The 72,089-nt window shown below is 33.0% G+C and overlaps 6 protein-coding genes across 7 annotated transcripts; 4 read left to right on the top strand and 2 right to left on the bottom strand.

The window, feature by feature from the left end:
- Window positions 1-15,576: 15,576 nt before the first annotated feature.
- On the top strand, window positions 15,577-16,350 carry LOC124925728 (axial regulator YABBY 4-like). Its single transcript, XM_047465842.1, has 5 exons — window positions 15,577-15,679; window positions 15,772-15,820; window positions 15,899-15,974; window positions 16,057-16,143; window positions 16,287-16,350. The coding sequence occupies exons 1-5, from the start codon at window positions 15,607-15,609 to the stop codon at window positions 16,311-16,313; spliced, it is 312 nt and encodes a 103-aa protein (XP_047321798.1). The 5' UTR covers window positions 15,577-15,606; the 3' UTR covers window positions 16,314-16,350.
- A 5,326-nt stretch (window positions 16,351-21,676) lies between these two features.
- LOC124920138 (1,4-dihydroxy-2-naphthoyl-CoA synthase, peroxisomal-like) lies at window positions 21,677-24,331 on the top strand. The gene is made up of 9 exons (XM_047460556.1): window positions 21,677-21,987; window positions 22,074-22,196; window positions 22,618-22,719; window positions 22,808-22,846; window positions 22,922-23,020; window positions 23,530-23,577; window positions 23,648-23,743; window positions 23,811-23,933; window positions 24,029-24,331. The coding sequence occupies exons 1-9, from the start codon at window positions 21,742-21,744 to the stop codon at window positions 24,143-24,145; spliced, it is 993 nt and encodes a 330-aa protein (XP_047316512.1). The 5' UTR covers window positions 21,677-21,741; the 3' UTR covers window positions 24,146-24,331.
- Window positions 24,332-30,428: 6,097 nt separating this feature from the next.
- Window positions 30,429-32,516, top strand: LOC124921311 (1,4-dihydroxy-2-naphthoyl-CoA synthase, peroxisomal-like). The gene is made up of 9 exons (XM_047461948.1): window positions 30,429-30,723; window positions 30,798-30,920; window positions 31,197-31,298; window positions 31,397-31,435; window positions 31,526-31,624; window positions 31,696-31,743; window positions 31,836-31,931; window positions 32,013-32,135; window positions 32,221-32,516. Exons 1-9 carry the CDS (start codon window positions 30,478-30,480, stop codon window positions 32,335-32,337), a joined length of 993 nt encoding a protein of 330 aa, XP_047317904.1. The 5' UTR covers window positions 30,429-30,477; the 3' UTR covers window positions 32,338-32,516.
- Window positions 32,517-33,575: 1,059 nt separating this feature from the next.
- LOC124922095 (ADP-ribosylation factor 1-like) lies at window positions 33,576-35,749 on the top strand. The gene is made up of 7 exons (XM_047462822.1): window positions 33,576-33,729; window positions 34,296-34,465; window positions 34,586-34,656; window positions 34,771-34,890; window positions 34,986-35,104; window positions 35,201-35,282; window positions 35,496-35,749. Exons 2-7 carry the CDS (start codon window positions 34,318-34,320, stop codon window positions 35,499-35,501), a joined length of 546 nt encoding a protein of 181 aa, XP_047318778.1. The 5' UTR covers window positions 33,576-33,729; window positions 34,296-34,317; the 3' UTR covers window positions 35,502-35,749.
- A 4,865-nt stretch (window positions 35,750-40,614) lies between these two features.
- LOC124924734 lies at window positions 40,615-43,301 on the bottom strand. The gene is made up of 4 exons (XM_047464732.1): window positions 43,280-43,301; window positions 42,963-43,189; window positions 41,502-42,260; window positions 40,615-41,286 (listed from the first exon to the last, which is right to left on the bottom strand). The coding sequence occupies exons 1-4, from the start codon at window positions 43,299-43,301 to the stop codon at window positions 40,615-40,617; spliced, it is 1,680 nt and encodes a 559-aa protein (XP_047320688.1).
- A 3,525-nt stretch (window positions 43,302-46,826) lies between these two features.
- On the bottom strand, window positions 46,827-49,319 carry LOC124922094 (probable nucleoredoxin 1). 2 transcript variants are annotated; one of them, XM_047462821.1, is made up of 4 exons: window positions 49,247-49,319; window positions 49,023-49,166; window positions 48,302-48,781; window positions 46,827-48,184 (listed from the first exon to the last, which is right to left on the bottom strand). In XM_047462821.1, the coding sequence occupies exons 2-4, from the start codon at window positions 49,122-49,124 to the stop codon at window positions 47,015-47,017; spliced, it is 1,752 nt and encodes a 583-aa protein (XP_047318777.1). In that variant the 5' UTR covers window positions 49,125-49,166; window positions 49,247-49,319; the 3' UTR covers window positions 46,827-47,014. The 2 variants fall into 2 exon arrangements, with proteins under 2 accessions (XP_047318777.1, XP_047318776.1); XM_047462820.1 differs by lacking the exon at window positions 49,247-49,319 and having other exon boundaries at window positions 49,023-49,220.
- Between the last annotated feature and the right edge of the window lie 22,770 nt (window positions 49,320-72,089).

Raw genomic sequence — 72,089 nt, 5'->3', positions numbered from 1 at the left:
TCAGACTTTGAGTTGACGGAGAGAGTATTCGGACCCCAAAAACATGGGGGAGTATTCGGTATGGGATCAGGCGTCCGACCCACACACTTTCGTCAAGATCGACGGAGTTCTAACAATTCTCAACGAGCCATTGATCGATTGTTTGAGGAGAATCAAAGAATGGCGATGGAACTTGAGGAATTGAAGAAAAGGGATGAAGAAAAAACACAAAAGATTAATCAAATCCAAGCGGAAAAGGTAGAATTAATTTCAAGAATGGATAGGGAAAGTGCAAAACAGGAGAAGGAAATGTTAGAATTGAATGCAAGATTAGAGAATTTTGAAATGTTTATGCGGCAATATCAACCACCCCCTCCTCCCACCAGCTAGTTCTAAGATGTTTCGACTATATGAATTGATTGAATATGTTTAATGGTTTAATGTAAAACTTGTTGTTGGGATGATTGATTGGAGAATTTTGGAATGATGATTTTGTTTTATGAATTGATTGGTTTGGCTGGCTAAACAGGTTTAGGTTTCGGTATGCGGTTTCGGTTGAGCACAAATCAGTACGGCTATTTTGTAAATTTTTAAGAGAAACCCCGAAAGTTAAATGGAAGCTTTCGGTTTTTCTTTAAAGGGAAAAACCGAAGGTTAAGCTAATAACTCTCGGTTTTTCTTTAAAGGGAAAAACCGAAGGTTAAGCTAGTAACTCTCGGTTTTTCTTTAAAGGGAAAAACCGAAGGTTAAGCTAGTAACTCTCGGTTTTTCTTTAAAGGGAAAAACCGAAGGTTATGCTAATAACTCTCGGTTTTTCTTCAAAGGAAAAACCGAAGGTTATGCTAATAACTCTCGGTTTTTCTCATTGAAGAAAACCCGAGAACTAGAGGACATCTTTCGGTAAATAAACAATTATTTTTAACGACGGAGTCAATACCGAGGGATGGCGACAGTTACCTTAACTCTCGGATTTTAGTCTATACCGAAAGTTATGGGCTCAAAACCGAGAGTTTTAACTCTCGGTTTTGACCATTTTTTTACCAGTGGTTAGAGATCGAATTCTTGTTGAAGAGGTTTGTAAACTTGATTCCGGTGAAACGTTTAAAGGTTCTGCTTTGAATATTGAAATATGGGCAAAAGTAATGATAGAAATTTCAACCAAAGTAAGAGCATATCTATGTCGAGAAATATAAGTAGTTAGTACAAGTCTAAGCGGACCTTTGATTACTAGAATTGTGGTAAGCATGATCATTTGAAGAGAAACTGCAAAACACTGAAAAGAAATGGTGATGATAAAAATGATGAAGTCAACGTTGTTATAGAAAATGACATCGATGCATTAATTATATAAGTTGATAGTCTAATTGACTCATGGGTTTTAGACTCGGGAGCACCACAACTCTGTCCACAAAGAATTAATGGAGAAATATGTAGCTATAGACTATGAAAAAGTTTATCTCGCAAATGATGAGCCACTGGAAATTGTTGACATATGGACATCAAATTGAAGATGACAAACAATTCTGTTTACAAGATTAATAAGGTGAGACACATTCCATGTTTAATGCGCAATTTGATTTCTCTTACAAAACTTGATGACGGAGGTCACAATTTTAGTTGTGGAAATGGTGTGTGGAAGGTGACTAAAGGAGCAATAAATATTGCTCGAGGTTACAAAACTGGAAAGTTATATACGACTTCAACATGTAGAGACGCAGTTGTTGTTGTTGTTCTTGATGACTCAAAGAACATTGAAATATGGAATTGCAGGTTAGGCCATATGAACGAAAATAGAATGAAAAATCTTTTGAAAAATGGTCAAATTCCATAACTAAAGTTTGTTGAGCATCAGTTATGTGAAAAATGCATTCTTGATAAACAGAAACATGTGAGTTTCTTAAAGATTGGTAAGGAGCTCAAGAAAGAAAGGTTAAAGTTGGTATATACTAATGTGTGAAGACCTACTACACATGTTTCTTCTATTGACGGATCACACTACTACGTGATGTTTATAGATGATTCGACAAGAAAAATATGAGTTTACTTTATGAAGCACAAGTCTTAACTATTTGTTATTTTCAAGAAGTGGAAATTTTTGGTTGAAAATGAAAGAAATCAGAAAGTTAAGCGTTTGAGATCCAACAACGGAATTGAATACATCAATTTAGATTTCAGAGAGTATTGTAACGTGAATGAGATCAATATGGTGAAGATTATTCCCTAAACGCATCAAGAGAATGGAACAGTTGAACGGATGAATCGAACATTGAACAAGCATGCAAGAAGCATGATATTGCATGATTTATTACCTAAAACCTTTTAAACTTAAGCTATCAACACTACTGCCTATTTGATAAATAGAGGACCCTCGTTCCTATTGAATTCAGAATTCCAGAAGAAGTTTGGAGCAATAAGAAGGTAAATATTTCTTATTTGAAAGTGTTTGGTTGTTTATCATATGTGCATATTAATGAATGTGATATGAGCAAGCTTGATCCAAAGTCTAATAAATATTTTTTATTGGTTATGGTGATATCGAATTTAGTTATCATTTCTGGGATAATCAAAATTGAAAGATCATTTGTAGTAGAAACATTATCTTCAATGAACAGGTTCTCTAAAGATTGTGTTGGGAAGACATTAGATGGTGATTCCAAGTTGGAAGAGACTAGTATGGTTGATTTGAGAGATTTTTCAACTAAAGATATATCGTCTGTTGAAGAGACCAATGTGTTGTTGAAGATGAAATCGTTGAGAACGTGGCTCTAAATGCAAATCAACAAACACCGGTTTTTCAGTTAAGAAGATCGTCCAAAAATCGAAAATCGGTCGAGAGGTGGTCCCCATCTCTAAACTATACACGATTTCGTCTGAAAATCCTAGTTGTCAATAGGTCCTTCGTTCGTACACGACTTCGTGACTAAATCCTATCTTTCGATAGGTCAATACATTGTTTGTATACAATTCCATTGGAAACCCTATCTGTTGATAGGTGCGCTAATCGTTTGTACACGATTCCGTCTGAAAACCCTATTTGTCGATAGGTCAAGACATCGTTCATACACTATTCCATCTAAAACCCTATTTTTCAATAGGTCGAGACATCGTTCGTACACGACTCTGTGACTAAACCTTATTGGCGATAGGTCGAGACATTATTTGTATATAATTATGTTAGAAATCCTATCTGTTGATAGGTGCTCTAATCGTTTGTACACGATTCCGTTTGAAAATCCTATTTGTCAATAGGTCGTGACATCATTTGTAAATGGTTCCGTTAGAAACCCTATTTATTGATAGGTACGTTAATCGTTGTACACGATTCTGTTTGAAAACCATATATGTCAATAGATAGAGACATCGTTCATACACGATTCCTTCTAAAAACCATATTTGTCAATAGGTCAAGACCTCGTTCGTACATGACTTTATGACTAAACCCTATCTTTCGATAAGTCGAGGCATTTTTTGTATACAATTCCGTTAAAAAATCATATCTTTTGATAGGTACGCTAATCGTTTATACATTATTCCATGTGAAAACCCTATTTGTCAATATGTCGAGACGTCGTTCGTATTCGACTCAGTGACTAAATCCTATTTATCAATAGGTCGAGATGTCATTCATACAGGACTCTATGACTAAATCTTATTTGTTAATAGGTCGAGACGTCATTCGTACACGACTCCGTGACTAAATTCTATATATTAATAGGTCGAGACGTCGTTCGTACATGACTCCGTGACTAAATCCTATTTATTAATAGGTCGAGACATCATTTGTATATGATTCTGGTAGAAACCCTATCTATTATAGGTGCGTTAATCGCTTGTACACGATTCCGTCTAAAAACCATATTTATCAATAGGTTGAGACATCATTTGTATATGGTTCTATTATAAACTCTATTTGTTGATAGGTGCGCTAATCGTTCGTACACAATTCCGTTTAAAAACTCTATTTTTCAATAGGTTGAGATATCATTTATAAACGATTCCATCTGAAAATCTCATTTGTCGATAGGTCGAGACATCGTTTATATATGATTCGCTGAAACCCTATCCGTTGATAGGTCAAGACATCGTTCTTACACGATTCTGCTGAAACCTCATCTTTCGATAGGTCGAGACATCGTTTATATACGATTTCACTGAAACCATATCCTTCGATAGGTCGAGACATCTTTCATACACGATTCCGCTAAAACCCCATGTGTCGATAGATCGAGACATCATTTATATTCGATTCCGTAAAAACCCTATCCGTCGATATGCTGAGATATCGTTTATATACAATTTAACTAAAATTCTGTCTCTCGATAGGTATCTCATCTCACAACATCATTATAATCAAATATCTCAAAACAAAAACCCTATCTCTCGATATGTACCAAGCCTTATTTGTCAACAAGCACAATGATCATTCATATTTGATCCCGAAGAAACTCTATTTCTCGATAGATACTCCACAAATGACAAAACCCTATTTCTTGCTAGGTACTCCACGAAACCCTATCTCTTGATAGGTATCCTACGAAAACTTATATCTCGATAGACATTCCAATAAAAATCATAATAATCAATATGCATATCTTTCCAATTTACAAAAATGCTAAAGCCTTGTTTGCTAACAAGTACATCAATCATTTGTACATGATCCTTATCAAAACCCTATCACTCAAATAAGTTTCCAAACCCTCTCGTCTGAATAGGTATCCAACCCCTATTGCCCAAATAGGTATCAAAACCCTATCGCTCGAATAGGTGTCAAAGCCTGGTCATCCAAACAGGTACCTCAAAAGTCATATTCTTCGATAGGTATCAAAGCCTTGTTTATCAACAAGCACAAAGATCATTTGTACATAATATATTAATAATCTCGTCTCTCGACAAGCCTCAAGATCATTTATGCATGATCCTAATAAAACTCTATCCCTCGTTAGGTCCTTGAACAAAATCCTATCATTTGATAGGTAACCAAATCATATATCTTGATAAGGTACTCAAGCAAGCCCTATCTCTCGATGTGTACTCCGATGAAATCTTAGTTTCCAATAAGTATTCTCTTCCCAATCCACGACAACATGAAAGTCTGTCTGTTAATAACACCATAATTATTTATACATGATCGTTTCTACCGAAAGCTTCGCGGGGACTACTTTACGACGATGGATGGTCGCTGCCCTCGCCTAATAAACTTCACGCCTTACAAGAAGAAAAGAGAAGTATTCATCCCTACCGTTGTAAAATAAACTTCACTTGTGGGTGATTTTCATGGCAAGTTTTTTAACTCCCACGATAAACATTGACGGTACCACGATCATTTATACATGATCACCCTATGCATTACTTGTTGGTAAGATCCATATGTAAGTTTGCTAGCTTCCTCACCAAGGCTCATCTGTTGGTAACCAGGAATTGATGTTTCAATACCTATGATTATTTTAACCCGTGAATTTTACGGGTACATTGTTAAGTTCTGTAAAATAGAATTCCCCCAAGAGTTATTATTTTTAGGATAATCATCAAAGAAAGATCCCTACAGCAACGCTTGGAAGCACTTCGACGAACTCCTATACACAACATCACCAAGTCACTCAAATAATTAGCACGCTACAATCTCTATTTTTCTAAACCACTCATTATAAATTGGACTAGATAACTTAGTGTTAGATGTTATACTCGAATCAACGTTTTCAAAACTAGTTTGTTGTATTCAAACTCGATTCAAGAGGGACACTCTATAAGCACTAAAAATTTATACAACAATTTATAGAATTAAAATAATTATTTTGATTTATTTTTGAATAAATTAAATCAAAATAATTAACTCATCATTAAAACCCAATTAAAAAAATTAATTAGACTAATTATTGTGATAATTAAAGCCTAATTAATTAAGGAAAATGGTCAAAATAAAAAATAAAATTATTTGGAATAAATGTTGTACTCATTTATCTTGAAATAATTTTAGAAAAAAATCAAGGGATTAAAATAAATATTAGGATGAAATCGGCTCAATATTATTTATTTAACACTAAAATATACAACAAAAATAAAATAAATTGATAAAATATTTTCATATTTATTTTAATATTTTGTGTTTTTAAAAGATCAAAATTAAAACCAAAAGGGTAAAAGAAAAATCAATTTCAAACAATCCCTTAAGATTTTAAATAAAAAATAAAATTCCGGCTTTTATTTTGCAAAGATGAAACTTTCTCCACAATCCATCTTTGCGGCTAATTCAAAAGCTCAAATGATCACCCTATTTTGGTGATCATTTCTATTACTTCCATAGGGGTGATTCATCCACCGACTTAGGGATACTATAAATACATCCCTTGAGTCATTCTGAAACTAAGAGATCCACTCTCCACATTCAAATCGAAGAAAATAAAAAATTCGCCATTAAAGCTTCAAGTTTTCTGATTTTTTGAATTTTCTATTTAAGGCCTTAAATATTTAATCTAAGCATCCCAAAAGCTTCCCTAAGGATCAAGGAGTGTTCTTCAATTCTTGGTAAGGTTCCAATCACCTATAATTCATATTATAGTTTGAATTTGAAATTTTTATATTTCAAATTGCATAAGCTTATATGTTTGCTGTTTATGGTGTTTTATGGTTGGAAATTGATTCAGGATCAATTATGAACTTTCTAGATAGGTTAGAAACAATCAATAAACCTAAAACATATAAACCCAAATTTGAATTTTAAAAATAAAAAAAATGTATTTGATGTTGTTACTCTTGAATCACATCCCATAAAACATCCCGGCATGATTGTAGTAGTGTTGGGGAACTGTTTAGATCTTGTTTGATCCATCCCGATCATGTTTGATCAAAATCAAAATTTTCAAAATAATTGAAAATTGTGAGTTCTTGATTTAGTCAAAATGAACTATTAGTGTTTTGTATTAGTACCAATCAAGCATATGAGATATAAGGAAGTTATTTGATAAATCATTTCTCCTCAAAATAACTTTAAAATAAAAAATCCAAATTTTGATCATAAACTGTTATGAATGATTTAATCATCATCTAGGTTAATTGATACCTTGAGATGATGATCAAACATGTTCTTGAGAGCTTTGTGAAGCTATCTAAACCATTGAATTGAAAAATACAAGCTTAAATCAAATATACAAAATCATCATTTCTGTTGTTATTGAGGACCGAGAGGTTCGACCGATGATCATCGGTCTAGACCAAAACCTAGGACCGAGAAATTTGAACCTAGAACCGAGACCTAGGATCGAGAATTTCAACATGACCAAGATGTCTGACCGTTGTTCTTAGGCTTGGACCGATAGATCCGACCGAGGATTTTCATCCATGACCGAGAGGTTAAACCTAGGACCAAGAATTCTAGAATCTAGGACCGAGAGGTCTGACCTACGACCGAAAATTCCAGAGCCTAGAACCGAGAGGTCCAACCCAGGATCAAGAATCTCAAAATCTAAGACTGAGAGGTCCGATCTACGACTGAAAATTCAAGAACCTGGGACCGAGGAATCTCTACCTAGGACTGAGAATTCCTAAACTTGGGACCGAGAGACATAGTCCAAGGCTAACCCAGGATCGATGGGCTTATACACCTAGACTGGTAATCTCGGCCAAGGACCGAAAGTTCTTAACACCCAGACCAAGGGTTTTTAGACACCGACTCATAAAAACGAATCCAAGGCTTAAGACTTCGGTCATAAGGCCTGTTTGGTTCCACTTTTCAAAATCCAAAATTATTTTTTTAATTTTAGAACCCCCAAACCTTTTTATAAAAATCCAAAAAAAAATAGAAAATGATTTCAAAATATTTTTGAGATATTTCCATAAAAAATATTTTGACTAAGCCTGTTTGGTGATTATTTCTAAATCCTAACATCCTTAAAAATGACTGATGTTTTTCAGGTATAATCCTCTCTAATTATCATCAACAGCAGATACCAACATTCAATATTTTAAATAACGCTAAAATCTAGAAGCGTGACTAGGACTGGAAGAATTATTTGTTAAAACTCAATTTTTCTACAACCTATTTTCAAAAGATAACTTTATAAGTAGAGACCATTTTAAAACGGGTACGGATGATGAAGCCTAAAAGTCATTCCCTAGTATCACCAAACTTTAAACTAAAAAAATTTCTTGTCAATACGTTTGTATAAGTATACCATCTTTTATTGATTTTCAAAAAATGATCAATTGGCGACTCTCTTTCAAAATAAACAATCTTATAAATTAATTATGTTTAATTAATTTAAACTAAAGAATTTCCACAAAATCAAATTGTGATTTAATTACTGAAATCCCCGGTTATTTAAAATTGAACCCCAAAATTAATTATTTGTAGGTAATTTCAAAAGCAATCTGAAATCTTTAAAAATCTTTCAAAATAAGGTTTTATTTTAAAATAAAATTTTTAACACCCAAACCGAGGTTAAAATTCTCGAACATCGAGCTTTTCTTGGAAACCGAAACCTAAAGAATTTTTTGAGGGTTACAAAGGGATCAAAATAAGTAATTTAGAATGAAATGTGGTACCCATTTCATCCCCTTAAAATATACAATAAAAAAATGGCAAAATATTTGTGATATTTATTTTAATATTTTGTGTATTTAAAAAGATCAAAACTAAAGACAAAAGGGTGAAATAAAAATTAATTTCAAACAAACCCTTAAGGTTTTACAATAAAAATAAAATCAATAATTAAGTGTATCCAAAACTCGGAGAGGAAGCTACAACCGATGGATAAGCGCTACATTGTCATCCAACGCTACAGACGCGCCTACGTAGACTGTTGTCACCGAAGGAGCGCGCCCGCACCTTACTAGATTGGCTAACGTCTGTTAGCTAGAACGCTAACGGAGCGCCCAATCTCCAACAACGCTTGATGGAATGCGCTGCGATCGCTAATGCATATGAAATGACTTCGTTTTGGCCGTCATTGTCTTCTTCGTCGCGATTGCCAGAGATGATAAGGATGAAATTCCATCCTTTTATTTTCCAAAAATGGAATACAATCGATAGTCAACCAAATTGACTGATTCAAAAGCTAAAATGATCACCCTACTTCGGTGATCATTTCCACTACATCAATATAGATGAATCATCCCTATTCCGGCAAGTGGGATGAAGAACAGCCAAAACGCGATGAAATGACTTTTGACTGATTCGATTCACTTGAGTCATCCAACCGACTTTGGGAGGCTATTTTGAACATATTCAAAGCTAAGAGATTCACTCTCATGCTTTAAATCAAAAGAAATTTGAAATCAAGCTTTCGAATTTTTCGAAATCTTTGAATAAGGCTCTAAAGCTTGGATCCAGGCACCCCAAAAGCTTCTCTAAGGTATAAGGAGTGTTCTCCACTTGGTATACTTCTAAACATCCTTTAATTCATACTTCTAGTTTGAAATTGAAATTTTTATATTTCATTTTTCATGAAGTTTATATATTGTGTTAAGTAAAAATTGATAATTAATTAGAAGTTTTAACTATCTATTAAACCAGAACCTAATTGTGTTAAATCTCGTGTAGATTAAAGAAAACTGGAAGAAAAAACTGCTCGCCTTTTTGAACAAGTTGGTTTTTATAGAGATCGGTAAATTCCAAGGCGCAGTCGATTTTTATTGAGATCGGTAATTTTCAAGGCGCAGTCGGTTTTTATAGAGATCGGTAATTTATAAGGCATGGTCGGTTTTTATTGAGATCGGTAATTTTCAAGGCATAGTCGGTTTTTATTGATATCGGTAATTCAAGGCACAATCAGTTTTTATTGAGATTGGTAATTTTCAAGGCGCAATCAATTTTTATAGAGATCGGTAATTTCCAAGGCGCAATCAGTTTTTATGAAATTAGTAGTTTTTAGGCGCAAAGCCAGTAGTTTGCACTTCGGTTTTATTTTAAACGAAGTCAGCATTTTTCTCAGATCGGTTTTATATCAAAATGAAGCACGTCCGGTAAATTACTAATTTTGTGATACATTGGAACGCTCTCGGCTTTATTAGAAGACACCTTTAAGCTTCTCCAACAATTGTTTCTATTTTAGTGCAAATTTGATGAAGATCTCTTGGAAGTAGTGTCTGCCAACCTAGTCTAGACTGCCAAAGAACCAAACGACAAATATCTTGAGTTGTATGTTCCCCATGCACTGAAATCTAATTAATGCGTTATTGGCATATTATCATTCAAAGAACAGACAAGTTCAAAGGATATCACATATGATGTACTATTATGGACATCAACCAATTAAGATCAAGACAGTGATCTTATGAAGCAGATATAGCCGTTGAGCAACAAATAACTTACTGCTAAGGACAACACGATGCGAATTGGCATCATCTTCATAACTGGACTAAATGTCTCCTCATAATCTTCTTCATACTTATGCGAGAATCCTCGAACGACCAATCTAGCTTTGTATCGATATATTCTTTCATCAGCCTTTCACTTGATTCGATATTCACTTATATGTGATTTCTTGAGTACTAGGAGGCTTCGAAACGACGTTCTATGTCTCATTATTCTTGAAAACGTGCATTTCCTCCTCAATTGTTGTCACCCATTGGCATTCTTTGCTTCATTATATGAAGCGGGTTCTTCATCGTCTATTGTGTTTATCAAGAAACAAAGAAGGTTGTTACAAAATAATCATCCAGAAATCGACAAGACCTTGCAATGTTCCTTTTTGGTCGAGATTCCCCATTATGTTGTTGACTAGATTATTCCTGATGTGGACTTCCTAGTAAACTTTCAATTTCTTCTCTTTCATCGACTAAAGTATCTTGAGCTAAGTCAGGACTCACCCTGTCACTATTATCACTACTAGTGGAGCTTCTTGTAGACGTGGGTATGGGAATGTTAGTCTAAACATTTTCCTTAACATCATTGATATAGTACGAAGAGATTTTGTCGAAAACCACATTTCTCGACACAATACTTTTGTGAGTTGATGAATCCATACACCTACACCCTTTCCTTCTCTCGTCATAGTTGACGAACACGCATTTGACTGTCTTTGCATTCAATTTGCTCCTTCTCGAATATGGACATAACAACTAAATCTAAAAACTTGAAAATACTTAACACTTGGTTCAAAACCATAAAGTGTCTCAAATGGATATTTGAACTTATTTGGACTAAGCGGAACTCAATTGATGACATGGGTAGCACAACTCAGGCCTTCCTACCATAATTTCATTGGTAGATTCTTCATATGCAGACATGACTTACAAGTCTCTGTAAGGTGTCGAATCTTCCTTTCGAAAATTTTATTCTGTTGTTGGGTCTCTAGATAGGAAAATTATCTTTCTATGTCACTTTTCTTACAAAAAAATCAAACTCTTTTGAGTAAAATTCTCCACCACTGTACGATTTCAGACAAGTCTTTCATATCTGGTAGTTTGACTGGTTTAAATACTCTAAACCGAGTACAGTTACACGACCACCACCTTCCATATCATCAAGTGCATTGACTTTCCTCACTGAAGAAGGGTGGTTTGATATTGTAGACACAAGTGTGTTTCTTAGCCTACGTCATAAAAATCGACCTCTTTCCGGAAAAAAATCTTTTACTTGAAAATAGTTAGTTTCATGTCTTACCTTACTCTCGAATCCCGGAAAATACGGAGTGAAGAACTAAAATGGTAAATTTGTCTAGAGTATTTAGAGTAATTTTAGTCAATTCTTTTACTAAGTCTCTTGTCTTACCTCCTCTAAAATCTCGTACAATGAGGTGAGAAAGTAGCTAATTCGGGAGTTGTCTCACTTGAAATAAGATGAGAAACCGAAATAGAACTTAACAATAGTAGACATACTTTGATATTTTTTTAGAGTCGCCACTTAGTTTGTTTTGAGAGAAACTAATAAATAAAAAATTTAGAAATTATTATGGATTTCGGTGCTTAGTTACGTGTGGGAAAGAACTTTGGCGCTATAGCCTACACGCCTATACTACGAAACAATTTAGTCTTTAAATTGAAACATAACATTTATACACAATTTACAAATTCAACATTCAAACATAATCACATGTTTCTATAAGATTCTACTTATGTATGTCATAACCTAGGATCTAAGGATCATGACAATTATGTCTTTATACAACCTAGGTCATACATTCAGTAGATAAAATAAATCATCTAAAGTATAGCCAAATACCTGTAGTGTAGATAGCAATGTTGTTAGAAAACCAATATTTAGCTTAGACCAAAAATGGCTAAAACTTGCAATGCATCAAAAAAGTTATAGTTAATATACCAAAATGTCAAAAATAATTGAAGGATCATCCATGAATTTTCCTCATAATTCTTCGAAGACCTAAAATACAAGTTATGAACACAATAAGATACACCGAATGATAAAAAAAATGGAAATAGCCCAAATCTAAAATGTTTTTGTTTCATAAAATGCAAAAATATTATTGCAAGTCGTTTTCCATTTTTTACATTTTTAAAAAATAGTTAGAGACTCCATAAATTGAAAATGAATTAAATATACAATTCTCGCAAACAAACATGCCTTATACTATAAATCGGACCGACCAACCAGTAGTCTGACCGCAATCCAGGCTAAACCAACGCTAACACATAAGGAGATTTTTTTTCACAGTTTTGAATATTGTTACAAAATCTTTTAAACCTTAACACAGTCTCCATTTAATGCTATAGATCAATTCTAAAAGTTTTCAAATAATTTGAGCTTGAAGAAGACGATCTGAAAAGTTGGAAGAAAATTCAAATTCATTAGAGGATAATTGATGGTGTTATGAATTAGTAGAAAGTTCATAATCCACTGCATCAAGCAATCATATCAAGAAAATGTGAAAATAATAGAAATTAAGAACTCAAATAAACTTCAATTGATTCCTTCACTTTCAAGTTGAATTTCTCGACTAAATTCTTCAGTGAGGCTCAAAATTTCTCAAATATCGCCTCTCTAAATATGGATTTCAGCTTTAAAAAATATTTTAATAATTTAACCCATTTTTATATAAACTAAGATTTAAAATATATAAACACTAATATGAAGCGTTATTATTTATATGTATAATTATTTATGGGTAGAGTTTTTTTATATTTTATTTATTACAAAAAAATATGTATATTTAATTAATTTTAGTATTATTATATATTTTTTAAAATTAATATTTATATATATATAGATAAAAAAAAAATTATATAAATATTATTATTGTGTGTGCTCACCAGTAACCCCATAATGAAATCGTAAAGTAGGTAAGAGAGACAAAGTATTAATGGTTAGTTTATTATAAATTTTAATTTTTCTAAAAACATTAAATTTTTTAAAGAAATAAAAAATTAACCTTATTTAAACCTTATCAATTAAAGTTTCTTACTAGTTTAATACAAACTTAATAACTTATTCCATAACCATTAGGATGCTTTTTGATATTTGATGGTGTGGAGGAGTTATTTGTTTTTAGTATTCAATAATCACTTGATTTTCATATATTTTAATTTTTTATTTTTATAATATAATAGTTAGTCACACTCATTTTTCATGATTTATTCAAAAGAAATAAATAATTTCTTGTACGATATCTTTATTATGTTTTGGGACCCTATAAATTATATATAATGTGTGGAGTGATACATGTCAAATAACATTTGATAAATTATAGAGGACGGAAATTAAAACATATTTATACACCACAAAAATACCATTTTTTTATTTGAGGACGAGATTGTCTCTACATATACACATGGAGCTCGATCATAATCAACATTAATGTAACAACAATTGATTGCCAAATAATTCTTTTTCAAGCTAAACAAAGTCCGTCAATACAAGAGTACTACAATTGTTGTCTTTTCACAACCGTCGTTTGTAGAATCGTTGCCAACAGGGTGATCTTCCCCACCGAAGAAGGATGTTAGCCTGGATTTGGTTTGATATTGTAGACAAAGTGTGTTTCTTTAAGTTCTACAAATCAGCAAGCAAATGGGATTTTGTTATAAGCCATTGTGTTTTCCTCAACATTATATTAGGGTCTCATGGGATTTTCAAATGATTTTTCAGTTTTGATGTTTGAATTTATATATATAATATAAAATTATGAGTTTATACACCAGCCTCTAAAACGCGTTGCTAAAAATAAACAATTGTCGTTAAATCTAAAATCAGCTGCTATATATAATACTGAAAATTAAACTACGAAAATATTCTTGCGCATAAATCATTCTACCAGCACTTAAGCGCGCCGGTAAATATATAGAGAGACGCCTTTGTTCATGGAAAATGAACTACTTTTACGTGGGTAAAGTAGTATTTTGAAGGATGTATTTTTTAAAAAGGTTCATTAGATATTAAAAAAATGTCAACAAAACAAAGTTTCACATAAAAAAAATCAATAAAACGAGGAAAATAAAGGCTACTAAAAAAGATTTAAGATGGCGATAGTTCCTCAACGACTACATTTACTTTCCAAAAATAAATTTCAGATAGTGTCGTAATATAATTTTATAAATTATATATATGCATCGGGTAAACTAGTAAAATTCACCGCAACAAAACATAACCTAGTAAAGTTTTGGGAGATTTAAGATGGTGGGCAGTTGTATCTTTAAAGAACACTTTCACCATCATCACCACAACACCACATTCAGCTACTATTGTCCAGATTCTTCCATTTATGACATAAAGAGTTGTTGAATATTTTAGTATGAATATTTAACTATATATATGTTAAGATATAAATCTAGCTGTTAAGCATATGATCAATCCATTAAGCTGGAAAAGAATATATAGATGTTTTTTTAATGTCTAATCTAGATGAAAACATAAAAGCTAACAACTTTTTCTAGAGTCCAGTTTCACCATTATTAATTAATGCACCTTCAACTGCCCACTATATGTTTGTGAAAAACATTAGTGTAAGAAAATATCAAATCTCAGTTGTTAGATTCAATTTGAAATGACATAATTAGTAACTTTGTTTTTTATGTAAATAAAAGATTGATTCCATGCATATTGAAATTAAACTTGAATAGAATTCTTTTCAGCAAAATAGGAGATGGATCGAGTTTATGATGAGTAACCTCAACAACTCCCCTAGCTAGTTATAGATGTCCCACTCCCACCTCTATCACTATATATGGAACTCTTATCACATGAATCTCACATAAAAAATATTCAACTTCTTTGTGAGGAAATCATGTCAACATTCATCAATCCTAGTCTCTTAGACCTCCAAGAACAGCTTTGCTATGTTCAATGCGGCCACTGCACCACCATTTTACTGGTAAATAATCATTCATGGATGGATATTTTATATCTTGATCAGTTTTCATGATCTATCTATCAATTTCTTCAGGTAAGTGTTCCTTGCAGCAGCTTATCCACGGTTGCTACTGTCAAATGTGGACATTGTACGACTCTTCTCTCGGTTAACATGACAAAAGCCACTTTTCTACCCTCCTTCCTTAATCCTCCTGATCTCAATCATCTTGCTCATGATCATGATCATGATAATGATAATGATCATCAGGTATATATATATATATGTATATGTTGATCATGAATTTTGTTTTGAACCAAAAAGATTAACAAATTTCCTGCAGCCAAAGGTTGTAGCTAACCAAGAACTATTAGAAAATGTCCAAAATCCTATGGCTAAGACAAGCCCATCTGATGATGAAGACGACGACGACTCGATCCATTTGACCCATGTCGTCAACAAGCGTTAGTATACTATACATGTCCTATTCTCAATCATTAAATTTGATCACTTTTATCATGACATACCTAATGAAATATCGTCGTGTTATTTTCAGCACCGGAGAAGAGGCAAAGAGCTCCATCAGCCTATAACAATTTCATCAAGTACTAGAACAAATATATACATATATATAAAGTTGAGTTGGAGTAGCTTTAATTAATATACATGATTAATTATTTCAGAGAAGAGATCAAGAGGCTAAAGGCTAAATATTCCAACATCTCACACAAAGAAGCCTTCAGTGCTGCTGCAAAAAATGTAACATATATTATTTTCTTAGTAATTTGTTTCCTAAATTAAAATATTTCAATATCTAACTTTTCATGATTTCTTTATATAGTGGGCTCAATTTCCACCTATCCAATGCAAAAGAGATATTGGAGGTGATGATCAAAGAAAGAGACTCAGGTGCTCAGATGTTGAAGAGGTAACACTCGATAATCTTAATTAACTTCAAAAGTTGTTTTATTTCATGTCATGACTCATGAAGAAAATCACAATTATTCATCATATGATTAATGAGAATGAAATGTCCATTTGATGATGATCATGTAATCTTTTCATGGTTAGGGTTTCAAATCATTTCATGCTCTTTGAGACGATGATGTTTGGCTGGCTGCTGGGAAAAAGAAGAAAGAGTGATCATTAATTAATGTTGTATTAGCAATCTGACATTATTATATGCTAAATAAAATGTTGTATTTGTCATATTAATTAACTTGAGATTGTTGCATGAATATTCAGCTAGTTTTTATCAAGTACGTACAACCTTTGCATTTGAACTTAATTTTATAAGTATATTTACATCTTAGGCTGGCTCTGAAGTTTTGGTGACTATATATTTCTTATTATTTATTATTTACTATTATATTATACGTAAGATTGATTAAATATAATTGTTTTTGTAGAATAATTAACAAAAATAACTAGATTAGTTGTTTAAATGTAACTTTAATAGTGTTACGATTTATGGTTAATTGTTAATTGCTTACCAACATCTTGTAGCAAGTGTCTTTTTTAAAATAAGAATTATTGTTATTGATTGACAGTACGCTAATATCGCCAAAACGGTGATAAAAATTAATAAATCATCCAAATCAATGTTATTAGAGATAGTGTAATGAATTTTATGTTAATCAGAATAGAATTCGTTAATAATTTTATGTTAATCAGAATAGAATTCGTTAATATAAAATATTTCCTCTAAATGTTTTGTTGTGATTGATTTTTATTTTTGTTTGTAAATTTTGATGATATATTTTCACTTTATAGTTTTGTGTTATAAAACTTATAAAATTTTAAGTCTTAGCTTGATAGAATAAAAAAGAGTCATTTTTTTTATAAAAAAGAGTCATTTTTTTTATAAAAAAAATTTAAATAATACAAAACAATAAAACAAAAACATAAAATGTACATGGGACTCATCTAATACTACAAACAAACAAAAAATCAGATTTGTAACTTATTTTTACAACAAAAAAATTAAATAATACAAATTTTTAAGAACTATAATTTAAGTTACAACAAAATTACAAAATATTAAAATAATTGCAACCTTATTTTTAACTAAATATTGTTTCTACTGAAAATTAAATCTCAACAAAAATATATTGTTAAAGATATCACTAAATTTGATATGTTTTATTGTTAAATGTGGTGCAACTTTTTATTAAAATAATTGGTTACATCTTATATAATAACACATTCACTTTTGGAAGAAAGAAATAAAATTACATACAGGATAAAAACAAAGAATCAAATAATTTTGAATGTCAATGCATTATGCTTACCAACACATAATTTGTAACATATAAATAAACAAAATGTTGTAAAATTAATTTTAAACTAATTAATTTTTTAACTTATTTTACATATTTTATTTTGCAATTTGTTTCGCAACATTAAAACTCTAAATCAAATGAGTTGAGATTAATATTTGAGTTAAAAAATAATTGTGCATTTAGGAGAGGTTTCGTTTCATGATTTTTTAACAACTTTTGTGATGATTATACTAACTGTTTTTTTTTTAAGAATAAATGAAAAAATGGTTTTGGTTATTTGAAAACAACTTATTATATACTACTTTGGTTTGATTTTACATTTATGTTGACCATGAATTAATGGACATCCACTTTTTCAAAATAAATGAAAAAGTCTGGAAAACCTAATTAGTAACCACTATCGAACTATTAATTTTTTAAATATGATATTATTTTGATTGATATACATTAAACAATGGCGTTAGAGTGGGTTTTAGTACAAGCCTAATACAACATTTAGTAATTATTAATTGCAAAAAATGGTTAATAACTTCAATGGATTTTTCATTAAATTTCTATTCAAATTTTATGACTCAAATAGTAACAAAAATGTATAAAATCTGCTCCGAGTCTCAGCATTTTATGAAATCTTGTCTCAATTTAAACACCTTATTTAAAAAAAAAAGACACTTCAAATTAATTCATCCTCGGACAAACTAAATGAATTCAAACGTCGAATCCTAGTGGTCGCCAAAAAAAGTGAATATATTATTTCATCGAAGAAACAGTTAAAAGTCTTGTTGAGTCAAGGGTACACCTCAATCGGTTATTAAAGTTATAATTATAACTGGGAGTAATATTTTTTTAAAATAGTTCATGTACTATAAAAAAATGTGAGGAATTTAATTATAACAAAACTAAGCATGATATCGTATAAACTGAAAATTAAAATTCATAAAGATGAAGAGAGTAACGAACACAAAGATTTTTAAAAAGAACGATAAATTTCTCAACCGACTTCGCATACTCTCCCAAACAAATTTCAATAATAAATCGTAAACAAATTATTTAAACAAATAAATATTCTATGGTGTGCCGACATTGGGAAAGGAATTTGTTTGCCGCCCCTTGGCTATGTGGATGGGTCAAATTTGATGGACTGAATAAAGATATATCTCTTTTCCTTTTATCAAGCTACAATTTCTGCTTAGAGTTATAACGTATAATGTTTATATTTGAAAATGTTTAGTTTATAAAACAAAGTCTTGTTCGGTTATATATATGAAAAAAGGAGTTATTTAAGAATATTTCTCAAAGTTTTGGTTTAGATTCCACTAAAATTAAAGTACGGAGCAATTAGTAACTTCTTAATTTAAAAAAAATAGTTATTTAGGATTATCTTGATTAAATTATCCTTTTGCAATAAATTATTTAGATTTTATAAAAAAAGAACTAATATTTTGAGATAATTTGACATTTTTATTACTAATTTGATTGGTGAAGTGATTATGATATATGATGATTTTTAATTTTTTAATATTTAACTCCACATAAAAAAAGCTTATCAAAAATTTAGTAAATTATTTAGAAATATTGTTGGAACTAATTAAAAAAAAAAAAAAAAAAAAAAAAAAAAAAAAAAGTTGATTATGACTATCAACAAAATGATATTTTAATTTTGGACCCAAAGTTGTTGATTAGGGTTGATTTTGTCAATTTATCATGATCAAATATTTGTTCATTCATGACCAAAACCAAAATCATGTTATTGGGTCTTGGTTTTTGTCAAATTATGACAAAATTCACAACCAAAGTCATCCAATCAAATGTTGTCATTTGTCAATTTCTTATCTTTAAAACCCGATTTTAATATTATTTATAATTTAAAATATATATATATATATATCAAAATTCATAATTTTTCGAGATCTATAAATAGAGACCACTCTTGCTATATTTCGGAGCACAAAAAAAATCACAATTTTCTCTATTTTTACTAATTATCCTCCTTTGTTTACAATTATATATAAAAATTAGAAATTAAATATTATTATTATATTTAAAAATTATTTATTATTTTTTTAATTTAAAAATAAAAATAATATTTTTTAATTCATGATCAAGATTTTGTTGGTTATGGATAAACACAATGACCAAAATCTTGGTCATAAAGCTTTTTTCATGATCATGACTATGATCATGACAAAAAAATGGATCATGGATAAGGATGCTCTTATATTGGTGGAGAAACTGACCAATTTTCATTGGTAAATAATTGTACACTATCAGTCGGTTAGTAAAACTCTAAACCATTTTTTATTTTATCATAAGTCTCTATCAATGACAAGTATTTCTATTTCTATTCTTCTTCCCGTTTTGTGAGTATCTATTACTCGATTAAATTCTTAAAAGATTATAAAAATTATAAAAGAAAAAATATAATTTTAATAATAAAAATAATTTTAAAATAAAAATTTATTTTTTTTAATTACCCATATAACTTAAAAAATAAAAGTTAGAAGGAAGGTTGGAGAAAAATAAATTAGAGATTAAAGATGAAGAGTAAAGAAAATTAAAATTTTGTTATTAAAAAAATGTTGAGGAATGTTGAGGATTAAGGCCTCGTTTAATCTTTGGGTTTTTGGGATAAAACCCAGGTTTTATCCCAAAACCCAACAATCCCATCATAAATCAAATCAATCATTTTATTAATTAAAATACCCAAATTACCCTTACTTAAATATTTTATTTTATATTAATAAAAAATAATATATATATATATATATCTTATATTATTTTATTACATTATAAAATTTATTTACATATAAATTAAATTAATAAATTATTTTATTTAAAAAAATTATATTAAATATAAATAAAATTATAACCTACTATATTATCTAAAATACCATTTAAATTTTAAATAGTTTAAATAAATAATTATATTAGAAAATAAAGTGAAATATATTTAAATAAAAATATTAATTAATTTATAAATATATTTCATTTAAATTAAATTTTTCTAAATAAATTTTTTTTTTAATATAAACTAACTTTAAACTATTATTCTAAATAAATATTCTAATAAATTTGTTTGAATTTTAATTATTATCTTATAACATTAATTTCATGTAAAATTTTTATATTAGTTATATTAAATAAAAATAAATACATAATATAAATAAGATTATAATATACTATATTATTTGATGTAATATTTAAATTATAATAGTAGTTATTTATAAAATTAATATTTATTTAAATTTTTATTTATATATTAATAAAAGTTAATATTAATATATTTATAATTTTTTAATATTTATTTATATTTTAAAATATTTTTTAATATAAATTAAATTATTTCATTTAAAAAATATTATTAATCATAAAATATATATATATATATATATATATATATATATATATATATATATATATATATATATATATATATATATATATAAAGGGAGAGGAGGTGTGCGAGAGGGAGAGAGGAGGTGTGAGAGGGGAGAGATGGAGGGTAAAATAGGAACAAAATTTAAAAACCTAGATTTTTACCTAATCTAATCAAACATGGGTTTTTTAGAAAAAACCCAGACAATATCCTGATAACCCAAAGATCAAACGAGGCCTAAGAGTAATCAAAGAAAAGTTCCTTACTTTTAAATATTAAAACTAAAATTGGAATAAGATTGTGAATAAGAATAAAATAAATAAATATTTATTATTTATGATGATGTTTGTATTCATTTGAAATGTGACACTAACTTTAATAAAAAAAATATTTTTAATATTAATTATAAATGGGTATCGGGTTTGAGTTTCATATGCTCCACATCCCTGACTTCATACTCGATCAGTATTTTTTCTTCTCATTCTAATTCTAATTCTAATCCCAATCCTAAACCCGATTTAAAATATCTGAACTTGACCATAGTGTATATGTGTATACATTGTCATCATTAATCGTAGTCGTCTCATTTATATCCTTTATAATGTTATTATTATAATATTTTTTAAGATTCGTTTTGAAAAATCGGTTTAATCGATCAAAAGAGTTAATCATTTTCTCAAAAAAATATGTGAACTCAATAATGTATTCAACACTATATTTCAATCTTTTAAAATTAAAAAAAGAAAAGAAAAAATGATCTAGCTATTTTGCATTATCTTTAGCTATAAAATTCCAACTAACCGGACAGCACCCGCCAGAAGCCAGAACTGCAAATCTCTCCATCCAGCCAGCCAGCTCTAGCAATTCGTCAATGGAAAGTGCACAAAGAAGACTGGCATCTCTCACTTGTCATCTGGAACCAGTTCATTCAGGTCCGATCAACGGCGCTTCAATCGGTCTCTCTAATTGTATTTCCGTAACAGACGACAGCTACAACCGTGTTCACGGCGAAGTTCCTTCGCACAAACCTGTCTGGCAGAATATCCCTTTCGACGAAACTGGCAAGCCGTGGTCTGACATTATCTACGAGAAAACTGAAGGAGAAGGCATCGCCAAGGTAAATGTTACTCTGATTATCAATTTTCAGCTTAAATACAATTTGGTTACTAATTTGATCTCGAATTGCTTTTGCTGTTACTGCAGCTTACTATCAACAGGCCAGAGAAGAGAAACGCTTTCCGTCCGCAGACAATTAAGGAGCTTTCGCGCGCGTTAAACGATGCTAGGGATGATATTAGGATTGGAGTAATCATCTTGACTGGAATGGTACTGTGATTCTTACTTCAACTGCTACCTGCACCCTTTAATTGATATGTTAGGGTTTCCTTGATCGATTCTTGATGTTGAACCTAGTTTAGAGCTAATTGTGTCTCCATTGTGATCATTATCACATCATGATTTCTTTTGTATGCATAACTATTATGACATAACTTTCATTTCATTTGAATTAGATTGTTATCCTGAAATAAGTTCACTTTTTTAAGTACTACTTCCTCACTAAGTAATATATGAAGTCATCTCTTAATTAAAGCTTAGATTACAACTTCATTTCATCAAAACTTACTTATGATTGGGGATCTCTATTGACTATGTCTCTCTACTGATGATTCGAGACATTATTGACCATTTCTGTAGGAACTTTTAGTTTCTGCTGCCTTAAAATTCATAGCTAAAATTGCTTTTACAGGGAAATGATGCATTTTGCAGTGGTGGGGATCAGAATATGAGAAGCAAGGAAGGTTATGTGGATTATGACAACTTTGGCCGATTGAATGTTTTAGATTTACAGGTAAGATTAAACAATTTAGAGGACATGCCTGGATTATTAATCGACCTTCTTAAGCTGACAAAATCTTCTACGATTAAATATGTCACAGATTCAAATGAGGCGTTGCCCCAAGCCCATCATTGCTATGGTAACCATCTCTTTTCTTATTTTTTGCTAAGATTTATACTAGGGTCTAATTGATTTTTTTTTCTTCTGGCTTCAGGTGGCTGGCTATGCAGTTGGAGGAGGGCACATATTGCATATGTGTTCTGATATCACTATTGCTGCAGATAATGCCGTTTTTGGACAAACAGGACCAAAGGTGGTAATCTCTTTCTTGATAATCACATTTTGCTGAATTTACATTATTCTGTTAACTAACTCAGTTGTTGTACATTAAAAATTACATCAATGTGTGTGAATAAACATAAAATAAAAACCATCATAAATCAAAAGGCCAAGTGAAAAAGGCTTTAACTTAAAAGAAAGGCTAATTATATATCTTTTCATCGACCTAACCGACATTCCCACCCTTCAAGAAAAATGAACAACTAACCTTAGTATAACCCAGTTTATCTTCAATACTTGACAAATTAATCATGTCCCACATAGTCTTACCAAAGGGACAAAAAGCAGCTTATGATGGATAGATTCTTCAGAAAGCTTGCACAAAAAAGCATCTTCTAGCCATGAAAAACATTTCTGCTTAAGATTATCATTTATCAGGACCGCATTACTCATAGTTGACCATACAAAGAAATGAAGTTTTGTGGTGGCTTTTCGCATTAGCCTCTTAAACTTGAATATAATCTCCTTATTTTCAAATTTCAGGTTGGAAGCTTTGATGGTGGTTATGGAAGCACCATAATGTCCCGTTTGGTATGTTCTCCATGAAGGTTTTGTGAGCCTAATTCAGTACTTCCTTATTTTGGTTTATTGTTCGAGACAGATTGGACCCAAAAAGGCACGTGAAATGTGGTTCTTGTCACGGTTCTACAATGCTGTTGAAGCAGAGAAGATGGGACTAGTGAACATTGTTGTCCCAGTGAGTTCAATTTGAATTTACACTTTTTGACTCTCTTAAAATATATTTACTCTTGGTTTTATTTAAGCTCGAGAAATTGGAGGAGACAACAATTAAGTGGTGCAGAGAGATCAACAGAAATAGCCCGACAGCAATTCGTGTTATCAAATCTGCTATTAATGCTGCAGATGATGGACATGCTGGTATCCAGGTAACCATCTGATTCGGATTCAACAACATTAAGAATCTTTGGTCAAAAGGCAATATATGATCCTAAGGCTGTAAGACCAATAATTTTATGAGCAGGAACTTGCTGGAAATGCTACGCTGATATTTTATGGAACCGAGGAAGGTGATGAGGGAAGGAAATCATTTGTTGAACACAGACGCCCAGATTTCTCCAAATTCCCTCGTCTTCCTTGATTTCATGACCATCATTCACAGTTCTATGTATTCTGTGTACTATAAGGGTGAGTAAATGTCGGATAAAGACAAATGCATTATCCTTTTCAAGTATATTAATTATTGTCAAAATGTTGGTTGTCTGTGGATCATTGTAACATCTGAAAGGATAATTTAATTCTTTATAATAATTTGGTTTATTCATAATGGAAGTTCATATAACCATAACTGATCTGGTTCAACACACAAAGTACAATTACAAAATTCCCATAGAATGTTCTTGTATTGTATCGACACAATCGATCAACTTATGGCTTTGAAGGTCATAATTTATAAGTGATTGACTTAATTTTTACCATGGCTTTGTCCATCAATATTTCTCAAACCAAATTTATCATGTTTGGAAGATTATTTTTATTCAATAATTAAGTTTTGTGTGTGAATGGATTTACAATATTATAATTATGATATTTTAATGTTACAATAAAAGAAAATATTAAAAAAGGAAACAATATTTTGGTGTATAATTTTGTGTTACGACTTAAATCTATAACTGGGGTTAAGAGTTTTTGATCTCAAGAACTAAATCTATTATTCAAAGGGCAAGCGGAAGAATTGGTTTTGGGGTGGCTTCTTGGAAGCCTGGTAAATCTTCTTCGACATTAGCCAAAACCATGAATAACTTTGATTTACACATGTGGTTGGATTCCTATTTTTCATTGTAAGTGTAACAGAGGTTTTTCCTCCTCTTTTCATTCATTACAGTCAGGTCTATTTGTTTTATGTGACCCTGATTTATGTTGGAAGAAGACACATATGAGGGACTTGGCTTAAGGTTGGTGGTCCGGTTGGTGCTTGGCCAGGCCGTGTTAGCGTTGAATGGCTTGTTGAGCAACGGTGGTTCAGTGCTGTACAAATGTCCACTGCTCAACAAGGACATGTATGTCGCTTCTTAAACTTTGGCCATCGACTTGTCTTTATTTAAGGATTCGGGAAACTGTAGCCTGGTCACATTTGCGATTTCCTCCCTCAATCTAGACATGTGTCAGTCTATAACATATTCTCTAGGCATACTATACAGTTTTTGGGAAACTGACATATATCGAAGATTGTATTCTTGAACAGAACTGACATGTTTCAGGTGCATCAATTGTCTCATGAGAGTATCATGTATGAAAAGAAGGAATTGCATCTCTCTTGAACACATCTAATGTCATGTCTTCTTTATGCTTTCATTGTTGAAGATATGACACATACCATATTATGGCATCACCAGTAAAGTGGATGTGAGCAATGTTAAGTTTAGTTACATTAGTAATATTGTCCACCCTAAAGAACTGCTCAGTAGATATAATACAGCCATCCACTATGGATGTCAACCTTGATGAGCTGGGTTGAAGAAACATATTGTTGGTGCTGATGAAAGAGCCTATCGTGAGGAGGAGGGCCATGGTGAGCAGCATCATCAAAAGCCCTGATGTGGGGTTCTTGGCTAAGAATAGACCCTCCTTCTATGGATGTCAATCCGTCTTCTGTGACATTGAACCTTATATTCATATTATTACTCAATTTAGTCATGTTCAGTTAGAGAAGTTTGCATAGAAGTTGATTGTTGGGTCAGATCTTCGATTAGGGATTTAAGAGCATCAATCTCAGCTTGTTGTCGGGTATCATCACAGAATCGCCTAGCTCTAATACTAGAATATTACGACTTAAATCTGTAACTGGGGTTAAGAGTTTTTTATCTCAAAGATAAAGACTAAATTTACTATTCAAAGGGCAATAAAAGAGTTATGAGAACAAGAAATCAAGGGTTCTAAAAAAATTAGACGAAACAGGGATGAGAAGAGAATACTGGTAATACACCTAGCAGTCCGAGAATTGAAGACGACGAAGGAAAATCAAAAATACAGTAAGCTTAACTTTTCACAATCTTATTCATATAAATAATTGGGGTGAGTTCAGCTTAAATATGAGTCAAACACACGAAAGTATTTAGTTACAACTGTTTAAATAAGGAAAAGGAATTTAACAAAATGTGGTTTGCAAATAACAAAAATTAAAACAGAAAGATAACAAACTCTAACTATCTAGGGATTGTAACATTTTGATACAAGAAAATAAGATTAACATAAGATGAATTAAATATTTTATAATAGTAATACAACTAGTAAAATATAGTGACAATATTTTAGAGACATTTTGAGAATTTCGGACAAAATATTGATGTTAACATAATTAAAGCTTATTTAAATGTGCAATTAGTCACTTTAAAAAATATCGTTTTTGTTTTAAGAGAATACTTCTTTGTGTAAATTTTAATTATGAGAGAATCATTATAATACTTTTAAAACATTCTTATTAATAAAGTTGGAAGTCTCTTGTGCTTTAAAAATAGATGTACATATGTTTTGGTCAAACCACTATAAAACTTGTGTTTGCGTTCTTTAATTGTTTCTTTCGTTTTCGCAATTGTTTGGTATTGTTTTATTGCATTAAGAGATACTCTCCTAATATTCAAACAAATGCAATAACACAATAAATGAAATATTTGAATACAATAAAAACAACACCAAACAATTGTAGAAACGAAAAAAAAATAACTAAAGAACGCAAACACAAGATTTATAGCAATCCGACTAACATATCGATATCTACTTTCGAAACACAATAGACTTCTAACTTTAATATAAAAAGTATTACAGAATTATTACAATAATTCTTTCATTATTACAATGATGATGTGATTTATATTTCTTATTTTTAAATAATATTACGATTATATATGTGTAGTTTGTGAAATATATATTATATTATGCTTGAAATATTATTTAGTTATAAAATATAATTTTAATTAAAAAATATAATTTTCGAGTTCGAGTCGAGTTCGAGTAGTTCGAATTGTAATTGAGTCGAGTTCGAGTATACATTTTGATACTCGATCGAGTTCGAGTATTTACAATATAATTCGAGTTGAGTTCGAGTAGTATAAAACTTGGCTCGACTCGACTCGTTTACACCCCTAATTAAAACTCACACAAGGAAATACTTATTTTCTAAAATGTTAAATTGAACCTTTAAAATAAACTTCAATTATGTTAATATTAAGATGTTATCCAAAATTCTTCAAAAGCCTCCAAAATATTATTTTTTATAATTAAAGGAGAACTAACATGAATCCCATAGCTATGGTCCCGCTTAAACTCAAAGCGCTTCCAAATAGAATCAAACACGTGACATTTTGGTCTCTTAAGCCGACTCTTAGACCATCTCCAACCCTACGACAAAATGGGTTTGGAGTTGCCCATTTTGATCCAACCCTACGGCATTCCCAGCGGCATTTTGCAGATCGGGCAAATATGGAGAGAGAAGCCGGCAAATTTGGCGTACTACTGTTCATCACTGCAATTAGGCATAAAATGTAATTATATCCTTCAACTTTTGTGTTTCTTTTAATTAAGGATTTATTTATTTATTTTTATATTAATCATTTCTCTAATTTTATATATTTATAATCTTTAATATATAATCTTTTTATATTTATATATAATTTATTTTAAGTATTTAATAATTTATTTATTTAAATTATATTTATGTGTATGAATTGTTAATTTATAATTAAATTTTGTTTCATAAACAAATAAGAAAAGATTGAGATTAAATTTATAAAGTTGATAAATATATAGATAATATTATTAAAGTTAAAAAGTTGGTATAAAAAAGAATATTCTGAGAATATTCTTTTGAGTTTGGAAATGGGTTTTTGGGTTGGAGATGAATTACTATTTGATGTGATGTTTACTGCATTTTGGAGTTGAAAATGGTGTTGAGGGTTGGAGATGGTCTTAGCACTTGACTACCTTGGTGAGTTAAAAGCTTTCAAAATATTGTCACAATATTTTTTTAGTTATATTAATATAACAAAATTATGTTAATCTTATTTCTTTAAATCAAAATATATAATTTTCTTTTATTTAATATTATATTTTTTCTTATAATAAGATTGTGTATCATAAATTTTCTATAATTATAATATTGTAAATTCATTATCAACCGATTAGATAAGTAAATGTCAGAGGAATGATAGGGAAAAGTAATTTGGGAGAGAGAGTGATGAAGGGAATGATTGTCACCACATCACATGTTTGGAAAAAGAATCACACACTAGAAAAAGAATAAAGAGTGAGGAAAAAGAAAAAAAGAGAAAAAATTTGTGTCAAAGTAATTCTCTCCCTCAATCATTTCTCTTAAATGTGTCAATGTCTCTTTTGAGACTATATTATAAAAATTGAACATTTTTTCCTTAAGAATTGTACTACTCTGAAATTGATATGTACTCCTTTGTTTCATGTAATGTAATTTAATTTATGTCCTTTGCCTTTCATTCGATAATAAGATATACCGATTAGAATTCTCATAGACATGACTCGATGAATATCGAGTGGACAACATTGTTACATAGGCTGGATGCATTGTAGATCTGTTTAGAAGAGATTAGAGGAAATAATATATATAGTTGTTTTTAATTCTCGTTTCTTTATGTTTTAACCAATTTCGAAAATTCATTATAATTTAAAAGAGAAAGGTTTATTCTATATACTTTTGATAATGACACATATATAGAAAATTTCTGAAAGATAATTAAAATGACAAAAGAAACACTTTTAACAATTAAAAACTAAAGAGGCTACAGAAAGGCATTACCCATGTGGGAAATGATAGAATTGAATAAAATATTTGAGGAGAGTTGGGTACAACCAAACTTGAATAGCGGATCTGGGCTTGTCTAAGCCACCTATCTTTCAAATCCATAAAACTTGTTTATTTAAATATATAATTATAAGTTTTCTTGTTGGTAGAAAAGAAAATTTTAAAAATTTCTTGAAATACACGTGTATGAGAGAAAAAAATAAAAAATATTTTGAAATGTACGTAAAAATTAAAAATGTCTCGAAATGGTCATTTCGGAAAAAAAAAATTATGATCCTAAAATGAGCGTTTCGGGACGTGGGAACAACGTGACAGGCTACGTCGAATTCATAGACTTACTTTCGCTGAAATTTTCGTTGAGTTTATCCTTCCTCAAAAAGAAAATACATGTTAATAGGTAAACTAATTTAGTCATGTCTTTACCAAAAGAGATAAGAGACTCAAGTGTTCCTCTAAATGATCCACACAAGTTCGGTCAAATTTTTTCCTCCGACTGCTACGACGAATGAACGAAAAACAATCACTATTGTTTGATAGATATTATCGTAATCTCAAATAAATTACAATATTTAATTCACAAATATTTCAATTAAGTAACTCTCTATTGTATCTCCTTTTTTTATATCACAATGTTTGGACATTTTCATCATATAAATTGATTCTAAAATATTTAAGTAAATAAGATCCGAACATATTATAACCCCTCCCTTAGTTAACCTTTTTGATTATTATTATTTTATTTTTTAAAATTTTGATACAGTAAATAAACCATTTATTTCATAAATAAAAAAAAATGTATTCTGTAATTAAACCTTTTTAATTATATATATTATTTTATTTTATAAATATATAAATAATATATTTATTAATAATTCAATTAACTTTTAGCAAAAACATGATGATTAGTAAAATAATTAAATTATAATTTTTAATTATTTTATTTAAATTTAGTTATTGTATATTAAATTAAATTAAATGACACAATTATTTATTTTTATTTTTTGAAAAAAAAAAAATTAACATAACAACCCGTTATGATCATCTGCTTCCATTTAAAACGTTTTTAAAATTTTATTTTATTATTTTTTTAAATATAACATTTATACATGTAGATTCCAAATTAAACTAATTTCCACAAGGAAAATAATAACATTTTAAACAATTTTTTTTATGAACATTTACAAAAAAAAAAAAAAAAAAAAAAAAAAAAAAAATTGTCACTTGATATATAAAGAATTTCACCAATGATATAATCAGGTGCCTTCATTCCAATTCCAGACAGCTAACATTAAATTTCCACTCTATGTTATTATTTATCGTGTTTATGGTCATTTAAGTTATATCATTCCTTAATAAGTTAGTAACTCAAATTTTATATTAATTTTTTTTTAATATATTATCTTTAAAACAACATTTCATGAGACGTTAAGGAGGTGATTATACACCTAACTAAATTTAATCTAATAAAATAATTTAGGTTGAAATTCGGATTAATCACGAAAGACAGTTACACTATCCCAATTCCTAATTATATAAATAAATCTCACTTCCCAAGGTTCAATAAATCAACCGCCAAATTTGCGATCATTTCTCTCTCTCTCTCACAACTATCCAGTCTTCCTGATCAAGTTCTGCTGCCTGCCATGGACTCTGCTCAAAGAAGATTGGCATCCATCACCAACCATCTAGTCTCCTTCCAGTTGGCCCCGACAACTGAAGGTTCACTTGATCGACAAAACTGCATTTCCTTTACAAACGACAGCTACAATCGTGTTCATGGTGAAGTTCCTACTCACAAGCCTGTCTGGAAGAATATCCCTGTTGATGAGTCAGGTAAGCCATGGACCGACATCATCTACGAGAAATCTCAAGGAGAAGGCATTGCCAAGGTCAGCTATCCAACATTTGACACTAATTGTTTTTCAACTTTTAATTGTTAATGTTTCTTCTTTTGGTTTTGCAGCTTACAATCAACAGGCCAGAGAGGAGGAATGCTTTCCGTCCTCAAACTATTAAGGAGCTCACTCGAGCGTTGAACGATGCTAGAGATGATATTTCCATTGGAGCCATCATTTTGACTGGCAAGGTATAACTATTAACTGTTTGCACACTTGTACATATGATCTACAATAGGAATAGTTTAATTCAGACCTGCTGCATTCCTGTACTGTTTTAAATTTTTGGGAGAACTAATTAAATCGAATCCGTGATATTTTGGTCTCTTAATCAAAACTTGGTGGGTGCCGTTATAAATATGCATACCTTATTTCAAATTACCTTGAATTCAATCCTCGAGTTCTTGAATGTCAGTTTAGTTTAGCGTATTAGTCTGAAACATGCACCGGTGTAATTTCTATTGCAGGGAAATGATGCATTTTGCAGTGGTGGAGATCAGAAAATGAGAGGCAAAGATGGGTATTCGGATTATGACAATTTTGGCCGTCTCAATGTTCTTGATTTTCAGGTCAGAACAACCAATTAACACAATTGATCAAGTCTTCTATTTATCTGTGTAATATTGAGTAATTAGACTAAAGATGTTTGCGATTTTCCCTAATGTAGATTCAAATGAAACGATGCCCAAAGCCCATCATTGCTATGGTAACAGCCATCAATCATCAACTTTATCCTAATTTAAATGGGCTCAATCTGATATTATATTGTGTTCTATCTTAATTTGTTTGGTCCCAGGTTGCTGGCTATGCTATTGGTGGTGGACATATATTGCACATGTGTGCTGATCTTACAATTGCAGCAGAGAATGCTGTTTTTGGTCAGACTGGACCAAAGGTGAACTATTTATCCTCTTATTGTTCCTTAAAACATGACTATTATATATATATAATGTCTGCTCATTTCAGGTTGGAAGCTTTGATGCTGGTTATGGAAGTACCATAATGTCCCGTTTGGTATGTTATCGATATAGCATGAGATTGATTTTTATGTTTAGTTTTTTTTGTATTGGTACCTAAAATGGTATTTATATATCTTAATGATATAGGTTGGACCAAAAAAGGCTCGTGAAATGTGGTACATGGCAAGGTTCTATAATGCAGCTGAAGCAGACAAGATGGGGCTTGTCAACATTGTTGTCCCTGTAAGATAAGATGATCTTGTATGAATGAATGAATGAATGTTACAATTAAGGTTATGCTTATTTAATTTGGTCATATTTTAGCTGGACAAGCTTGAGGAGGAAACTGTTAAGTGGTGCCGAGAGATAAACAGGAACAGCCCAACTGCAATTAGAGTGATCAAATCTGCGATTAATGCTGCAGACGATGGGCATGCTGGTATTCAGGTAAAATTAAAAAAACATATTGGATATTTATAATAAATGTCAATCTAGCTAAGCATATTTGCGCGGTTTCTTTAAATTTGAGCAGGAGCTTGGAGGGAATTGTACGCTGATGTTTTATGGTACCGAGGAAGGAAACGAAGGAAGGAAATCTTTTGTCGAACACAAACAACCAGATTTCTCCAGATTCCCTCGTCTTCCTTGATTTTTCAATGACCTGTTCTTTTTATTTTGTTTTTTGGGTTTATTTCAGTTATGCCTTTTGTTTGAATAAAACATTTATAATGTTCTCAGATCTGTTGTGAGTTGTGAGTCGTGACATCCATAATGTAATAATGGTTAGCCAAATGGCTAAAATGGAAATATGGGCAGCTTTTCTTTTTTGTTCAAGTTTTTATGCCTTTTTCTTCCTTTGCATTCAATTTTAATTGGACTCTTTTGATGTTGAATTATATCAAATAATATATATTTTTTAAACTCAATAAAAATTCTTAAACAACATGGTTTGTGAGTAAATTTTGTTTAGATTAAAATAAAGTGTTTTTAATAAAATTTATTAATATTACTTATAACAAATCAGAAAATTAATAATTTAGTTAAGAGGTGGTTTTGAGTTATTTAAATAACCTAGAGGGAAAAAAATGATGGACAATAATTTTGCAGAGGGGAGAAAAAAATGATGATCAATGATTTTGAAGAGGGAAGGATTATTTTTGATAAAAAAATTTAAAATGTATTAATATATATATATATATATATATATATATAAAATAAAATAAAATAATAATAATTTAAAATAAAGAATATTATAATATTTTAATTAATGAATTTAGTGATATAATGAACTAGACATAGTAAAATATTGTTTAATTTTGTTTGAATTATTAAAATTAATACATAAATTAATTTATTTGAATAAAAAAAATGAAGATAAAAAAATGTTGAACGTTCAAATATTATTAAATTTGTTAATATATATTAAATAATTATTTTATTTAAATTAATACTTAAACAAAATATAAAAAAATTGTTTTTTTTTCAAATTAGATTCAGGACTTGAGCCAATATTTTTTAATTTATAAATATATATATATATATATATTTAAATTCATAAAATTCAAATTATTTATAAATTAGTAAATTATTTTTTTTACTAGTTTAAGGTTACTTAATCACACTATAATTATAAGATTATAAAATTTAAATATTTAACTAATCCCAAGAATTTTTAAATATAAAAAAAGATGGGGGATAGTTTTAGACTTTTAAGTTGTATATAGATCCAAACGACACAAAGCATAAAGCATTTAAACTTTCAAAATGAAATCAAGACTCAGATTTCAGCCAAAAAAATAATAATTAAATAAAAAAATCAAGACAAAAGATCTCGTCTGTGTATGAGAAAATCGAGGGGTAATTTCGTTATTAAGACGAAAGATGATGGTAATTTAATAGTCACGATGTAAACGGGATCGTCTTTATTATTTCTCCCAGCGCCCTCTCTCTCATTTTGCGTTGTTCTCAGGCTGCTTAACTTTCTCTCTCATCTTCATCTTCCTCATACGATACTAGATCCCTCTGCTAAATCTGCCTGCAGGTATGCTCGATCTCCATTTTTATACGTCTTTTTCCTTTGATTAGTTCTTGATCCTTATACATAGCTACTGATTTGATCTATCTGAGTTCTTCATTGCCAATTTTACGCGCCATTATTCAGATTTATCTGTCCGATCACGATTCAGATTACATCTTATGTTTCCGCTCACAGTTCTTGTTTGTTTGAAGTATTCAATCTAGATTTTATGCTATCTGAATCAGATTTAGGTTACAAAACCTTGTCTGTTCTATCCTGATACGATGAAATGGCGTCGATTCATTTCGATCCACTGTGTTTATTGCTTACCGTTATCTATGTTATCTATGCGATGATGTAGAATATTTTGGAACAATCAGATCTATTTAGTCTAAACACGTTTTGCAGTTGATCTAACCAGCAGTGATATGATGTGAAATAACAAATTAGCATGATTGTCTTTCTTTATGATTCTGGTAGATAGTAAGATTTGTTTGGACTTATATGATTCATATAGATACTAGTTAACCTATTATGAACCTGATCTAGTTACTAATGAATCTGCTTATTTGTTGTATTTCTATGTCTAGGGGTTTATAAAGCCTTTGCAAGATGGGATTGACATTCACCAAGCTCTTCAGTCGGCTATTTGCCAAGAAAGAGATGCGTATCCTTATGGTAGGTTTGGATGCGGCTGGTAAGACAACTATCTTGTACAAGCTTAAGCTTGGAGAGATTGTGACCACTATTCCAACCATTGGTAAGTTTATCGAGTGATATGAATGTGAATTGACTTTTGTTTCTTTTTTATTTGTTAAGTTATGGTTATTAGTTCATTATTGGAGTAGTATTGTTTAAATTGTGAAGATTTCTATTGCAGGATTTAATGTAGAAACTGTTGAGTACAAGAACATCAGTTTCACTGTGTGGGATGTTGGGGGTCAAGACAAGGTAAAGTGTATACATATGGCTACTCATGAATTACTCAATCCTGCCTGCCTGCCTGCTATAATACTCGTTTAGATAGATCATTGACAAAAAGATTTCTTTTCATTTGCTATGCAGATTCGTCCATTGTGGAGGCATTATTTCCAAAACACTCAAGGTTTGATCTTCGTGGTGGATAGCAACGACAGAGATAGAGTTACTGAAGCAAGGGATGAGTTGCATCGCATGCTGAATGAGGTAGTTTAGCTGACAATTTGTTTCTTTAGTTTTGTTTCATTTGCTGCAATGATAACAGTGATTTGAGATAAATAATTGACTTATTGTGGGTCTAGGATGAGCTTCGAGATGCTGTGTTGCTTGTGTTTGCCAACAAACAAGATCTTCCCAATGCAATGAATGCTGCAGAAATCACAGACAAGCTTGGTCTTCATTCCCTGAGACAACGCCACTGGTAAGACTCTCAATTTCCGGCATTTCTATTATGACTACGCTTCATGTGGTGTATTCTTTCGACTAATATTTTTTTTATTGACCCTTTGTTTTAAAGGTATATCCAGAGCACATGTGCCACCTCTGGAGAGGGATTGTACGAAGGACTTGATTGGCTTTCAAACAACATTGCTAGCAAGGTGAGTTTTCGATGTGGCTTCTATTACCATTTACTGATATAACCCTTTTCCATGGTGCTAGAACACTTCACTTAGGGCCGTCTATATGTTAGATAGATCATCGCATTCTCACCCTATGTCGAGGCCCAACACAATATATCACTTTCATCTAAATGATTGAATGCTTATTTGATTTAAGTTGATTTATAATATGTTAATTATTTTGGTTGGCAGGCATGAAGAGTATGAAGTATGATGAAACATTGTGGTGAGAGTTGGTGTTCTGGATGCAGGTGGCTTTTTATCTAGTCTTGTTTTTATTCCCCATGTTTTCGGATTTATTATTATTACCTTACCTTCAGAGGTTGATATTGTGTGGTTTTTATTTTATTGCAAACCTTCTTTTTTCTTCTTTAAAGGACAAATCAAATGTAATGGTTTTATTAAATAGAGGAACTGTAATACATATATATATCTCCTTGAAAACATTTATTGTTGTATGCTAGGTTATAACAGTAACTGAGGCTAATTCTATTGTAATCTTAATTAATCCTCACTGTCCTACTTAAAACAACATATTTTATATATATATGTCATTGTTCATATTTTGTGACTAATAATTTTATTGATTTCTAAAATATTATTAGACTTGAGCTACATTATAAAATTTGTTTCACTTTCTCAAGATTTTCATCTTCCTGCTAAGATAAACAACAATTTCAACTATACCTTATTTAATTTGGGCGGAAGTTAATCATTTGTTTATTATTTTTAATGGCCTAATTATCATATTAGGATAACTTTGATTTGAGTTATAAGGTGTTCCAACTTTTTTTTTGGACGTTTAAAAAAATATATTACTTCATCTCTCCATGCGACAAAGTTCTTTGTCTTTTTCAAATAATCAATTCCAATACATTCTCGACCAATATTCCGACATTTGAAGGTGAATTCGCAGAATACATACATTATACAAATTATATCATACTCTTTTATATCAAGAGTTTTTGGTCTTTTCATTCATAGTCATTTTCCATGACTGTTGTAGACTTTCTTTTGTCTAGATTTATAAAATTTTCTTACTATCAAATCGTCCACTGTATGGTGATACCACATATACTGAGCAATTGTTAACCTCCTTATTCTGGCCATTGAAGCCTCAGCAACAGTAACAACTTTATTGTCTTCTTTATTTGAATATGGCAAGTGATAATTTGGAGAAAATGAAAAAGAAATGAAGAGGAAAAGATTTGTCGGCAAGGAGAGGAGATGAAGTGCGAGGGTTTGTAATTTTTTTTTTAAACGTCTTATAAATAAAATGATATATAAAACAAATTCCAAATGGCATATCATTTAAAAAAAAATGCCGCGTCAATTAAAATCTAACGGAAATATCTATTTAGTAAAAAGCTTCAAATAGTCACAAGTTTGATAGTTGGAGCTTAATATGACTCAAATCAAAGTTCGAGTCTCATATAGTAAAAACGTCCAAAGTTCTAACCACATATGCTATTTAGGCCTATTTTTAATAGTTATTTGTGCCAATTTTAATTTTAATTTTTTTTTTGCAAGCTTCAAAATTTAGGATTATTTATTGTTAAAGTTATACAACAATATTTGATTTTAATGGTTTCAAACGTTGCTTAACTTATTATTTACATGACATTTATAAATTTATAAATAAAATACTCATGTCACGGGAAATTTGATCAAATAACCTCAAAGATGAGGTTATTTGATCTGATGGTAAAGTGATAATTTTATTGCGCTCGTGGTGATTTTATTTTTTTTGGACGATTTTGCCCTTGTCGCGAAACGCTAAGTCACTTAGCGTTTCGCGAAGTGACGACATGTGAAATGTCCAAATTGCCCTTACTATTTAATATAACCTGGTGTACTTTTTTTTCATTTTTTTCTTCTCCTTCTCTCTCTTCCCGCTCTTCTCCTCCTTCTCTCTAAACTCCGGCGGCGGCGGCGGCGATCTCGTCGGAGATCTCGGCGGAGAAGTTCGTACGAAATCCACTATGAGCTCGACGACGTGCACGAGCACTGTTCCAATAGGTACGTCTATTTGAAGCATGTTTTATTGATGTTCGTTTTCTGAGATTGATTAGGGTTTACTTCCCGTTTCGCTAAGTGCCCAGCGATTCGCGAAGGACTTCTCGTTTCGCTAAGTGCCTAACGATTCGCGAAGGCCTTCCCGTTTCGCTAAGTTCATAGCGATTCGCGAAGTATTAATTATCCGTCTCTAAATCAAATCATGTTTTTATATTGCAGCTGAAGTTTTCGTTTTCTATAATGGAGAGTGGAAACTTGATGCTGATGGAACACTGTATTTTGATGCATCTTCAATCAAAACATTTGATCTACCCCAAAATACTCGTTATGCTGAATTACTTGATATACTCTACGATAGACTTAATCTCCAGATATCAACATACGATTTAGTGCTCCAAGTGAAGTATGATATTCCGAATATCAGAAATCCGAAACCTGTTTTTATTGATAATGATGGGGATTTGAACACATATCTATCACGCTTGATTTTGGGTCGAACAGTGTCACCATTGTGTGTATCTGTAGTGGAGAAGTCATCGTTTACTAAAGAAAAGATACCACTACTTACATACCCAACTCAAGAAAGTATACTACCACCACAACTTACTCAGAAATTTGTTCCACCTGTTGTACCCTTGGAATTCTTTGTTGAAAGTCAAAATGAAGCCGGAGAAACCTCTTTGCCCCACATCCCACTTACTCAGGACTTGCATGTTAATAGTGGTGAAAAAGCATCAATACCTATACAACCAAGTGCAAGAAGATCATCATTGGGTACACCAACTAGTGCAAGAAAGGCATCAAATGGTACACCAACAAGTGCAAGAAGATCATCAATGGTTACACCATCTAGTGCAAGACGATCTTCAATGGGTACACCATCGACAGACCCGACAGACACATCACCGCCAGACCCCACATTTGCGATGGCATTAACTAGTGAAACCGTATTGGAAGTTGGTTCGTTCTTTGAAAATAAAAAAGAACTTCAACTTGCTCTATATAAATATGCGATGGCCAATCATTTTGAATTCAAAGTGGAGAAGTCAAGAAAAAATCTTTGGGAACTCAAATGTTTGGATGAAACATGCAAGTGGAGTTTGCGGGCTGTGAAAGGTAAGTTTTCTGAGATGTTTGAGATCCGGACATTTGAGCATCAACACTCATGCTCAACTTTGTCGAGGCCCAAGAAAAAAATGCAAACACCAGCATGGGTTATTGGGCAGTGCGTGAAGAGCAAGTACATGGACCATCATCATAACCACTTGCCTAAGAAAATAATTGAAGACATGCAGACAACTTATGGGATATTTTTGACTTATAATAAGGCATGGAGGGCAAGGGAAAATGCTTTAATAGCGGTGCGAGGGACGGTAGAGGATTCTTATGGAATACTGCCATCATACCTTTACATGTTGGAGAAGTGTAATCCTGGTACCATAACCGACATACAGACAGACGAGCTTGGTCACTTCAAGTATATGTTCATGTCCCTAGGCCTCTCAATTAGGGGTTTCAAATCCTTTTGCCGTCCTGTATTATGTGTTGATGCTAGTTTTCTTAAGCACAAGGTGGGTGGTCAATTATTGGTGGCTATTGCATTGGATGCGAATGAGCAACTATATCCTGTCGCATTCGGCGTTGTTGATTCAGAGAATAATAACTCCTGGACTTATTTCATGCAAAAACTGAGAGACGCAATTGGATTAGTTGATGATCTCGTCTTCGTATCCGACAGACACCCAAGCATCGCTAATGCCTTGTGTGCTGTTTTCCCAGAAGCAGACCACGGTGCGTGCACATATCACATAAAGATGAATATTGTGGCCAAATTCAAAAGTGATAAGTGTCATGCGGAGTTTGACTCGGCTTCAAGGGCATACACTGTCCACGAATTTAATCGTTGGTTTGAGAAAATCAAGGTTAAAGATCACCGGATTGCTGCCTATTTGGAAGAAATTGGGTTCCCAAGATGGAGTAGAGCATTTTTTCCCGGTAAGCGATACAATCAACTGACAAGCAATTATGCCGAGAGTTTCAATAGTCAGAGCAGGGAAGCCAGAAAGTATCCCATTTCAGAAATGGCTGAGTATTTAAGATTCACAATACAACAATGGTTTAACGATAGAAGAGAAAGAGCGTCTAATCACGAAGAAGTTTTATCTCCAAATTATGAGAAGGTGTTACGTGAGGGATTCGAGAAGGCCAGATTCTATACAGTCCAATCCCTTAACCGATTCGAGTTTTATGTGCATGACAATCAGTCCCATTTCAAAGTCAATTTGAAAGACATGAACTGCACTTGTAGAGTATTCGAAGTTTCGGGACTTCCTTGTACGCATGCAATGGCTGCTGCCCGTAGTCGGAATTTGGTTTCTTATGACTTTTGTTCAAGGTATTAATATCTAGCTCACGTGTTCATTCTGTTTAACCAATTAATAATTCTGTTGTGTTACACAGGTATTACACAACTGAGTGTTGGATAAATTCATATGCCGAGACATGTTATCCTCCCGGTGATGAAGAAAATTGGGATGTTCCCGAATATATCAAGCAACGTTCGTGTCTTAAACCAAATGTGAAGGTTAAGAAAGGCAGACCACAAACAAAGCGTAGGTCATCCCAGGGTGAGGTCCGTAAGATCCCGAGACGATGCAGCTCATGTGGTGGGCTTGGACATAATAGGGCAACATGCAAAGCAGTTATGCCTGCACCATCTACTGCACGAGCTTCATCATCTAATCAGCATGACTCATCATCTAAGCAGCATGACTCATCATCTCAACAATATGAACCTTTAGCTTGATAGATACTATGTTGTAATATATGTTGTTAATTGAACTATGGTACTGGTATGTTGTTAATTCAGGTTTAATGTGTTAATTCAGGTTTAATGTTTATGTTGTATGTTCTAGTAGTAGTAGTATATGAGTAGGGAAACGATGAGTATTAACTTAGCGAAACGGGAGGCACTTAGCGAAACGGGAGGCACTTAGCGAATTGCGAGGGACTTAGCGAATCGGGAGGGACTTAGCGAATCGGGAGGGACTTAGCGAATCGAAAAGTGCTAACTTAGCGAAACGAAAAGTACTTGGCGAAACGAAGAGTACTGGGCGAAACGAAGAGTACTTGGCGAAACGAAGGCTACTAACTTATCTTTTTTGTAGGTTGAAGGGTCAATTTACAATACATCAATTTACACAAAATAATTTACAATACATCATCCAACTTCCAAAATATTCATCAAGGTTTACAATACATCAAAATAAGTTATCACTTTTACACAAAATAGTGTTTAAGGTTCCATAATCTGATGGAATAACCGGACCGCCATCTTCTGCCTAAAAAACCCCATGTTTTCTGAGGTCACATTGTGCACGGGTTGATTAGCGGTCAAGTGTTCCATGTACATTAGCGTGAAGACCCCACAGTCCCCGCTCTCTGTTGCCCGTGGGACTTCTCCAACCTTAGCAGCAGCGGTTTTCACTTTGGGGTGTGGAAACCGTTTGTAAGTCATTGGTTGGATGGGGCCTTCGAAGTTGAAATTAGGATACCTTACCCTCTCACCGGGAGTGATTGTTTTGGCGAATATAATTGGAATCATGTCGCAGAAGGGTTTCAAATAAGGATTCAGATTCTTATAAAGATAGGCATCACAGTCGTACACTTCAATGCGGTACTTTTGAAGACGTGCTACACACAAAATCCAGTGTTTCTGGTTAATGTTCACTAGCATGTAGACATCGTCAATTGTTGACCATTCTGGCATATATCTATGTGGTGCGCCCATATAATAGTCTTTGAATTCGTCGACTGGAAATTTGGCAGGATCCTTAATAAAATCCCTGTGCAGTCGCCTGATTCTATCCGACAATACGCAATCCCCAATTGCCGCATGTGTATTTTTATATGTCTTGGGATAGCAGGAAATCCTTTTCCGAAGAAGATGGCAGAATGCATCCATTTCCTGCACAATGGGAGCATACAACATACATTGAGTACATATCAAACAACATTGACTAAGTACTTAGCGAAACGAAGAGTACTTTGCGAAACGAAGAGTACTTTGCGAAACGAAGAGTACTTTGCGAAACGGAAACTACTTTGCGAAACGAAAAGTACTTTGCGAAACGAATAGTACTTTGCGAAACGAAGATTAATGAATTGATTTGAACGACTTACCGTGTCTTCAATCCATGTAAGCCTTGTTACAACTCTAACCAACACTTCCTTCTTTGCTTGAACCGTATGTAAATCCGTTGTCGAATTATCGGTTTTTGGATCATCCAACCACGCCTTAACTTTATGAAGTAGCTCATCATCAAATTTTTGAAGGTGATTCACTTTCATAGGATCCTTTGTCTTGGGCATTTTTGACAAGGAAGGGTTGGTGTACGAGTCATCTTTTTTCGGCTTCCTCACTCTCCTCCCATAATTTCCTTTAGGAGGAGTATTGTATAACTGGAAATCGTCATTGTCATCATTGTCATCATTTGCCTTCACATCCCCCACAGTCTTCTCATCCTTCACCTTCACTTTCAAATCCTTCAGTTTCAGATCAACCTCCACATCATCCACCCTAGCCACACCATCCAGCTTCTCACCGTCCTCCAATTTAGCCTCAACCTCTATCTTTACGTCCTCCACCTTCGCATCGTTGTCTTTTCGTTCATCCTCCACCTTCTCATCATCATCTACCTTCTCATCGTTGTCTTTTCTTTCATCCTCCACCTTCTCTTCATCATCGACCTTCTCATCCATCTTTTCATCATCATCCACCTTCTCATCGGTCTTCACCTTCTGTGCGTCCTCCACCTTCTCAACGTCCTCTTTTTGTTCTTCCTCCACCTTCTCATTGTCCTCCATTACATCGTCTTTCCCATCAGTCCCATCATTCACCTTCTCATCATCCCCCACAGTCTCCTGCATCGCTATCATCTCCTACAAAATAGACAAAATTCACACTTAGCGAATCGACAACAAATAATTAGCGAAACGGAAACTACTTAGCGAATCGACAACAAATAATTAGCGAAACGGAAACTACTTTGCGAAACGAAAAATACTAACTTAGCGAAACGGAAACTACTTTGCGAAACGAAAAATACTAACTTAGCGAAACGGAAACTACTTTGCGAAACGAAAAATACTAACTTAGCGAAACGGAAACTACTTTGCGAAACGAAAAGTTCGCAGAATACCTCTTTCTTCTCCTCCTCCTGTTCAACCTTGCTCTTCTCAACTTCGACATCCTTCTTACAATCCTTAACCTGCAAAATAGGTACTGGTCAGATCAGATATGTACTTAACGAAATGAAATGTAAAATATCTCCATACCTCAGTATTCTTTTCCTCTTCGACCTTCACAGCCTTCTTAGAATCCTTCTTCTTACTCTTCTTCTTCTTTATATTATCCTCCATATCATCTAATCTGGTTAATAATATGGACATCCTTTTGTTGGATTTTTCTAACAACTGTGTGGACATATTAAAAACCATCTTCTTGAACGACTCAACGTGAGTTTGTTGAGTTTCTTGGATTGTGATTTTTAGCTCTTTGATGAGCTCTGTTTTCATCTTTTTCATCTCCTCTTTCAACTCTATTTTCAGCTCCTCCTTCATCTCATTAAAATCACATCCAACAGTAGGTGTTGGAGCCCGAGGAGAAGGTGTGTCAGCCCGAGGAGAAGGTGTGTCAGCTCGAGGACTTGAGGTCGCGGATGGGGGAGTAAGAATGCGGGCCGGAATCGATTCATAAGCAAGCTTCTTCTTCAAGTTGGCTGCTTCTTTAAGAGTAGCATCAGCCTTTCTATTCCTCGTGGCAGGTTTGGGGGGAATCAGAGTAACTTCTTCATCTTCACTTTCATCATCTTCATCAAAATCATCTTTTATTACCTTCCCATCAGTAAATCCCTCAAAAAAATCATCAGCTGTCTCGTCGATTTGCTCAAATACATCACCACTGTATAACCTCTTCTCCATGGAGGACTCTTCCATCTCAGTCACATCCGTGGTCTCTAGGGCAGTCTTTACCTCCATCGATGTGTTTTTCCTGTTGGAATGATAGAGTAACAACCTTGGGCGTAGAGGGTCATTAATCTGATTCCTTCTGGCGAATTTAGGGATAAAGTTTTCGATGACCTCATACGTCCACACTTGAAGTGCCAATGCGAACCCATAGATGTTATATGCAAAAGGAGCATAAGGTTGTTCAGCCTTCTCCTTCTTGTCAAAAAATGAGGTACAGAGATGTTTCATGTTCTTGTTTAAACCCTTGAGGGTGGCTCTAAAGGTGACCTTCCCCCATGGATATTGGAGGAAAGTGTCCTTGTCTTCCACCATGTTGAGTATTTTTGGAAATATAACTCTTTTTGGGTCAAATGTGAATAGGTACTGGCAAATCAGGCATACCAGCCCCATCTTGAATGCATCTTCCTTGTCTTTGCATTTGAAAAAAGCCTTCTCGAAGTCGCACATTTTCACACTCATGCTCCCTTTAAAGTATTTAAACGAGAGAGGTGGACAACAGCGCAATTTTTCTTGGTCCAACTCAGGATAAACGCCGAAACATAGGCCGGTAACTAACGCATACTCCTTCATACCAAATACAAGCTTTTGCCCATTCACCATGAAAGTTATCTCCTTAGAGTTTGAGCTTAACCTCCTCATCAACATTTGATGTACAATACTTCCTGAGAACTGCAAGAGGGGGGCTGTGAATAATGATCTGAACTGGGTATTGTACACACTCTCTAGAAGATCCATTTCCTCGAACTTATTCACAATCTTCTTCAGGGTGAGGGCACTTTTCCACGAAATCCGACCGGGAAACTCAGTAACAGTTGTTTCTGCCATCTACAAAAGGAAACAACATCATCAAAAATGTTAGAACAAACACATACAAACGTAAGAATTTAGCGAATCGGGAGGAACCTAGCGATTCTCTAAGTGCCTCCCGATTCGCTAAGTACTTAGCGAATCGGGAGGCACTTAGCGAATCGCTAGGCACTTAGCGAATCGGGAGGCACTTAGCGAATCGAGAGGTACCGAGCGAAACCGTTAACTGAACATAAGACAGCATTACCGAATCGGAAACAATAAACTTAACATGCAAAAACCCTAAACAAAAAATCTGAAACAAACACTTAAACTTAACATGCAAAGACCAAAAGCAAAAAACCAGAAAATGATCGACCACAACTAGGTATTTAGCGAATCGCTAGGTCCTTACCGAATCGGAAGGTACTTACCGAATCGGAAGGTACCTAGCGAAACCCTGATGAAACCCTAATGGCAACAAAAATATACTGAACAGAAACCCTACTGGCAAAAAAATATATACTGAACAGAAACACTTAACATTACACTAACATGCAAAAACCACCAATGAACAAAAAAGCAGAAAATGATAATGAACTAACCTTAATGACGAACGAGAAGAAAGCAGAAATGATCGGGCTTGACAAGATTCAGTGAAGAGAAAATGGGTTAGAGAGAGAGAGTCGGGCGGTTGAAATGAAATGTTCTGAATTTTTTGAATATATAAGGTCTAGCGCGTGTGAGTACGCGCGTCTCTTCAACTTCCGTAGCGAGTCGGGAGGCACTTAGCGAATCGGGAGGCACTTAGCGAAACGGAAGGGACTTAGCGAAACGGGAGGCACTTAGCGAATCGGGAGGGACTTAGCGAATCGGGAGGGACTTAGCGAATCGGGAGGGACTTAGCGAATCGAGAGGTCAACGAGCTCCAACTAAGAGAAGATGGTTTGAATACGTTTTCGCTACTATATTTTAATAACGAAATCGAATTCAAACCATTCTCCTAGCTGGAGCTCGTAGTACTTAGCGAATCGTCAAGTACAAAATTTTTTATTGGTTTCATAGGTAATCTATCTCGTTTGACAAGGTATCAACAACAAAGTCATGGTTTTGAAAAGAACATGTGTTAGCAAAACAAACCCTATAATTTTACATGGAAACATTTAGATTCTTCAGAAAAAGTCTTTGAAGAAGCGATCGTTGAACTCCAGATAAGAGAAAATTGTTTGAAATTTATTTCTTTAGCTTAACGACTAACGAAATCAAAGTCAGCCAATCTTTGCTTATCTGGAGGTCAATGATAGATTCTTCAAAGGCATTTTCTGAAGAATCTAAATGTTTCCAATGTAAAATTAGAAGGTTTGTTTTGTTAACACATGTTCTCTTTATAACCATGAAGTGATGTAAATACCTTGTCAAATGAAGTTCATGATTAACTATAAATAACAAAAAATCTTGATACTTAGCGAATCGCGAGGTATACTTAGCGAAACGGTAAGTCCGTAGCGAAACGGTAAGTCCGTAGCGAAACGGTAAGTCCGTAGCGAAACGGTAAGCAGATCTGAAACGGAAACACATACGCTCTTATCAGACAGAGATTTTCTGCAAATATGAACATATAACAAATAATAACCTAACGAAATGCTCAAACATGAACCAATATGAACCATTTAAGAAATAAGAATCAACCAAAACGGAGAAAATGATGGAAATAAAGGAAATATGAAAAAGTTTTTGAAATGAAGAAAATGTAAACAAGAACATAACTGTTAGAATGAAGATCTACCTCGACGCCGTTCAAATAGTATAAGAAACCTGCATGCAAAATAGATCTAGGGTTAGAAATCGGCAATAGATAAACATAAATGAATTAGTTAGGTTAGAAGAGCTCTGATCGGGTTTGATTTGTATGGATATTGGAGGAAACGGAGATGTCGTCGCCGCCGGCCGCCGTCGTCGCCGGCCACCGTGAGTGAAGGAGAGAATTGGAGGAAGAGAGAGAAAAAAATTTAGGGAAATGAAATTATTTGGGTATTTATACAAACCTCTAATCCACTTCGCGAAACGCTAAGTGACTTAGCGTTTCGCGACAAGGGCAAAATCGTATAAAAAAAAATAGAACACCACGAGCGCAAAAAAAATTATAAAATTCCACCAGGTCAAATAAGTAAGTTTGCAAGGTCATTTCGTCAAATTTCCCCATGTCACTAATTTAACTATCAAATTTCAGCGAAAAAAAAATTTTGATCATCGAATTTCAGAGGATCGATAGTCAAAATTCTTAATTCGCTAAAATTCGGTAAAATTAATAATATTAATCTTTTATTTATTTATAAATGTTATAATAAGTTAATGATATATTTAAAGACAAAATCTTTTTTTTTATAATTTTAATAACATTAATTTTTTAGTTGTTTATAAATATGTATCATAGTAAGTTAACTGTATTTGAAATCGATAAAACATTATTATTATTTTTTTATAATATTAATAATAAACAACTCTAAATTGTGACATTTAAAAAAAATATATCAACTATCAAGAAGACGTTGCAGAACATGGTATCACTTCATTTTTTTTCTTTTATTTTTTAAATTGCATACTTTAGTCAGCTTGGGTTTTGACATTGAGAAATGGCTCAAACTATATGTATCATGTATTTAGGTAAAAAAGAAAAAATAATGACAAAAATTCAGCATAAATAATATATTATTATTAAACACCAGGATACTGTTTCAAGTCTCATCTCAACAGATTAGACAAACGCCAGCCATTGTAGAAAACAACATTAAAACACTCCAAATCAAAGTCCAAACAAGAAAAGAAACAAACAAACAAACAAACTGGATAATTTGAAATCAGTTCATTCCTTCATTCCTTTAGGCTGCCCTCTGGCAAACCTCACCATCACAAACCCATCCTTCTTTAGGACCACCAGCACCATCCTTCTCCTCCTCCTCCTTACCTTCTTCTTCGGCAACTTTCTCTTCTTCTTTCAAAGCACATTTAGGATGAAGGTCAAAATCGCAATCATCGCAATAATAAGACCAAACTTCCCCAGGTCCGTCACATTCATCGCAACAGAAATTCTTCCGTTTCGCCAACACCAGCTCATGTTCATGACTCTCCACCTTAACTTTCACGGGCAACCCCTTCACCAAATCATCCAACTCCTTCTCTATCTCCTTCCTCTTCTCCTCATCAAACGGATACGCTTTCGCTCCATGCGACATCACCATCTCCCTTACCTCCGTCGAAACAGTCCTCCCAGTCTTCCCAAGTGCCACAAGAGTCGGAATCCCCTGCACCTTAAACAGGCGCGAAAGCCCCTCCTTCCTCTCGTCCCCGAATGGTAAAGCCAGCCAAGGCATAGTCGCGAAGTAGTCGTCGAAAGAGGCTTGATCGCGATCGCTAGAGACGAAAATCAGCTCGAATTCTGCATCTTTCTCCTTTATTTGGTTGTAAACCTCTGTCAGCTTAGGGAGAAAAGCGCGACAAGGAGGACACCAATGTGCGGAGAAGTAGAGAAGGATGGTCTTCCCGACTAAGTCGGAAATTGGAACTTTTACTCCCTCTTTTCCGATTACGAAATCGAGACCTCCTTCAGAGACTAAAACCTCTTCTAACGTTTGGGATTCGAGTTTCTTCCTTTTCAGCTCTTCGAGGTGTTCGAACCTTTCCGCCGTGAATGGATAGGCTTGGGAACCGTGTTCTCCCACAATGTCGGCTACGTCTTGCTGAAGGGTATTTCCGTCTGGACCGATGATGACAAGTGTGGGAAGAGAGCTGAGTTCAAAGTACTTCACCAGCTTTCCGGCTCTCTTGTCCTTGAAAGGCAATGCCAACCATGGGAGACTCTTGAGATCTTCTTTGAATGAATCTTCTTCATCGTCCAAGGGTATTGTGATCATCTCGAATTCTGATCCATTCTCTTTCTGTATTTCCTTGTACACTTTCACTAATTCCTTAGTGTACTTGACGCATCTGCCATATGAAGAGTCGGAGAAATATAGGCCAATCATTTTCCCTTGAAGGGAAGAAACGGGAATCTACACCAAGTAAAAAAGAGATGCAGCTTGAATTTATGAAATTTGAAACAAATAAGCAAACTAAGAATCAAGAATTTAAGCATTCAAGCTCGATGAAGAAGACACACACGCACGCACCTTCTTGCCATCAGATGAAATGACCAAATCACTGGACTTGGAAACTAAGAGAGAATTCAGAGATTGGTTCTTCTTAGCTTCTTCTTCCTCCACTCTTATCGCATTCAAAGAATCTACAGTGAAAGGATATGCCTCCGCTCCATATTCCTTGATTAACTCGACTCCTTCATTCATCACAACTTCTCCGGTATCATCGATGAACACCAGAAAAGGTATACCGTTCACCTCAAAAACCGAATCCAAGCTCTCACGAACTTCAGAATCTGAATAGGGAATTGCAAGCCATGGCATCTTGGAGAAGTAACTTGTAAAAGATTCTTCATCTTCATCTGCTGAAACAAATACAATCTCAAAATCTCCTTTAGATGTCAGCTCATTATAGGCTTCCACCAAAGTTGGAGTGAACCTTTTACATGGACCACACCATGATGCAGAGAAATACAAAGCAACTTTCTTCCCTTTCAAACTGTCAAGTTTAACCTGTAAAGTCAAAGAATTTGAAAACATCCTAAGCATGCATTTCTACAAACACATTATGGGCAAGACGACGGTGTAAATGGATTGAGCAGAAACCCAAGTCGTATCTGTTAGTTTACTATGAAAAAACAATAAATTTAAGAAAACCCAAGCATGAAACAGCCTTCATCGATCGATCGATCGATCGATCAATCAATCAAAATCATATAAACAATAAACATCAAAATGAACAATGTGAAGCTACCTGTTCGCCGTTGTTTCGAATGAGAAAATCTCTCTCCGGCGAAGAGAGAATCTTGGTAAGGTCGTGTATTTCGACTTCTTCGATCATCTCCTGATCCGCCATTTCCGTTCTTCTTTGTTGAGAATAATGGGTAGAATCAAAACTGTGTGTGTGTGGGTGTGTATAATCAATCAATCACGATAGAAGAGGTAGGTGAGATTATATATAGAAATTGAAAACTATACCGCGTTGACTAAAGAGACGACTTCAATTTGATCGTTAAAGAAGAAGAAGAAATGAAACCTTCAATTTCTTGTTGCCAAAGATTACGCGTAAAAGATGTATATATATAATTCCTTACCGACCAGACCAGTAGAACTTATCTAAGGGCGAACATTTGTATCGGTCCGTACACGTGTCATTATTACATACATCCAACGTTCAAGATTAACTTTCAAACATAAATCAAGAAAGCATCTAAGGAATATAAGAATCACTTTTCTTTTTCTTTATGAGTCGTGAAAGGTTTGTGGGTACCCAGAATTTCATTATTATGTTTTTTCTTAATACATTTTATATTTAAAATAGAGTAATAATTGAAGGCGAAAATTTAATATTATACTGGTACAACAACAGCTAATTAGTCTTAAAAACATAAAATTTCTATTATATTATATTTAAGTTTAATTACATATTCTCAAATCATGCAACATAATTAATAACACCAAATTCCTCGTTTTTATATTTCTATTAAAAAATATATAATATTTTATTGTTTAAAATGTTATAGGTACTAGTTGTCATAGGGATGACTCTACCTCTAAGTCATGGTCTTTTTTTATAGTTTTTAGTGGTTAATGCTTTTAAATATTATTTAAAAATATAACAAAGTACTTTAAAAATTATTAAAATTATACCATTTTTAAATTTAAATATTTTAAAGTTGGTATTAACATATTATTGTGAATTTTACTTATATACCTATATGTGTAGATTTTGATAATAAATTTATTAATTTTCTCCCATCAGAATATGGGTTATGCTAATAAATTTTGTATTATTTTCTAGAATTAATTACGGTCAACCATATTATTAGGTAATTCAGATATCTCCATTTAAAAAAAAAAAAAAATATTCTGAATTTATATTTAATTAAATAATAACTGTCAACGTGCAAAAACACAATATATAAATTTTTTTTTTTTAGAATATTATATTAAAATTCGTCTGTAATAAAAAAAATAAGATATATATAATATTGTTTTTAAAGGTAACATGAGGAATTGCATGATTTAAGCAACATAGTAAGCTAGATTATTTTTACATCTAAACACACGGGTTTAAAAAAAAATCATAGAATGATTAAGGATTAAATTGAGACTATTTATCATGGAAAATTGAGATTTTAGACATTCATTCTAATATCACAATTTAGAACTTTTATGGTTAAAATTATAAAAAAAAATGAAATTTTGTATTATCGATTTAAATGAAATTAACTTATTATTGGTGAGTCTAAGCATCGATGAATATCATCAAATTTGAAAGTTAACGAGTCTTTATTGTCCTTTATGCCATTATGGCTTATTTAATTATTAATAAATTTGGGCTTGTATGTATAAGTAGTTTATGGGTTTTAAGCTCATTTATTCATTTAAAATAAATGTTTACACTTATCAAACTTTTCATTTTCAGCACATATATCATTGTTCTTCCTAGTTTCTTTACTTATTTTGCTTTCTTCATCATTGTTCATAGAAGATCCGATAAATCGGAACTAACATTTGGTATTAGAGTCTATCTGAGGAACATGTCGTCAAATCAACAAGAGATGCAACGACAATGAAGATCGGAAGAAAAGGGAACGTGATGTTCTCACGAAGAGTAACTACATCTAAACACACGGGTTTATTTTTACATCTAAACACACGGGTTTAAAAAAAAATCATAGAATGATTAAGGATTAAATTGAGACTATTTATCATGGAAAATTGAGATTTTAGACATTCATTCTAATATCACAATTTAGAACTTTTATGGTTAAAATTATAAAAAAAAATGAAATTTTGTATTATCGATTTAAATGAAATTAACTTATTATTGGTGAGTCTAAGCATCGATGAATATCATCAAATTTGAAAGTTAACGAGTCTTTATTGTCCTTTATGCCATTATGGCTTATTTAATTATTAATAAATTTGGGCTTGTATGTATAAGTAGTTTATGGGTTTTAAGCTCATTTATTCATTTAAAATAAATGTTTACACTTATCAAACTTTTCATTTTCAGCACATATATCATTGTTCTTCCTAGTTTCTTTACTTATTTTGCTTTCTTCATCATTGTTCATAGAAGATCCGATAAATCGGAACTAACATTTGGTATTAGAGTCTATCTGAGGAACATGTCGTCAAATCAACAAGAGATGCAACGACAATGAAGATCGGAAGAAAAGGGAACGTGATGTTCTCACGAAGAGTAACTACTCAATGTGAACGTTGAAGATGCGGGTAAACTTACAAGCACGAGGAGTGTGAGAAAATGTGATGCTCGACGAGGTCAACGAACGGAAGGATAGAATGACTCTCGTCACCATCTATCAAGCGCTCCCTGAGAACGTCCTTCTCATGGTGGTCGAGAAGGATTCCACCAAGCTAGCGTGGGAGACGCTAAAGACAATGCATGTTGGAGTGGAGAGTGTTAAGGAGGCAAAAGTACAAACCTTGAAGACACACTTCAAGGCGATTCACATGAAGAACGAGGAGTCGGTGAATGATTTCTCCATAAAATTGACATCCATCGTCACTGGTATCCTCTCTTTGAGATAGAAGGTGGAGAAGATCTCTGTCATTACAAAGTTCCTTAGAGTCATACCACAAATATACATGCAGATCGTTACCGCGATCGAGCAATTTGGTGACCTCAAGAATATGATCGTTGATGAGATTGTCGGTCGTCTCAAAGTCTACGAGGAGAGACTTCGCGGCTACGAAGACCAAAAAGAGGAGAAACACATCTTGCTCACGCATGGTGAATGGATGTCACGAATGAAGAAAAATGGAGAAACCAATTTTTCTTTCGGATCGTCGAGTCGCAGCGGTGGAGATAACTGAGGTCGTGATAAAGGACGAGATCATAGAGAAAACTCACATCGATAAAAAGACACTAAGCCCCACAAAGACAAGATCATAGTGAAGTGTTACGCTTGTCAAAAGTACGGGCACTACGCGACTAAGTGCCCCAACGAAAGGCCCGACGATAAGGCAAACCTCACTAACTTCCATGATGAGGAACCATCATTAATGTTTGTTGAGAGATTGACGAACGCTTTGCCCGAAGATGAGAAGACAAACCTAGAAGAGTTCGTACAAGAATCGTCTAAGGAGGAACCATAGGCGATGTTACTCAATGAAGAGAAAGTCATGACTAAGCTCATCGCAAGTGGCAATGAGTATAATCACACCAACGTATGGTACCTTGACAATGGAGCAAGTGAGCATATAACGGGCCATCGAGAGAAGTTCAATGAGCTCGATGAGAAGATCACCGAAAATGTGAAGTTCGAACACGACATCTCTACTCACGCAAATTTTCTCACAAGCTATAACAAGAAACATGTGCGCATTGCTTCCATCTTCGAACTTCACATTTTCGGTGATCTTTTGGCCGAGCTTATTGAACTTTTCTCGATGACCCGTCATATGGTTTCTTGCTCCATTGTCAATGTACCACATGTCGGTGTGATTATACTCATCGCCAATTGAAAAAAAGTTCGCCATGACTTTTTCTTCATTAAGTAACACCACCTAATTCTTCCTTGGACAATTCTTGCAAGAACTCTTTGAGCTTTGTCTCCTCTTCTTCGGGCAAAGCATTCGTCACTCCCTCAGCAAACATTAATGATTGTTCTTCTTCATGGAAGCTAGTGAGGTTTACATTATTGTCATGACAAAGGTAAACCTCAATGAAGAGAAAGTCATGACGAAGCTCATCGCAAGTGACGATGAGTATAATCAAACCAACGTATGGTACCTTGACAATGGAGCAAGTGAGCATATAACGGGCCATCAAGAGAAGTTCAATGAGCTCGATGAGAAGATCACCGAAAATGTGAAGTTCAAACACGACATCTCTACTCACGCAAATTTTCTCACAAGCTAGAACAAGAAACATGTGCGTCTTGCTTCCATCTTTGAACTTCACATTTCCGGTGATCTCTTTGCCGAGCTCATTGAACTTCTCTCGATGACCCGTCATATGGTTTCTTGCTCCATTGTCAAGGTACCACATGTCGGTGTGATTATACTCATCGCCACTTGCAAAAAGGTTCGCCATGACTTTCTCTTCATTAAGTAACACCACCTCTATTCTTCCTTGGACGATTCTTGCCATAACTCTTCGAGGTTTGTCTTCTCTTCTTCGGGCAAAGCATTCGTCACTCCCTCAACAAACATTAATGATTGTTCTTCGTCATGGAAGCTAGTGAGGTTTACCTTATCGTCGGGCCTTTTGTTAGGGCACTCAGTCGCGTAGTGCCTGTACTTTTGACAAGCGTAACACTTCATTGTGATCTTATCTTTATGGGGCTTAGTGTCTTCTTATTGAGGTGAACTTTCTCCACGACCTCGACCTCAACCTCTCCTTTTGACACGACCTCAATTATCTCCACCGTTGATGCTACGACTCGACGATCCAAAAGAAAAATTGACTTCTCCATTTTTCTTCATTCATGACATCCATTCATCATGCGTGAGAAAAAGATGCTTCTCTTATTCTTGGTCTCCGTTTCTGTAAAATTTCTCCTCATGGAATTTGAGACAACCGACAATCTCATCGACGATCATATTCTTGAGGTCACCAAGTTGCTCGATCGTGGTAACGATTTACATATATTTTTGTGGTACGACTCTAATAAACTTCTTGACGACGAATATATCCTCCACCTCCTCTCCTAAAGAGCGAATAACAGTCATGATGGATGTCAATTTATGGCTAAATCATCCACCGACTCACCGTTCTTCATGTGAATCGCCTCAAAGTGTGAAAATCAATATAATCACACTAACATGTGGTACATTGACAATTGAGCAATCAACCATATGACGGGCCATCGAGAGAAGTTCAATGAGCTCGACAAGAAGATCATTGGAAACGTGAAATTCAAGGACAAAAACAAGATGCACAAGTTTCTTGTTCCAACTTGTGGGAAAATCCATGTGAGTAGAAATGTCGTGTTCGAGGAGGAGAAGAAGTGGAAGTGGTACAACGACAGCAACGATATCGTACAAAATTCCGTGGAGTTTAGAATTCTACGAGATGTTTATGTGGAGGCACCACTAATAGAGATGGATCGTGATTAATTATTGTTGCTCACCACCGACGAGCCAAAAACATATCACGAGCCGGAAGCTGAAGTGCCGTGGAATGAGGCCATGAAGAAAGAGCTCGAGTCTAACAGGAAGTGCAAGACATGTGAGCATACTGACTTACCACCCGGTCATAAGACCATTGGGTTAAAGTGGGTTGTCAACTTGAAAAGAAATAGTGAAGGCAACATCCTCAAACACAAAGCAAAATTGGTAGAGAAAAACTACGTGTAGAAGAAAGAAAGTAGTTGACTTTTAGGAGACCTTTACACTGGTAATGAAACTTGACATAGTTAGGCTAATTCTTGCCACCACAGCTCACCGTGGATAGGAGATCCACAACTTAGACGTCAAATCAACATTTCTCAATGGTGACATCGAAGAAGAAGTCTATGTCGCTCAACCTGAAGGCTTCATCATCAAGAATAAAGAGCACAAGGTGTACAAGCTATACAAGACTCTCTATGGACTACGTCAAGCACCAAGGGCTTTGAACACTTACCTCAATAACCCAATGATGAGTCTTGGCTTTGTGAAATATTCTCAAGAGCAGAATATGTACACGAGAAACTATGGAGAAAAAGTATCATCATTGGCATATATGTTGACGACTTAATCGTGATAGGATCAAACATCAAGGGCATTAGAGAGTTCAAAAAGTAGATGATGAAGAGATCGAGATGAGTGATCTCGGGCTACTCTCGTACTACCTTGGTATCGAGGTGGACTAGAAGAAAGATAGCATCGAGTTGAAGGAGGTGACTTATGCGAAGAAGGTGTTGAAACAGTTTGTATTGGAGGATTGCAATCCGAGCAAATATCCGTTAAAAGCAAAGCTATAACTCACAAATGATGTGGAAGAAAGCTTAGTGGATCCGAAGGAGTATATGCGTATCATTGGGTGTCTTAGGTACTTTACGCACACTCGACCCAATATCTCTTACGTAGTTGGCATAGTGAGTCGATACATGGAGCAACCTACCACTCTATACCAACAGGTAGTAAAACACATTCTTCATTACGTGAAGGGAATGCCGAGCTATGAGATTCAGTTAAGAAGAGAACGAGAAATTGAAGAATTCGTTGGTTTTACTAATAGCGACCTAACCGATGACATAGACGACACAAAAAACACTATAGGGATGGTGTTTCATCTCAACGGAATCTAATCACTTGGCAATCTCAGAAGCAACGAACATTTGCTTTATCTTCATGTGAGGCGAAGTTTATGGCAGCTACTACAACGTTGTGTCAAGGACTTTGGTTGAAAAGCATGTTGAGCGAGGTGCTCGGATGCGAGTCAAGGCCGGTAATCCTCTATATCAACAACAAGTCTGCAATAACATTATTGAAAAACCCGGTGTTTCATGGACACAACAAATACATCGACACTCAGTTCCACTTCATCCGTGAATGTGTTGAGAACTGACAGATTGTCGTAGAAATCGTAAACATCAATGAGCAACGTGAGGACATTCTCACCAAGGCGCTAGTAAGAGTCAAATTGGCGAAGATGCGAGAGATGCTCGACGTGAAGAATCTCGAATTAAATCATGTTTACGGGGAGATTGTGAGTCTAAGCATTGATTCTCAACAAATTTGAAAATTATTGGTCTTTATTATCATTTATGCAATTATAGTTTATTTAATTATTAATGGGTGTTGGGTTGTAAGTATAAGTAGTTTAAGGTTTCTAAATTAATTTATAAAAGAGTTATTTATAAAGGTTGAAATACAACACTCAAACTCCTAAAATTTTCCCTCTTCAACATATATATAATTGTTCTTCGCAATTTTTTTACTTATTTTTCTTTTATCATAATTGTTCTTAAAAGATCTGATAATCCGAATCAACATTATTTACATGTCATTTATAAATAAAAGTTCTATGCTATTAATTTAACTATCGAATTTCAACGAATTTAGAGTTTTAACTGTCGATTATTTGAAATTAAGTAGTTAAAATCTTTAATTCGCTAAAATTCGATATTTAAATTAGTAACATAAATATTTTATTTATTTATATATAAATGCTAAATGAATAATAAATTAAAAACGTTTAAAACCATAATTATTTTATATAACTTTAACAAGATGCGTAAAATTAGATTTTGAGGTTTAAAAAATATTTCTGTCTCAATCTGACCTCGAATATCAGTCCCAATTTGATATTCTAAATAGATTAATATGGTAATTACGTGTTTTATTTTAGTGTATGAATCATATATTTACGAAGGAAGGATGCATTATGACAAGTAATGAAAGCGACTACTCATCTTCTTATTTCTTAGTTACTATTATGACAAGTTATGCATTATGATAAGTATTCTCACAATTATAGTATCATATATTTTTATTCTTTTTTCAGAAATAAAAGCCCAAAATTTTAAATAAAAGAGACGTTCAAACCAAACTAACAATAAAGTCCAAATAGAAAAAATAAGACATGAGTCATCACATAACCTCCAAAAATAAATCACGTGGGAACATTTATTATTGTACTGTATATATATAATTCAAATATAAATATATATATTTTCTTAATTTAAAAAATTGACATAATTTACTTTATTTTAAACATTTTTAATAAAAAAATAACTACAATTAATTCAAATAAATATTTTGAAACTAGCTAGATCTCAAAGTTTATTTAAAACATTTAAATTATATGAGGTGGGTTGTTGTGTTAGTCCTATAATTTAGTCACAATTTTATTTTTATCCATTCTATAAATTTTTAGACCAAAATTATAAATAAATATTCTCACTCACATTAAAATATAATATAAAAACTTTGTAATTGCTAAATAATATTATTAATAACATTAATACACAAAAATATTCAACATCAATTTTATTTTTTTAAACCGGATGTCTGAACTCATGGATTAATTTTTAAATATTTATACTTTAGAGGTGCTTTCTCAATTTAATGTTTTCAATGATTCTAATTTGGAAACATTTCTTGTGGATTCCGAATCTAAGTTTTAATAAGAAATTATTCATAAATTTTTAAAAACAATTTTAATCAACAAATATCTTAATTTGTATGTGACTGTAAATTTAGAAATTATATATAAATTCATAAATAGGTTAAGGTTTTCTCAAACATAAGCCCATAATCAAATCATGTAAATAATATTTTTAAACGGGCCTATATACATTAAATAAAAGCCCTGTTCAGTGAGGTAAGTTCTTTTTAATACTTTTAACAATGTGGCCCAAAGACCCAAAATGAGAAATAGCCCATTTAACAATCCAATTTGCAACACAATCAGTCTTTTTTTTTTCTCGATTTAAAAACAATTACTCAATTTTTTCTAATCAAGTCAAATAAGAATGTCCTATTAAAATTAAAATTGAGAATTTATTCTATCCAAATCCAAATCCGAGAATTTATATAAAATTGTTATATATTATTATTATATATATATATATATTTTATGTAGACAATTTTAAAAATTTAAAAATTTAAATATAAAATTAATTAAAAAATAATAATAAGTATATAATATTATAAAAAAAAATATATTTACTAAATTAATTATATTAATTAATTTATTTGAATAAATAAATTTTCTTTTATAATTTATAAATATAATTTTTATCCTTAATGTAAAATAGTATAAAATAGTAAAAACAAAATTATTTATAAACTTGTAAAATCGTAAAATATAATTATAAATGGTAAGAGTTTACTTTAAGAGTTACTTAAAATCATACTCGTCAACCTTACTTGAAATTGTAAAATCATAAAATTTTAAGATTTTAAGAGACAACTCGATATTTTAACAACATATCAATCAGCGACGCTAATAAGGATGACAATTATAATCTGTTCCGCGGTATTAAATTCGAATTATTCCGTTTGGAGCATTTTTTTGTTTGACCGGTGGTTAATCGATGTTGGGGCGAAGATGATATTTGTGTCACCTGTTTCGATTCTACTAAATAAATAAATAAAGACAATTAAATATATGACATCAATAATATATTTATTTATTATTCATATTTTATAAGAGTTTTTAATTTAATTTTTATAATAATATGAATTTTTAATATATTGCAATATATTATATAAAATATCATTTTATTTTAAAATAATTAATTTTAAAAAATATAGTAGATTATAAACATTATCCCACATAAATTACTCTAAAACCAAACAAAATAGGAATTAGTATAATAAATTGTTTTTTTGACATCAAATTAAGTAATAATTAGCTATTAAAATCGAGAATTTATGTTCTAAAGATTGAGAATTTATATAAAATCTTTTTCAGTTCTAAACTCGTGTAATCTAAAATTTATTTTAAACCGCTAGAGTTTAATTTTAAAAAAAAGTTATATATTATTATTATTATTATTATTATTTATATCACTAGTAAAAATGGGCCTTTTACCGAAAGAAAAATTTGTCGGTAAAGGCCCTATATCTGTCGGTAAAGGTTCTTTACCGATAAGTCATTAAACCGTCAGCATCTGTCGGCATTGCTCTTGTCGGTAAAGGTGTAAACGCCTTAACCGATAGATTGTAAAACTGTCGGTAGAACATATACCGAGAGATTTATATATATCTTTCGGAATATCCTTTTTCGATAGATATATGGTTAGATTTATCGGTATTATTTTTCAGATAAATAGCGAAAGATTTATTGAAATATTTCGGAAATGACTTTACCGAAAGAGGTATGGAAAATCTTTCGGTAACAACTTTACCAAAAGTTGCCAATAAATCTTTCGATATTATCTATACCGACAGATATATCGCTTATCGACAAATAAATTCAAATCTGTCGATATTGGGTTTTACCGACAACTTTGTATAATCTATCGGTATTGGGCTTTATTGACAGATTTATATCGGAATTATATATACATGATTTTTTTTGATAGATTCCTTGATATCTTTTGGCATTCCCTCTTTATAGATTTTTAATTATTTTATTTATTTTTTTGCATAATCTTAACTTGTTAATTATCAGCCAAACCAAAAAATAAAATAGAATCATTAACAAAAAAAATCATTACATTTCCAAAATTCTTAATCCAATACGAAATATAGTATACTAATCCAAAAATGTACTTACTCCAAACACGATAAACTGAACCACATCCAAAAAGTACTTACTCTAAACACGATAAACTAATCCATGACATCCAAAAAGTACATAGTGCATGAAAAAATATTTACTGAAATGTACTAACTAGAGGGTGGTGGTAGGGGTGGTGGTTGATTCGGTAACTATGATTATATATATGCAATTTTTCATTTAGATTCCTCCAATTCAACTTGCATTCTGTCGCCGTTACTTTCGAGTTCATTGACCTGCGTCCGGAGCTGTTGGTTCTCATCCCTTAACGACGACCCTCCACATTGAGATTTGTTTCCCCTCTGCCGATCCCCGTGAAAATGCGTCTGCCGCATGCATGACCCCTATACCCATCACCGTCCCGTGTCGTTGGGGCCCAAACACTCTTTCGGTCACTTTGAAGTCGGAGATATCGGGCGTGTTGTTAATCACTTGTTCCATCTCCAGCTGCACATTTCAAAGCTTCATTGTATAAGATGTATAGTCTATTAAATTTTCTATTAAACTTATTTATTAACTTACGATCTTCTATTGTGACATTGGGTTCAGTGTCGGGGTTGGGTTGTCTTTGGTGGGTCTCGGAGTTTGAGTCTTTCTGAACCTCTCTATGATAGTTGGTGGACGCCCGATTTCAACCGTCTGTTCAAATAATTTAGTGTTCATCAGTAAATTAGTTAAATTATTTATAATAGGTAAAATTAAATAATGTACATACCAATTCTTCTTCTACGCGCAAAAATTGTTTACTGCCTGTATGGTGCGAAAACTTCACTTGTTTTCTGTTGCCAATATTGATAGAGCTTTTTTCCTACATTTAAAATAAAAATGAATTTAGAACTAGTGTCGTTAGTACATATTTTAATTCTGAAATTATACGTACCTTGAAATTCTCGGTGAAGAAGTGTTGTCTATAGAGGAACTCCCAATCTGCTGGATCATAACATGGTGGTGGATGCGCAAGCACGACCGCCTCATATCCGTTATGAATCCGGACGTAATCCTGACTCAAACGGAGTGCCAGTTATCCCATATTTGTTTGGCGTGTGCCATCCCGACCTCTCTAAACATATCTAGAGACATATATGTATTCTCAAATGGATCCTGAAAAATAAAACCATCAAATGTTATAAAAACTTCATTTTAATGTTAATTAAAGTTCAATTTCTTACCGTCATAGAACGCCACAGTGAATCGAGTTGGTCGATACTCAAAGCTCTCCACTTTAATTGGCGATACGAGATGAGTTGAGGGCCCCGCACCATCGACCCCACATGCCAAGACCACATACGCCTCACATCACAATCTGGCCTCCCATCCATGTCTCTGAAAGTCAGTTGCACTTTAGATCCTTGAGCCTTTTTAGCAAGCTCGATATTCTTGTTCCGACCTTGTCTACGCGTGGAGGAAGAACCTGTAAAAGAAGTAAATTAATATTATTAGGTCAAAAACATTATAAACAATAAATATTTATAAAAATTTATCGATACCAGCAGTGTCCGTTGTAGACTGGTCATCCTCATTATGCTCCTGCTCATGCTCAGCCTCCTCATCCTCCTGATTTTACTCTTAATGAAATCATCAACATCCTCCTCCTCTTGTGGCTGGTTTGATATGAAAGAAGATATTGGGACAAGATTTAACACCGAGCCCCCCTGAAGGCAACACCGAGTCCCCTGAATGCTCTCCCTAGCTCCCTATAGATCCCCCTCGGGTCGTAAGGTCGCCTACCTGTGAAATCAGCCCCTTGAATGTCTTGATGAGTTTTCTTGGCGACATTGTACGTACCTGTTAACAAAGATAGCACGAGAATATTTGTTAGTATGAAATCAATATGATGTGAAGTTTAAGGTAAAACACAAATCTATTCTTAACTAGATATTTGTAAAACGTGGATTTATTTTTGTCATAATCTTCCAACCGGGTCGTGATGCCATATCAGGGGCGTATAATACTTGTTTTGCTTGATTCGCCAAAATATAAGGTTCCTGCATTTGGGGTTTTTAAAAGTCGGTTGACATTTATACTTTTGAATCCATATTTATCCACTTTCACTCCACGTTCCCCAGAATGTGCATCAAACCACTAACACTTGAAGATGACAAACCGTCTGTGATAAAAGTATTGTACTTGGGTTATGTCCGTTAAAACTCTGTAGTATGATAGAGTATCTGATCCATTGTTGCCTACAACAACAACTCCACTATTTTGAGTGGTTAAACCTTCGTCATGTTTTTCTGTATAGAATTTGTATCCGTTTATTTTACACCAAACAAAACTACATGAGTACATAGTTGTATCGGAGCTTAAGATTTTAAGGTCTCTTGATATATCGCTATCGTCTGTTAATTGAGTGACCTATATACGTAAATTAAGACTCAAGTTAAATTATTCGTAAATTGTAGAATCAATTTAAAGTTATCAGATATGCATGGTTCTGATATTTACTCATTCTATGCTTAAAATAGCTAGCATACGTTGGGGGAATTTCTCCACGGGACTCTATGTTATTGCAATTCTACACATACTCACTGAACGTGTGTTCACAATATTAATTCTAAAATCATATCTTTAATGCTAATAATTTGTACTAACATAGAAATATGAAATCATACATGTAAAATGGTTCTGATTTAGGGCATTTTTTCAAGATGCATGAATGAGTCATATCTCGATCGCAATAATCCAAGTTGTATATTGTTCCGTTGGATAGTTCTTCCAATGATAAAAATACTAAGAGACCCGTGATTGAACTTAGTTTAGGAGTATTTCCATGTACTTGGCACATAGACAAATACTTTCATTCACAAGATATGTCTCACTTATTGAGCCTTCTAGGTGATTTTTATTCCGCAAATATCTTTTCATTGTACCCATGTATTGTTTTATCGGATACATCCATCGAAACTGGACAGAACCCCTTAGTATAACCTCAAATGACAAGTGTATCGGGAGATGCATCATGATGTCGAACAACGATGGTGGAAAAATCATTTCCAATTTGCATAGTGTCGTCACAATATCCAAGTACAATTGTTCTAGGTCCGATTCACTCAACACTTTGGAGCACAACAAACGAAAGAACTGAGACAAATTTACTATAGCAACATATACAATATCTGGAAGCAATTCACGTGTTGCTAGAGGAATAAGGTATTCTAATAAAATATGTCAATCATGACTCTTTAATTCCGTAATATTCTTATCTTGTAAATTTACACAACCTCCAATGTTTGAGCAAAAACCATCAGACAACTTAAGACCCTTCAGAACTTATAAAGACGTTGTTTATTCTCAAAGGACAAAGTGAAAAGGGCTTTTGGATAATGAATTACTCATTCGACATCTATAGGATGTAACCGATGTTTTATGTTCAAGAGTTGTAAATCTTTTTGGGCTTTAGGACCATCCTTAGTCTTCTCTTTCACATTCATCATTGTTCCCAACACGCTATCATAAATTTTTTTCTCAATATGCATCACATTCAAATTATTTCTCAATAATAATGATATCCAATAAGGCAAATTGAATAAAATGCTAAGTTTGTTCCAATTGTTTCCCCGTGTTTCATGATATATCTTGGTTTCTTTATTTGATTTGTAGTTAGAATGGTGTCTTCTAGGTCTCGTGCTTGCTCGTAAATTTCTTGTCCTTTAAACATTTTTTAGGGCTCTCTATAATCTGTTCGACCATCAAACGACTCTTTATCCCTCATGTATTTGTGGTTTAGTGGAAGGAAACGTCGGTGACCCATGTAACATTCTTTCTGCCAATTAACCAATCGAAGAGATATAGTGTCTTTGTTACAACAAGGACAAACGAGTTTCCCTTTTGTACTCCACCCTGAAAAATTTGCGTACGCTAGAAAGTCGTTAATGGTTCATAGCAACGCTGCCCGCATATTAAAGTATTGCGAGATGTGTGCATCAAACGTTCTCACACCACTATGCCATAGTTCAGTCAACTCTTTGATCAATGCATGTAGAAATATGTCCATTGCATCTCCTGGACTCTTTGGACTTGAAATTAACATAGATAGAATGAAATTGCTAGAATCCATGCAAAGAGTGGGTGACACGTTATAAGGAATTAGAATAACCGGCCAAATACTGTATGACTTTTTCCCATTTGCAAAGGGTTGTAACCCATCGCTTGATAAACCAAGTCTCACACTACGGGAGTCCGACGCGAAGTCCTTATACCTCTCATCAAACGTTTTCCAAGTGTATGAATCAGTTAGATGTCTCAACATATCACTTTCAATTCTTACTTCCTTGTGCCATCTCATCATTGGAGCGGTCTTAGAGCACATGTATATCCTCTATAATCTTGGTATTAGAGGAAAATATCTTAACACCTTAGTGAATTTTCCATTTTTCTTCTTCTAAACTACGGCACTTGTTTGGTCAACTTTCCATCTAGAAAGCCACAAACTCTGCAAAACTCCAAATTTTTGTCGTTATTCCAAAATAGCATACAATTGTTCTTGCATGCATCTATCTTCTCATAATTAAGCCCAATATCTGTAATGAACTTCTTACATTCGTAGTATAAATTTGGCAATTTAACGTCAATTGGTAATATGTCCTCTTTAAGTAGACGCAACAACATATTGAATGAAGCATTTGTCCATTGATCGACGTTCTTTATGTGGAGAAGTTTCAATAGTGCTGATGATTTGTTATTCGTGCACCTTCATATAAAGGTATTTTAGAATCATCAAACAATTTATAGAATCTATGCGCATCCTCGATTGGTTCATCATTGCTCGAGCCAGCATCAACGTTTCTTGGGCCAGCATTAACGTTGGAGAACATATCGTGTATAAAATCTTGCCTATATTGTTCTTCATTGACTGTATTATTCAAGTTCGGTGAAGTACTTGTGACTTCCGATATCACGTCATTATCATCATTATCATAAACCACGTTAGTAGTACTCCTCTTTTCTTCATGACAATACCATAATTCATAATTCACATTTATTCCATAAACGATGAGGTGAATCTTTATATCGACTATATCCATTAAAGTCGTGTTCAAACATTTCACGCAAGGACATTTCACTTTATGTCGTCCTGTACTACTCACTGCAAAATGTAGGAAGTGGTCAACTCCTTCCTCATATTTTTGATGATCTCGACGTAAGCTCATACAAGTTTTGTCGGGTACTTCCATTAGATGTGTTTTCTTTAACCTAAATTATTATGTATCAATCGCAGATTAAATCTTCTTTGTATCAGGCTTAAACTTGTAATTCAAATCAAATTTATATACTTATAACTATCTATAACTTAATACTAATTTCACCAAATTTCACAATACATATTCATTCATACTAATTTCAGGTTTAATGTCACAATGAAAACCAGTCAACAAAGATTACAAACTAATTTCACCAAGTTTCAGCCAAATTTCACAATAACTTCATATTAATTTCACAAATTTCTGCCAATTAAACTAATTTCACCAAATTTCAGACAAATTTCACAATAACTTCATATTAATTTCAGAATTTTTCAGTCAATTGAACTAATAATCCTCATTACAATATTACATACTAATTTATACTAATTCCAAGTTCAATATCACAATGAAAATCACTCAACAATGATTTCAAACTAATTTCACCAAATTTCAGCCTAATTTCACAATAACTTCATACTAATTTAACAAATTCAGCCAATTGAACTAATAATTCTAATTACAATATCACAATACATACATATTAATTCATACTAACTAGTAATGATTTATCACAATGAAATTCTAAATATATAAATTAGAGATACTAACCTATAAATTTGAAGACCAAAGTTTATGAATTCCAAAAAATTGTGGAATAAATCTATAAACAAAAGAAGAAAGCAAGAATTAATGGCTATAACTATATAAACGAAAGAAAGAAAGAAATAAATAAAGAAAGAAAGAGAGAGATCTATTTACATGAAGCACTGATCGGCGAACTGATCGGAGAAAGAGAGGAGAGCAGCGACCAATGTCGGATTCAATAAATAAAGGGAGGAGAGCGGTGGCCGGCGTCAGAGTCAACGGAGAAAGAGCGGCGACGGAGGGTTTCGGCGAAGAGGCAGAGATAGAGAGAGAGAGAGAGCACGGGAGGGTTTCTGCCCAATTCACGATTTAAAGAATCAATACCGAAAGTTTTAGGTAAAACATTCCGTATTAATCATAAATTATTGGGCGACGGTTTTGCCTAAATCTTTCGGCTTTGGCCGTGACCAAAACTGAAAGATATAGTCTATATCTTTCGGTATTTGATCTTTTCAATTTATTATTTTATCTTGATGTAAGCATTATTATATTTTATCCTTAAAAACCTAATGACAATCCTACTTAGAAATTAAACACAAACCCCACACATACAAATATAAAACATATACTTACTCATTCTAAGTATAATCACTCATTTGATATGTTCGGACAAAAAGGGGAAAGAAATTAGGGTAGAGTGACCAAAACCAAAAACTTTAATGTAAATATTTCGGTATCTACTACATTAGTCGGAAGATATACATAAATATTTTGGCTTTGTACTTAAATAACCAAGAAAAACAAACTACTGGGAAATGGGCAAAATCGAAAGATGTAGTCTATATCTTTCGATTTTACCCTTCAAAACTGAAAGATATAAAGTAAATCTTTTGGTATTTGCCTTTTCAAATTTATTAATTTTACTGGATTGAAGCATGATTATATTTTATCCTTAAAACCTAATCACAATCCTATACTTAAAAATTAAACACAAATCCCTACACATAAAAATATAAAACTTAATCATTCATTCTAAGTATAATCAAGCACAAACCTTATATATTCATCTTTATATAATCAAACACAAATCTATACTTGGAACAATTATCACAATTGATATGTTTGGACAATTAAACAAGATTCATGTACTTAAAAACCAAAACACAAATTGGAAAATGGTGTGGAAATTAGGGAAGAGAGTGACCAAAACCGAAAGATATACACTAAATCTTTTGGTATTTGGTGTTAAAACCGAAAGATATACTTAAATCTTTCGGGTTTGGCCTTCAATAACAACAAAAAAACAACTACTGGAAAGTGGGCAAAACCGAAAGATTTATATAATTCTTTCGGCTTTACCCTTGAATACCGAAAGATTTCCCCCATATCTTTCAGTATTTGACCTTTTTAAAATTTATTATTTTAAACATTTGAAGCATGATTATATTTTATCCTTAAAACCTAATCACAATCCTATACTTAGAAATTAAACACAAACCCCTACACATAAAAATATAAAACATAATCATTCATTCTAAGTATAATCAAACACAAACTTTATATTCATCTTTATATAATCACACAAACCTATACTTGTCACTTTAATCAAATCCCTATACTTGAAACAATTATCACAATTGATATGTTTGGACAATTAAATAAGATTCATTTACTTAGAAACCAAAACACCAATTGGAAAATGGTGTGGAAATTAGGGAAGAGAGTGACCAAAACCGAAAGATATACACTAAATCTTTTGGTATTTGGTGTTAAAACCGAAAGATATACTTGTGACTTTAATCAAACCCCATAATTTGAATATTGGCTCACAGTTGATATGATTGGACAATAAAACAAGATTCATGTACTTAGAAACTAAAACACCAATTGGAAAAGAGGAAATAAATTAGTTAAGAGTGACACCGAGAGATTTAATATGAATCTTTTGGTATTCTTTGGCAAATCCGAAAGATATACCTAAATTTTTCGGTATATCCCTTAAATAACCCTAAAAATCAAGTGTTGGGAAGTGGGCAAACCCGAAAGATTTAGAATATATCTTTCGGTATATCCTTTAAAGAAAACCAACACTTAACCGTTTTCTGAATTTTCTTAAATGGATCAAAACCGAAAGATATGGTCTATATCTTTCGAAATATCCCTTAAAGAAACCAAACACTTAGCCGTTTTTATAATTCTTTTGAAAGGGATCAAAACCGAAAGATATAGACCATATCTTTTGGTATACCCCTTAAAGAAAACTAAACACTTATCAATTTTCTGAATTTTTTTTGGAAGGGATCAAAACCGAAAGATATAGACCATATCTTTCGGTAAATCCCTTAAAGAAAACTCAACACTTAGCCTTTTTTCTGAATTTTTTTGGAGGGGATCAAAGTCGAAAGATATAGACCATATCTTTTGGTATATCCCTTAAAGAAAACTCCACACTTATCCATTTTTCTGATTTTTTAGAAGGGATCAAAGCCGAAAGATATAGTCTACATTTTGCGGTATTGTTTCTAAATACCAAAAGAGATGTAGAGACTATCAACTTTTTCTCTCATTCGCGACAGGTTTGTTCCTTTCGGCACCTATACCGACATATATATAAATCCGAAAACCCCATTTTTTACTAGTTATATATATATATATAATTAAGTAATTTGATAGGATTAGTGTAATCAATAGAGACAGGGTCTAACTATTTATAAACACCGTTTTCCCCCGGTCAATGTCCCGTTCCATAGCTTATCACGCGTTTGTGAGACACGTGGAAATATGAAAGGACTACCGCGAGGCAGCTCGAGGTTCAATGATTTCAACCTTGGTTTGCATTCCAGACATCTTTTAAAATGAAACATTTAATTTTTTTAAAAGATTTTGAAAATACATAGAGCGGTAAGAAATTAATTATGTAAAATAATTAATCTTTTGTTCAAACATTAATAATCTAGGAGGCTGAATAACAATTTAACCTGGCCTAATTTAAATCAATTAAACATAATCAATTTAAAGATTATTCATTTGAAAATCAGAGTCGCCAAGAGATTTTATGAAAATTAATAAAATGATACGTGTACAAATGTATTTATACCAGAGTTTCTGAAAAAGTGGTTCGTTGTCTGTTTACGCTCGGGAAACGGCTTTCGCTCTATGTCCTCTGCGCCCGCCTAAGGATGATTTTCAAAATCCTTATAAAATAAACAAATTCTGGCTTCTATAAATCTAATTATAACATTTCTTATCTTTAATTAGTAGTCCCGGGGTCCTAAATGAGGATAAACTTTAAACAATTGTACAAAATCATTTAAAGGAGGTGTGTTGCGTTGGGGTTCAGATTTAATAAAACTTGAAAATATCAGAAAAAGATGTTAGAGAGTATAATCAAACAAGACCTAGCAAAAGAAAATTGCTTTGGGAAACATCCCAGAGAATCTTGAGAGTTACTTGATTACATTGAGAATGCCATTTTTTAGAAAATGGGGGTTTGGTTCCAGAATAGTTTTGGGTTTTTTGAAAATTGGAACCAAACGGGCCTAAGGATTAAACCCTAGGTTCGAGTCCGATCTTGTCAATTTGGGCTTAGTAAGGTTTGAGATGTTTAATTTTGAGTAAGGGTTCGGACTTAGGCCTAGGGCTATAACGGTCTTAGGCTAAGTGGGGGTTTAATCATAGGTTAGGGCTAGGGTTTAGCCTAGGCTAAAATGAGGCTAGGCTTAGTTATTAGTCATAGGTTAGGTGTCAAGGTCAATCCTAGGTCAAGTGGCAAGGTTTGTCCTAGGTTAATTTGGTCTAGGCTAGTTTTGTCGGCCCTAAGCCAACTCTCTCGGTTGGGCGACACAGTTCTATGCGATTTCCCCGGTCGGGCGACTCGGTCGTGGGCGGTTTCCTTGGTCGGGCGGATAACTCTCTGGCTCGGTCGTGGGCGGTTTCCTCGGTCGGGCGGCATGGTCCTGGGTGGTTTCCTCGGTTGGGCGTCTCGGTCGTGGCTTGTTTTTCTCGGTCGTAAGGCAAAATTCCAGGACCAAGTGTTCTTGTTTTGGTCCGAAACTTCAGAAGGCCATAACTTTTGATTGGGATGTCCAAATCACAATCCGTAAGTTGTTGTAGGTTCATATGATCATGAAGAACAAAAGCCCTAACATAAATCACGATTTTGAAAATCATAAGGGGATCAATTTTAAAACACCATTTCTAGGTCAAATTTTGGGATCTTTTAAATTAGACCAATTCAAGGCCTGATTTTTGTTTCATTAGCTTTTAAATGATGAATATAGTTAACCCATACCAAAACAAGAACATCATTACATCATTAAAATAGTTTTTGAAGATTGAATTAAAATCTAACTTTTTTAAAAATGAAATTTGATCAAACATGACCAAAAGGGTGAAACAATTACTTGAAATTCATCCTTATATGTTAAGAATCATGTATAGCTACTAATTGAATCAACAAATCCAACTTAGAAGCAAGAACATGAAATTTCAAAAATCCAGTTTTTTAACCTTTTTTTCCAAAATTTCAATTTGATCAAACATGATCAAAACATGATTACAGTTATATAGAAATCATCCAATCATGTATACAAACATGTAATACAAATAATTAAACCAATAAAATCATATTAAAAGCAAGAACACAAAATTTTAAAATTTAAATTTTCAAGCTTTTTTTCTCAAATTTCAATTTTGATCAAACATGATCAAAACTTGATTACAGTTGTTTGGAAATGATTCAAACATGTTTATAAACATTTATAGCAACAATTTGGACCAACAAATCCAGATTTAAACCAAGAACACAACATTTCAAAAAATCCAATTTTCAAACTGATTTTTGCAAAATTTTGTTCTAGGTTGATTTGATTAGTTTTCTTTCAACAAAAAGCTTACACGTGATATATATAATGATTCTCTACAAAGAAATCACACAATCAAGCATAAGAACACGACCAAAGTGATCAAATAAGAAAATTTGAAGAAATTCAAAAATTTGAATTACAAATCGAAAATCAAAGCTTCTGTAATCATACCAATAGCTGGAAAACGTTCCTGGACAGTATTGAAGTGATCCAGAAGCCTGGATCGAAGCTTGGCTCACCGGAGAAAGTTATGTAGAAACCTGTTCTTGGCCGGAAATTGCAGGTCTTCGATTGAGGCGATTTGATATGTAATTTGTAGTTATTGTTTGATGGATTGATATTAGGATGGTAGGGGAGTATTTATAGGGTGGATAGGTCGGCTATAGAAGGCTAATTCTACTTGATTTTGATCGCCGGCGTTCTTATCCCTAAAATCTTATCCGGAAGCTGGTAGCCTTATCCCGGGGAAGATAAAGCTTCTAGATAAGGGGGAAACGTAGGCGCTGATGAGGGGATCACGTGGGAGAAAAAATCAACGGATTTGATCGCCTGTAGCCGAAGTTAGAGCTTCTGGAAGGTTTGACGTCGACGATGATTGCGAATCCGGCGACCCTGCATCCAACGAAGAATATGAACAAAACAACGTCGTTTTGAGTAACGAAACGCCGAGTTCCGTCTGGTTCCGTTAGCGGTCAGCCTGTTTGACTAACGGGGTTAGTCTGTCCCGTTAGTTGATCCGGTGCGGGCGCGCGCGCGTGGTTCTGCTACAGCTGGATTTTTGGCGCGCTTTAGCTGTCGGATGAGATCTGGGAGCTCATCTGATGGTTCAGGATCCTACTGAAAAGTTTAAACATAAAATCAGCCACACAGGATTATGCAATTTTAATTTTATTTAAAAGGATATTAAAAATCGAATTTAATTCATTTTAAATCCATTTTTTCACCAAAAATTTTACAAAAAATATTTCTAGATTCATAATAACAATTATGATCATTTTTTATTTTTTTGGGAATTTTGGGGTATTATATTTAATTGGTTTAAGTCATGAATTAAACATTAATCATGAATAAATCCTAATTAAATATTTTTAACCCCATCCTTATTTTTGGAAGGGGTCTAATTTGGGTAAAATATATACAAATATTTTATCCTCAAATTATTTTTGGAATTTTGGAAAGTTTTCTTAATTAAGGTTTAATTATCACAATAATTAATCCTTAATTAGGTTTTAATTCCTTCTTTTAAATTATTTTGAATATAAAAGTCCAATACACTATTTTAATATTATTAAATATAATAATATTATTTTGCAAATAGGGTAAGTCAAAATTTCATGTTTACACTATTGATAACAACTTCGGACAAACGGATTGATAGAAATCCTGTTGGGGATTAATATCTCTTTTTATTTTTCGCAAACCTTCACAAACACTTGAAACGATTCAAGTGCGGAATTATTTGTTTGGGTTTGAAGCCTTGAACCAATGAAATAATGAAAAATAGAGGGAAAGAACACAACAATATGTTTATGGATGTTCGAAGCTAACTCTCCTACGTCACCCCTTCTTTCAACAACCAGAAAGATTTCAGTAAACTTCTTGAATCAAATACAGTTCACTGAATATCTAACACTCTTTTTGATGATGTTAAAACCATACAATCTTAAATAAAGCATTGTAAATACCCATCAAATACGATCAAAAGGATTCAAAAAAATATCCTAACATAAGTTAAAAAACCAACACACGTTTTTAAATCCCCAACATAAGTTAAAAACCAACACAAGTTTTAAAATCATAAGTTTTAAAATGAGATAAGCAAAGAAAGAGATATATTGTCCTTCCCTTTATACGTTTGCATCTTCATCTTCTACATCCAAAGAGTTGCCAGTTATGAGGTTGAGATAGCGAGTGGCACCTCCTCGGCCGCCTCCACTAGCAGCTCCACTAGTAGCTCCACCTCTGGAACTGCCTCCTCTTGAGCTACCTTCCCCCAT

Source organism: Impatiens glandulifera, chromosome 1, assembly GCF_907164915.1.
Source record: "Impatiens glandulifera chromosome 1, dImpGla2.1, whole genome shotgun sequence".
Classification (NCBI taxonomy): domain Eukaryota; kingdom Viridiplantae; phylum Streptophyta; class Magnoliopsida; order Ericales; family Balsaminaceae; genus Impatiens; species Impatiens glandulifera.
The sequence above is the reverse complement of the archived record's forward strand: the minus strand, read 5'-3'. Positions and strand labels throughout refer to the sequence as shown.

Excerpts from the sequence above, each read along its gene's own strand:
- LOC124925728 (XM_047465842.1), top strand. The coding sequence starts at position 15,607 with ATGGCTAAGACAAGCCCATCTGATGATGAAGACGACGACGACTCGATC. Across the intron at positions 15,975-16,056 it reads TCAGTGCTGCTGCAAAAAAT|TGGGCTCAATTTCCACCTAT; the intron begins GTAACATATATT and ends TTCTTTATATAG. Across the intron at positions 16,144-16,286 it reads GGTGCTCAGATGTTGAAGAG|GGTTTCAAATCATTTCATGC; the intron begins GTAACACTCGAT and ends TTTCATGGTTAG.
- LOC124920138 (XM_047460556.1), top strand. The coding sequence starts at position 21,742 with ATGGAAAGTGCACAAAGAAGACTGGCATCTCTCACTTGTCATCTGGAA. Across the intron at positions 22,720-22,807 it reads TGAATGTTTTAGATTTACAG|ATTCAAATGAGGCGTTGCCC; the intron begins GTAAGATTAAAC and ends AATATGTCACAG. Across the intron at positions 23,578-23,647 it reads GCACCATAATGTCCCGTTTG|ATTGGACCCAAAAAGGCACG; the intron begins GTATGTTCTCCA and ends TGTTCGAGACAG.
- LOC124921311 (XM_047461948.1), top strand. The coding sequence starts at position 30,478 with ATGGACTCTGCTCAAAGAAGATTGGCATCCATCACCAACCATCTAGTC. Across the intron at positions 30,724-30,797 it reads AAGGAGAAGGCATTGCCAAG|CTTACAATCAACAGGCCAGA; the intron begins GTCAGCTATCCA and ends TTGGTTTTGCAG. Across the intron at positions 31,436-31,525 it reads CAAAGCCCATCATTGCTATG|GTTGCTGGCTATGCTATTGG; the intron begins GTAACAGCCATC and ends GTTTGGTCCCAG.
- LOC124922095 (XM_047462822.1), top strand. The coding sequence starts at position 34,318 with ATGGGATTGACATTCACCAAGCTCTTCAGTCGGCTATTTGCCAAGAAA. Across the intron at positions 34,466-34,585 it reads GACCACTATTCCAACCATTG|GATTTAATGTAGAAACTGTT; the intron begins GTAAGTTTATCG and ends TTTCTATTGCAG. Across the intron at positions 34,891-34,985 it reads TGCATCGCATGCTGAATGAG|GATGAGCTTCGAGATGCTGT; the intron begins GTAGTTTAGCTG and ends TTGTGGGTCTAG.
- LOC124924734 (XM_047464732.1), bottom strand. The coding sequence starts at position 43,301 with ATGGAGAAGAGGTTATACAGTG. Across the intron at positions 42,261-42,962 it reads CTCGGGCTCCAACACCTACT|GAGATGATAGCGATGCAGGA; the intron begins GTTGGATGTGAT and ends TCTATTTTGTAG. Across the intron at positions 41,287-41,501 it reads TTACATGGATTGAAGACACG|GAAATGGATGCATTCTGCCA; the intron begins GTAAGTCGTTCA and ends CCCATTGTGCAG.
- LOC124922094 (XM_047462821.1), bottom strand. The coding sequence starts at position 49,124 with ATGGCGGATCAGGAGATGATCGAAGAAGTCGAAATACACGACCTTACC. Across the intron at positions 48,782-49,022 it reads TTCGAAACAACGGCGAACAG|GTTAAACTTGACAGTTTGAA; the intron begins GTAGCTTCACAT and ends TTGACTTTACAG. Across the intron at positions 48,185-48,301 it reads TTTCATCTGATGGCAAGAAG|ATTCCCGTTTCTTCCCTTCA; the intron begins GTGCGTGCGTGT and ends TACTTGGTGTAG.